Source organism: Polistes dominula, unplaced genomic scaffold, assembly GCF_049000335.1.
Source record: "Polistes dominula isolate Pdom_NZ unplaced genomic scaffold, Pdom_raw_medaka contig_354, whole genome shotgun sequence".
NCBI classification, from domain to species: Eukaryota; Metazoa; Arthropoda; class Insecta; order Hymenoptera; family Vespidae; genus Polistes; species Polistes dominula.
The window spans coordinates 90,069-162,157 of record NW_028300855.1 but is presented as its reverse complement, the minus strand read 5'-3'; the positions used below and the strand labels follow the sequence as shown (position 1 = coordinate 162,157).

General features: G+C 31.0%; 3 protein-coding genes across 3 annotated transcripts; 1 reads left to right on the top strand and 2 right to left on the bottom strand.

Moving 5' to 3' along the window:
• Positions 1-20,407: 20,407 nt before the first annotated feature.
• On the bottom strand, positions 20,408-21,211 carry LOC149033796 (uncharacterized). The gene has a single exon (XM_089172438.1). It carries the CDS (start codon positions 21,209-21,211, stop codon positions 20,408-20,410), a length of 804 nt encoding a protein of 267 aa, XP_089028564.1.
• A 1,160-nt stretch (positions 21,212-22,371) lies between these two features.
• LOC149033795 (uncharacterized) lies at positions 22,372-24,924 on the bottom strand. Its single transcript, XM_089172388.1, has 2 exons — positions 24,649-24,924; positions 22,372-24,427 (listed from the first exon to the last, which is right to left on the bottom strand). Exon 2 carries the CDS (start codon positions 23,626-23,628, stop codon positions 22,372-22,374), a length of 1,257 nt encoding a protein of 418 aa, XP_089028514.1. The 5' UTR covers positions 23,629-24,427; positions 24,649-24,924.
• A 32,234-nt stretch (positions 24,925-57,158) lies between these two features.
• Positions 57,159-61,763, top strand: LOC149033794 (protein toll-like). The gene is made up of 3 exons (XM_089172327.1): positions 57,159-57,218; positions 57,282-57,896; positions 61,569-61,763. Exons 1-3 carry the CDS (start codon positions 57,159-57,161, stop codon positions 61,761-61,763), a joined length of 870 nt encoding a protein of 289 aa, XP_089028453.1.
• Positions 61,764-72,089: the final 10,326 nt, after the last annotated feature.

Genomic DNA, 72,089 nt, shown 5'->3' with positions numbered 1-72,089 from the left:
TTCTTAATAGCAATATTACAAAGATCTTCACTTTCGGATGATGCGGCAAGTTTTAATATGCTATCAATCTCCTTTTCTGGTATTTCACGCACGTTTTCCATTTCACCTGAAGATTCTTTCGATGTAGAGTTACTATTGAGCATTTTTTTCCACCAAAGTGGATCTTCGTCGCAATGGGAAGCCTGATTTTCTGTGTATTCATCCGCATCTATAATCTTTTCAATATTATCTTGATACGTATTAGCGGCTTTATGATCAGTAGACACAGATTCTCCTTTAACTTTTCTGGTATTAAATGCATAACGCTTCTTGAAACTTTCGAGCCATCTGTTACTTGCCAGAAAATCTGTGCTACCAGATGGTTCTCCGTTTTCTTGAAGATTTTTGTAAATCTCGATTGCTTTTTGTTTAATGGTATTATTATCCAATTCAATGCTTTTCTCCCTGCAATCATCAATATCAGCTTTGAGTTCCTCTTCCATCTTCTTCATTATTGGCGTCTGATGGGAAGCTGTAGCAGTTGCGGTTATCGAAGAACCTGCATCTTCTTCTCTCTTTACAATCTTTGTAATGTTACTCTTAATACTCTTTATTATCAAGTCATTGTAAATTTCTCGGTCTGCAACTGGATATTTTTGCAGTTCAGTTTTAAATTTTCGGCTTCTTTCTAGAGAAGTATCTGTATTCAGGTTAAATAACTCGATATTTTTAGCTGAGCTTAGGTTTTCTTGTAATATCTTTAAAGTTATATTTTTACTTGAAAAATCTTCTGTAGTTCTAGTTTCCTCAGGATTGATTTGATTTTTATCTTTGGATGCCGTTGCAATCAAATCCGCTTCTTCAATATCTTCTTCCAGTAATACAAGTTGAGCGTTTTCAAGATCCATGTTCACAAAATCTTTACTATCGATTGATTCACCCAATTCCAATGTGTCACCAATTTTGTTTTGTGATTGTTCAGACGCGATTTCTATTTCACCTGAAGATTCTGTAGATATAAACTTTCTATTGGGCATAATTTTTCTGCAAAGCTCAGTTTCGTCAGCATGGAAAACCTGATCTTCTTTGAATACTTCCTCTTCGATAATCTTTTCAATATTTTCTGGATACGTATTAGCAGCTTTAGGATCAGTCGATACAGATTCTTCTTTCACTTTTCTGCTATCAAATGGATATCGCTTTTGGAATCCTCGGAGCCAAGGAATACTTGCCACAAAAGCTTTGCTACCAAAGAATTCTCTCTTTTCTTGAAGATTTTTGTAAATCTCGATTGCTTTTTGTTTAATGGAATTATTATCCAATTCAATGCTTTTCTCCCTGCAATCATCAATATAAGCTTCGAGTTCCTCTTCCATCTTTTTCATTATTTGCGTCTGATTAGAAGCTATAGCAGTTGCGGTTATCAAAGAACCTGCATTTTTTTCCCTCTTTACAATATTTGAAATGTTACTTGGCATACTCTTTATTATCAAGTCATCGTAAATTTCTCGGTCTGCAACTGGATATTTTTGCAGTTCAGTTTTAAGATTTCGGCTTCTTTCCGGAGAAGTCTCTGTCCTGGCGGCTTTACGATCAGTCGACACAGATTCTCCTTTAACATTTCTGGTATCAAATATATAACGCTTTTTGAATTTTTGGAGCCAACATTCACTTGCCACAAAATCTGTGCTACCAGATGATTCTCCGTTTTCTTGAAGTTTTTTGTAAATCTCGATTGCTTTTTGTTTAATGGAATTTTTTTCCAATTGAAGTCTTTTCTCCCTGCAATCATCAATATAAGCTTTGAGTTCCTTTTCCATATTCCTCATTAGTGGCGTCTGCCTGGGATTCATATCAGTTGCGGTTATCGAAGTTCCTGCAGCAACTGCACTTCTTAATGCTTTTTTTTTCTGATAATATTATAGACTGTGAATGGATTCATATTCTCGCTTTTAGCAATGTCAGGTACTTTTTCTCCTTTGTCATGACGATTCAATATTTGTAATTTGAATTCTATAGTAAATTTACTTCTCCTTAAAATTTTTTTTTCATCTTTATCTGACATGGCTTAGGACTGGACCTTAATGTCTTAAAGATGAAAAAGTTATTCCTTCAAAAACCGTTGCTCAACGCAGTCCGCCGAGCAGTAGCGTAGGACAATTTTGTTTTAATGCTGCTCAGTTGTATAAAGATTTTTTGAAAGGAAACCGTGTTATAGAATGTCGCGTTGTAGGAGGGTTACCTGCATATAATAATTATAAATAAAAAATAATTACTATATAATACTTAATGAAAATTAAATTAAAATATTGCCTAATTTATCTCATATTTTTGGTAAACTAATTACAATGCATTTACATATTCAAACATCAATTAGATATCAGACTATTGCTAAGAATCTAAAATGAGTTTAAAATGAAAATACATTTTAAAACGTTAAGCGCTACGCGAGTCCTCAGGGAAAATTTCGTCAGGTCAAAGGCATTACATTGTATTAAAAAGCAGTTAATCGTGTCAGTCACCGGTGTCGGACGTGGCCTAAACGTAAGGTTTTGTGTTAGCCACTATTGACTGACCTGCCGCTCAACGTGTTAAATTATTTCTGGTAATGATATAAATTATATTTTACTTACAATTAAAAGGTTATGTTTTTCGAACGTAGTAGTAATTGACTTTGAGTGCATTGAAGAATAGAGATAAGTCTTATAGCATAATTTACCTACCCTAAAAAAAATTGAAAAATTTAAATAGTATATAATAGACTATCTCTATTATCTATACAAATATTAAAATCTATTATGAAATAGAAAATTAAATATTATAATCTTAATGAATCAAAATAATACTGATTAATTAAAGCAAATAAATGATTATATTGTACTTTAAAGAAATGAAATTTAAGTTATGTAAAAAATAATACGCTTGTCAAAACAAAATGCCTAATTGTTCTTCAATAGTTTATTTATACATATGTATGTATGTACAGGTAACCCTCATATAACACAGTAGATTAGTATCAAGAAAATGGCATGTTGTGTTAAATCGTGTTGTATGAGACCTAGAGGCAATACAAAAAAGGGTTTTATTATTCGAAAACTTATTATAAACATAATTTTTTTTTAAACAATAAACCCAAATTAATTAATAATATAAATGTATGTAAAATTCAAAACAAAAACATAAATTTATCGCAACATTAATTTAATTTATTTCTTCGTCGTCACTGCTCGATTAATTCAACCGAGAACGTTTTTTTCGGTGGAATAATATCGCCTTGATTTTCAGAACGTCTTTCTTTTTTTCTTAAGTTCTTGCATCTTCTTACCTCTTTAAAAAATCTGTAATTTTACTATGCTTGTTGTTTCTTACCAGGTCTTTCTGAATTTCTCGGTATGGAGCTAGATAGGTATGATGCTATCTTTTAAATTTTCTGCTCCTTTCTGCTTCTTTCGTCATTGAAGATAGATAACGCGAGATTTTCCACTAAACTTAGGCGCTGTTATAATTTTTTTAATGATCAATTACTAACTGCACAATCTTCATCATCGCTAAAGTCCTTAGAATCGTTTTAATTTAAAGTTCCGCATGTTATTTTCATCATTTCCGCTTCGTTAAATATTCTTTTACTACGATTATGACTGAATAACAAAGTACATTGTTGAACAAAGGTTTTTTGAAAAAAACCGTTTTATAGGAATCCGTGGTGTAGGAGGGTTCCCTCAATATTATCATTCGTTATATAGCAGAACCGTGTTATAAGATGCGTGTTGTATGAAGCCAACCTGTACTTACATTGAACAAAGAAATGAAAATTTTTAAAACAACGATGATTTTATTCTTACTTTAGCAATAATAAAATTATTGCTAATAAATATAATTTATATTCTTTGCAATGATAATTGTTTTTCATTTGTTTCATTACAAAAGGTTTAATATAATAAACCATAGTTAGAACTGTATTAAATACATTACATATATATGTAAACAAAATATATTATCTTTATTTATATTTAAGAACATAAACATTAAAATCAACATAATTATGATTAGATGGTTTTGAAAAAAGAGACGGTTATACGGTTATAAATAAAAGCAGTAAAGAAATTGAATAGGGAACAGAATGTGATATATATAAACCTCAATTGTCGTTTCTTTGTTCACAGAAAAATATTCTTTCGTTTATTACTATTACACAAATATAATGAATTTGTTATATTACACATATATGGAACAAACTCATAAATCTATTAACTATGCAAATATTTGTTATTCTCGATATAATTCTAACGTTTTGATTATACCACTTAAAAATTGTTTCTTTAGAAAATAATCGTGTAATATATATTAAAAAATTTTACGTTGAAAATTATTTTTTAATTACCTTGGAATTTATAGGATGAAAAACTTTACATTATACACAGCACCTAATACCGATGACAGATTCAAAATAGTCGTTAAAGGACAGTCGGTAAATGAAGCTCTTTCCATAGCGATACTCGCCTAGCGTAACGGCTTGATACACTAGCTCTTATTTTCCCTATACGGGAACGGACACCAGTTAAGTTCAAAGTTGAATATAACAGTCAAAAGATATAAACAAGATAAACCACAAAAACAAAGAGAAGAATTCTACAAACTGCTTCAAGCGTATCTAGACCAAACATACATGGGAAAGATAAGACTATAATTCTTGGGTATTTTAACGCTTGATCGGCAACAAGACTTTTATTGGGATAAAAATTCGTGATATTAAGGACTTTGAAAATGACATTAGGGATAGGCTGACTAACTCTATTGTCACGGGCGAACCACGAAGTTATAATATGTTTTACCAACATTACCCACAACATAAATTCATCTACGAAAACACAAGAATACATAAATCAACAATAAATTATATAATAATAAACAGAAATATACATTCGCACAAAGATATTAGACGTCAAAATGCTAAGTTCTGCAAATACATGCACTAATCACAATCTGGTACAGGCGAAAAAAAAAAAAACACGCTTGTAATAAAAACGAAATCAGAAAAAAAGAAAACAGATTACAACGGAAAAACTCAATTTAAAATCGATAAGCAATGATACAACCAAAATTTCCCCCAACCCCCCAAAAAAAAAAAAAAAAAAAAAAATGTCCTAGAATCAGATAACTTAGAGACGGCATGGTAAAACAAAAGAGAGAAAACAAAAAATCCCAAATCAAAAAAATATAAAATAACACCAAAAAACAACACAACACCCCCACAACCCAAAAAAAAAAAAAAACACACACCCCAACCACACAAACACAACAAACAAAAAACACACCAACCCACCCAAAAAAAAACAAAAACCACCAACAACAAAAAAACAAAACAAAAAAATAAAAAAAAAAAAACAAACAAAAAAACAAAAACCCTTAAACATAATAAAAAAAAAAAAAACAACCAAAAAACCACCACAACACCAAAAAAAAAGACCAAACAACCAACGCCCCCCCCTCCCTTGCAAAAAAACAAAACATGAACACAAAAGCAAGATACGAATATACAAGACTTGCATCAGACCGATAATGAACTATTGTTCACGTTAGATAGGTATAATGGGGTATTTCACCAAATTGATGTTTCCTTAACTCTTTCGCGCTAAGCGTCGGCGTCTATTCCACTCCAAATATTCTTCAATATTTTAGATTTAGCTGCTACAAATGCTTGGATTCTTTAAAAGGAAACGAAAGGAATACAAATTCAATGAAAAGAGTTCATGTTTAAATTAGCAGAAAAGCTTTCTGCCGAATACAATACAGCAACATACAACGAGTGTTGTCCGACGGCTTGGCGAAATCCAACAATGGGTTACTTTCAAGCTACTCACTTATGTTCGGCCCCACAATTCAAGATAACATATTTACACGCATTTTCGCTTTCGCCAACATAAATATGTATTGTTTTGAAACAGCAAAAATTGCAAGCTGCCATTGCCTTGCAAGCTGCAACGGTAATCAAGAACGCTACAGCTGTTCCACAATCATACGGATTGATGATCGTTACATTCGGTCTTGCTTCAGCACCATTTTTGGCATTCCGCAAACTGCATTAATTATCAAACATGAAGGTCATAATCTTCAATGACCGCTAAGGTTATCACACAAGACTTATATATAAACGATCTAATCATAGGAGAAAAATAATACGAATAGGCCTTGCAAAGACGAGACAAATTGATAAAACTTCTTCAGCTCGGAAGCTTTAATTTACGTCAGTAGTCCTCGAATAGGCCTCAATTAAAAAACGGATTGCCATCACACAGTGTCAAAATAAAATTGCAATTTAGCAATGATGACATACTGAAAACATTAGCTATTAGGTGAAAATCGCGATATGATGATACTATCTCATACATAGTAGCGCTAATCATCACACGTACTTATCACCTAGCGGATCGTCTTATCAAACATGGCAAAAATATTCGATCCATGAGGTTTAACTATTATTATTTTATTTACTGGCATTAGAAACTCTAAAGTTCATTGCCGCCAATACCAAATCCCGCCATTGTTCCCGTCACTGAGCGCAATCCTTCCATTCACGGTCCTAGTATAATATTATCTTTCAAATCTCTTTCCATATTATCCTCCCATTTACCTCGATCTCGGTCTACCTAGTGGTCTTTTCCCGTTTAGTATACCGACCAATATTTTGTGCTCCGTTCGATCCTGCCTCATACTCACCACGTGACCAGCCCATCTTAATCAGTGTGATTTTGCGACGTTGATAATGTCCAGTTTGTTGTACACTCGATGTACTTCTACGTTATGGAGTTTTCACTCGTTCGCCCCTTTCCTCATCGATGTTTTGCACTGAAGATTTTACGAAGAACTTTGTTTTCGAAAACCCTAAATTTCTTTTCGTCCCGTAACGTAAGCGACTACGATTCGCTACCATAAAGAACTACCTGACGGATGATTGTTCTGTATATCCTGATTTTTAATCGCCTAGACAGAAACGTCGAGCTGAGTAATTTGTTACCCGAATAGAAACATGAATTGCCAAGATTGATTCTTTTCTTAAGTTCTTCGTTAATTTTGTTGAACAAAAGAGGTGACAAAACGTCTCCCTTTTTTACCCGCTGTAAATACTAAAATCTTCCGACATTTGGTTACCTAACCTCACTCTATCCCTAGTTTCCTTTAGGCACAGTTGTAGAAGTCTGACCAATTTTCTTGGTATCCCCTGTTTTCTAGGAATTTCGAGCTTTTTTTCTTGTTTTACCGATTCGTACCCTTTTTGAAAATCTTTATAAAATTGATGTACCGTGTGGTTAAATTCCCACTTTTTCTCTAAGATCTGCTGAATAGCAAAGATTTGGTCTGTAGTCGATCTATTTCTCCTAAAACCGCATTGGTGATTTCCTATTATCTCGTCCGCATACGATACTATCCTATCTAATAAGTTGCCTAAGGTATGATAGTAGCAGAAAAGTGAATACGAAAAAAATTGCATGAAAAAATCAGAAGTAAAATATGATATTAGTACTTTTTTAGCTTTTTAATGTTAAGTCTTTTTCGAAAATTATTGTTTTACTTTTTTTTATTAAATGAGCTGTTCATTTTGAAAGCGGCCTATTTATTATAGGTATACCCCTTTGGATAAAGAAGGACCTAAAATTTACTAATTCGCCAATAAGCGGAGAGTCAATCAATCAGTACTTCCGGAAGAAAAATCTTATGTTTTTGGGAAGGGGTGTATTGGGGTTTGAGCCTAAGGAATTTTCTTTATACGGATTATTCTTTATTTCTGTTTTCTCTCGTATTTACATAGTATCGTATTACACTCAAAGGACCCGACATTGCAGAAATGTTTCTTTCTTACTACTATGTTTTTATGATCATTGAGATGGTTTGGAATTTTACGGTTCTTTAGAGTTTCTTAAACTTTAAGTAAATGATACCTTCTATCTTCTGCCCAAAAAACCTCCTGATAATCCTAACACCTCCGCGAAAAATTGGAGAAGCCGGTACAATGACACGGGCATTAATTCAAACGGGACATTTTCCATCTTTTGTGAGATTATTCCGGATTCGCACCGCTTGTTACCAGAACTTTCTACACTACTGCTCTCACCTAGAGGACCGGGCATAAATATCACCAGCTACCACCGCTAAAAGGGTGGGGAAAGTCTCCAAGAGCTCTTCGAGCACATCGAAGAGTCCGCAGATGCTGTCTACATCCTCGCTACGTGGAGAGTGAACTGTTATTTCATAGACTTGTCGCAGAATTTGCTTAACAGAAGTTGAATATTTTATTATCATAAAATATAGATAAAAAAATATAAGGTTTATCATCTACAGAGGGGGTTCGATAATGAACATAGCTCCTTCCGTTGAACGGATGCTATTCAATACAATGAAATACTATCTTCCTTAGGGCTGACCACGGTACCCTCTTTGATGTCGTGATGCCCTTTGTTCCACTTGTGACTTTTGTATATACTGCCCAGTAGACAATCTATTTGCTGTTATATGTGAAATTAAACTCAGGAATGCTCGTTTATAAATTACCAATAAGGAGATGATTACGTGTTGAGACCATAGGATAGTTTTTGTTCAAAGGAAATAGGAGTAAGTAGGCAAGATTTAGGATTGTTTCAACTTCGATGTTAAAGTATTGAACTCTTCGAAAATGAAAAGCTTATTTCTACTTACTCTTCTTACGTGACTTTACATGATTTTACACCTGCCTCCCATAATCCTCTGCAGTGTGGGGAGCGAGGCAGTGAAAATATATGCCATGAATTGACTTGATCTGAAAGATAAATTTGACCTTTTTGTTGTGACCTTCTTAGCACAGTAAAGTAAATATCTCTTTTAATCTCATGATTAGCTCCGACGAAAATGGTTCCTTTGTCAAAATAAATTTCTTTACGTTTTCTTCTTCGAAAGATGAATTTCCTTAATGTTGCAGGTACATCTTTAGTGGTCATATCATTAACGATTTCTAAATATAATATTATGTAGTATATATATTATTTATTTAGTCATGATTTTTTCCCATTGATTTTTGTATATTGATTATACGTAATGATTTTTACATAATAAGTTTAGCCGTTACAGCAATGGACCCAGTAATTTAATAAGGATTGCAATTTTTAGCATAATGAGTTTGGCCGTAATATTAACTTGACTAATTAAACCTCATCTTGTTAGCTAGGATAGTATCGTATGCGGACGATATAATAGGAGATCACCAGTGCGGTTTTAGGATAAATGGATCGACTACAGACCAAATTTTTGCTATTAGGCAAATCTTAGAAAAAAGTGGGAATTTAATCAGGCGGTACAACAACTTAATAAAGATTTCTAAAAAGCATACGACTCGATAAAAAGAGAAAAAATGCTACAAATCCTAATACGAAAGGAGATACCATGAAAATTGGTCAACCTTGTTCAACTTTGCCTAAAGAAACTAGGGGTAGAGTGAGGTTAGGTAACCAAATGTCGGAAGATTTTAATATCCATACAGGTAAAAACGAGGGACGCTTTGTCACTCCTTTTGTTCAATTTAGTACTGGAATTCACTGTCAAAGAATTGCAGAAAAGTAAAGATGTTCTACAGTTGAACGGGACAACACAATTGTTGACATATGCGGACGATATTACTTACTTAGGGGACAAAAAAGTGTTATTAATTATTAACGAGAAAATATTAATAGATAATACCAAAGATATGGGACAGCAAAATAGCGCGAAAAAAACCAATTATATGATAACCGATAAAGTTTAGAATAAGCCTTGTACTGAAAATTTGGTTGTCCTGGATAAAACTATGGAGCGGGTCAGCAACTTTAGGTATTTAGGATCGATCATAGACCAGACGAACAAAATGAACGAAGAATTAAAGAAAAGAATCAATCTTGGCAATTCATGTTTCTATTCAGTTAACAAACTACACAGCTCGCGGATGCTGTCTAGGCGATTAAAAATTAGGATATACAGAACAATCATCCATCAGGTAGTTCTTTATAGTAGCAAATCTTAGTCGCTTAAGATTCGGGACGAAAAGAAATTTAGGGTTTTCAAAAACAAAGTTCTTCGTAAAATCTTCAGTGCAAAACTTGATGAGGAAAGGGGCGGTTGGAGAAAAATCCATAACATAGAAGTACATCGATTGCACAACAAACCGGACATTATCAACGTCGTAAATTTACGCGGATTAAGATGAGCTGGTCACGTGGCGAGTATAAGGCAGGATCGAACGGAGCACAAAATATTGGTCGGTATACTAAACGGGAAAAGTCCACTAGGTAGACCGAGACCGAGGTAGATGGGAGGATACATCTCGTAAACAATTTTGTCGAATAGAAACGTTAGATTAGGTTAGATTTTACTTGATAACAAATATAAAAAAAAATAATTTACAAGTCAAAAATTTTTGTCGAATAGAAAGGTGAGGTTAAGATTTGGTTCATTCGTTAAAAATGACACCCTGTAAAATGGTTGCAGGTTTAGGATTGAAATAGTGCATGGATTAGTACAATAGCTTATTCATCTACTTTAATAGATAAAAAGAAACTGAAGAAACGAAAGTGTCGGGTTTTGTTTGATTATGTATACCATTTGTATTCACCAATACGTAAGAATATAAAAAAAGGGGCAACACAATCGTTGACCATGCAAAAGTTCCTTTTTTTCTTTCCGAATGATCGATCGGGAGATTGGTTTTCGTCTTTGGTGGTAGTGACGACTGTTAGATTTCCGATTGTCTGAAAGTGGCAAAATATAAATTATCTTCAAAGGAAGAAGAAAATGGTTTTACATAAGTTCACTTACTTTGACAAGTTAATGCATTGACCAAGATTAAAGGAAAAAAACTGTTTCAATTATAAATATCATTTTCGTTTTAGAAAATATTTGTCCTGAAATGATCAATTTCGTACCTTTTTCAGTTGAATAGGACAAAAAAATGTAGTTTTATCTTGAAATGTCACTAGTAGTAATAGATAATTTAAATGGTCAACTTTTGAAAGCATTGCATGGTCATTGTAATGCATAAAGAAACGATAAAAGCATTTTATTGGCCTAACGATACAAACGGGCGTAAAAAAAATATTTACTGACAGAGAAATAAAGAAGATAATAAATTAGATAAGCTATCTCCACTTTAAACTCAAATCTTCATAGATAAAATTCACAATCGGATATACATTAAACCTTTATTTATTCAATTGAATAAAAATGGGTTAGTCATTTTTGAACTGACATGTCTTTCCTAACTTATTTCAGCTGTGTCAACTAAAAAATATTTTTTTTTCTGATTGTTGTTTCACACAATGGGGATTCGAAGGACACCCAATGTCCGTTCGGTAAGGACGTTGCACCTTATAGCACAAGGAACAATTACAGGATCGGCAGAGTCCATTGGCACCGGTTGGTGGTCCAATTAGCGCAGCATCCGATGAACGAAAGAACAAAGGAACGAACTTGGGGTGGTTGAGTGCAATTGCCTTGAGAACCACCATATAAATTTCTTAGTACGAACGGCAATGTGTGCGTATAGGACTCCTGTTTTCTCTCTCACATCAGTCGGATTAACTGTGCACACCCATTGCGAGTTGTGTAACTTTCTTGCCGGTGTCTCCCGGATTTCTCACCGCAAGCAAGCAAGCAAGCACACACTTGCTGAAAGGGTTATTAAACCCCTTCCTTTTAGACTTCTGACCGATGATTGCACCGACGACAGTTACTATCTGGAAACTGCCGGTCCGTGTTAAACGTCGCTTTTGCCGGAAATAGTATTATACGGTTAACCGTTTTCCTCTTGGCAAGGTTCATCGTCACTTTAAAGATTACTAAATCCAACTCTCAGAAATCCATCTTGTGTTCTCATGTTCTGTTTCTTTAACAAGTATTACTTTTAATTGTCTTATTTTATTTTTTTATTATTTCTTAGCACATTTATATTAAATATTGGAATTATTATTTATTATGAAATTTTATAATTCGTTCGATCAAATAATTGTTATAGCAAATTGACGATAAGTTGGTATTAGGATCATAAATTTACCAAGTTTTTGTTTTAATATAATAAAAATTATTCTAATTGATTAGAGAGCTGAAATATTATTTAATATAATTAGATAAAATAACATTATAAAATAGAATGACGTAACAGATTATCATTTATAGGTTAATACATTGTGTTTTGATACAACTTAACATTCATACCATGCCAAGAAAAAATTTACCAGTTTGAAGATCATTCAATTACTGACAGACTAAAAATAGATGTTCGAAAACTACTTTATCTACCATTAATGTTTTCATTTTCTACGTTATCGACACTTATCATCTAACGATAAAAGGAAATTTATTATACCGACAGCCGGTACTTTTGTGATCTATATTTATTAACTTTTGAGGAAAACGTATTTTTTTACTGAAGAATAATTTTTAATTAAATTTTCCCTTTTTTAACAAAAGTACTTATTCATTAACTTTTTTACGAAAAATATGAATATTTACAAACACATCGATCCAAAACGTCTCGCAGTTTGATACGAGTTCTAAGTGTATCTAGTTAGAAAACTTCTCATATATTATCTGCATAAAACTGTTCAGAGTGTAATTGAAAAATGCAAAGTAACTAAATAACGTATACCTTCTCGAATTCATAAAATTTGGCAAGGTTGAATGTAAACATCTAAATTAGAAGAAGCAAATGATCTCTTTTGAATATTCCGAGTCAATCGTTCGATTCGAGGCCAAAAACAGGGCAATTTATTCTTATATTCATGTATAATGCAATTATTATCTTTGAACACTGTTTTAAAAAGTTTTGCAAGTTAGCAATTCATAAAATGAGAGTCAATGGTATCCAAGAATCGAGAAGTCGATAGGAAACTATCTTCGAAAAGATTCATTGAACTAAATGAACATTTTTCAACCAATGAATTAGAATAAAATTTTATCTAGCGGTGACATAATTTAAATATTGCATTATTTATTTTAATAATTTTAAAACAATTATTTAAATAAATTATTTTAAAACTTTTATATAATTAAATTATTGATTTAATTTATTGCTGCAAATTTAAGACGGCACTTTTTAATAATAAGAAACAATTCAACTGATTTAGTAGGATATTTTGAACACAATTTTTTAATGAAATTAATATTTGTTAAAAGAACTTATAATAACTTGTAACCTTTTTCCTAAACCATTCATGGTGGATAAACCAGCACTCTTTAATCGATTCGTCATTGTGAGACTAGGGATACTTATCCATAAATTAGTCAAATTTCTTTGAAAAGTTCAGAAAAAAGTCTCGTTTAAGACTTACACGTCTTGTTTAAAATGAACATTTGTTATCCCCACCCTTTTCCCCTGTTTCCATAGTGAAGAAGTTAACTTTAAGAAGTGAAACTTGCTTGAAACTATGCAGATAGCTTTTTACCTAGGAAATGGTGTAGAAAGAGGATTGAAAGGGGTAGAAATCGTGGTAACTGGGTAGCATGTTAAATACTCATTAATTTTTAATTTTTCATTAACACCAATTACGTCTATTATTCAATGAAAAAAAAAATATATATATATATATATATATATATATAACATGAATCAATATTGTAAATGATATAGGGGAAAAAAATATATTTTTAATGTATTAAATTAATCCTTGCAATCGGATCTAGTATAAAAATGTAAAACATTAAAAAAAAAACAACTCATGTTATGTAGAATACCCGTATGCAGACGATGTGGTGTTGTTGGCGGAAAGGGAGGAGGAGATGGAGAGCATGCTGAGGCGAATGGAGGGATATTGTGATAGGAAGAAATTGGAGGTCAGTGTGGAGAAGACAAAGATAGTGAGATTTAGGAGAGGAGGGGGAAGAAATAGAGAGATTGATTGGAACTGGAAGGGGAAGAGAATAGAGGAGGTGAAGGAGTTTAGATACCTGGGCTATGTTTTCAAGAAGAATGGAGGTCAAGAGGCGCATGTGAAGGAGAGGGTGAAGAAGGCTGGGGCGGCTATGAGACAGATTTGGGGATTGGGGAAGAGGATGTTCGGCAAGGATTGGGTGAGGAGGCTGTGGCTGTTTGACAAGCTAGTGTGGACGGTTTTGAGTTATGGAGCGGAAATATGGGGGTGGGAGGAGAGGATGGAGATCGAGGGGGTGCAGGAAAGATTCTTGAGGTGGACTATGGGGGTGGACTGGAGAACGCCAGGGTATATGGTAAGGGAGGAAGGGAAGAGAGACAAATTGAAAATAAAGGCGGCGAAGAGAGCGTGGAGGTATGAGGAGAAGTTAAGGAGAGGAGAGGGAAGTGAGCTGGCGAGAGAGTGTTGGAAGGAGGCGCAGGAGAGAGAAAGGGAGATAGAAGTACGGAAATCAAAGTGGGAAGTAGAGAGGATGAAGTTCAAAGAGAGGATAGCGCAGGACGGGGTGGAGGTGGTGGAAAGGTGGGATGAGATTGAGAGGGAGGAAAGAAGGCGACAGGAGGTGGAGAGATGGGAGAAGATATTGGAGTCGAGATACAACATGTGGTACAAGACGGTGGTTGCGGAAGGTTTGCCAGGATATTGGGTAGGAAAGTGGAGTGAAGAGAGAAAAAGAAGAGTGGCGAGATTTAGATTGGGGAATGAGATGAGGGAAGGGAGATACTGGGAAGAGGAGGAGAAGAAAAAATGTAGGGTGTGTGGTTGGGAGAGAGAGACATGGGAGCACGTGTTGGAAGGCTGCAGTAGAGCGGTCGAGGAGGAGGACGGGAGAGGAGGGAAGAGAGGGATCAAGGAAATTTTGGATGAGAGTGGAATGGGGGAGGAGTGGATGAAGAGGGATTGGGAGCATGAGAGAGAAGAAGGAGAGGCAAGGAGGGGAAGAAGGGAGGAAGAAGTGGAGGTGTGGAACGGGTGAAGGGGGAGGGGAAGAAGAGGAAGTGAGGGAGAGGGTAGTGTTAAGTTAGGTTAAGGAGATAATTGTTAATGGAGTGCAACCCTTCGGGGACGCAGTAACTACCTATCTATCTATCTATATCTATCTATGTAGAATACCACTAATCCTCGATAATCTAAAATTCGATAAATTTCATTTAAATAATTTTATTAAAAAATAAATCTATATTTGTATCGATTATATTTTCTTTCTCATTGTTTTTTTTTTTGTGTAATATTTTTTAATGGTTACTTTAATATCACGTGGAATAATTATTTTGATTAAATTTTAGGGTTTGGTTTATAAGATTTCAGATATGCTTATTCCATGTTTTTTTGCTATCTCGTCTTGAGTTATACGCGGGAATTCATCTATAATATGCACTAATTCTTCATCTTCCGACTCTGTGCGTGGTGTTCTTGAAGTAGGTCTTTCTAAGTTGAAATTATATTTTTTGAAGCGTTTATATCACACAACATGTACTTAATAATATAATATTCTATGTATATATAAAAATTATATATAATTGATATATATATATATATATATTAGGGTAGGTCAAAAAAATGACTCAAGTGTAACGGAAAAATGGTTGCTACATACCTTAAAGCAATTCTCACAAAATATGAGCTCTTAATTTTAATAGAAAGATCCTCCGCATCGCAGATTTTTATTTCTTTTTCAGTCCAATAGATTAAAATTCATTCCTAATTATCTAATGATTGTACAGAAAAATCTTTAAGACGAATATTGTAGGAAATTTAATGCTCTACAAAAATGGTATCTTATATTGTTTCCGTAAACCTCACCATTTGAATGATATTGAAGATTGAAATTTGATGATTTTAAGACAAATTTCATTCTTGTTTATGAATTTTATAACTCGACAATAAATGACTATTAAAATGTGCACAATACAAATTTTTATTGCTCATCTTATATATGAAAGTTTTTTCAAATATTTATGATACACAGAAGGTATTTTAGGTATTAACTACTTGATATCTTTATATTTTCCATAATTAATTAGTCTGATATCTTGGTACAAAGAGGCGAGGGCTATTTTATCAAATTTTAGCGATTTTTCAAGACGATTATGTAATTTATAGTTTTTATTTCTTTGTCTTTCATCGATGTTATATATAAAATAGTGTACGGTGCACTTTTAAGAAACCTTATCCAACAAACTTGATATCAATTAATCATTTCTTCAATAATGTTTCTTCTTATCTGTTTTTTGATTGCATTTTAAAGAATTTTTCTAAAACGAAATTCTCTCGTAATATTTTATGTAAAATGAATATATTTTTTTCTTCATATTGTTTTATTAAATCATAATAATCCTTTGATTTATATAGGAAATTCTTTTTCTCTTTTTTTTTTTGACTATAGAAATGGGACTAAGACCTCTTTTAAAATAAACGTTCCAGATCTATGAAAAGAATAATAAAAAACGGATAAAACGTGTTGTACAGGATCATTCGATCAATTTTATCAGTGACGCTCAAAACAACATCAGGAACGGTTGATTTCTGTTTTCAGCAGGAAAACACTGCATCGTCTAAGATTCAGATAAATGTTGCAGCAACATTTCTGGGTTAAGGTCCTTAAGATATTTGTTCAATTATAAAAGGCTTCATTATAATTCGTTATATGCTAATATTATTCTTGATTTTAAAAACGGATTGGATATTAATCACGTAATGTCTTTATTATGTTATCCCTTAGTATCAATCAGAACTAGTCCTTCTACGCTTAACAGTCAAACCTACATTCAAAATAGCAACAGAAAAAAAATAAGTCATATATTTATATACACAATGAATCACAGAATTATTCTATATATCATTAGGAGAAATTTTATAAACATTAGTTGATAAACAGTATTTTCAAATTCATATACGCAGTTAATCTATATTAAAATTATTTATTAGTTTAATGTATAAATTAATATAAAATTTATTACTTTCTAAAGAATATTTTATTCTAAAAAAAATTTATTATTTCAGATATGTGATAAGAATAAAAAAATAAGGTTTATTATATCATTCGTATAGTACGTAAAATATAAAATGAATTATCGGAAACAAAAATTCGTAAATCAATATGATTTGTAGTGTCTAGTAACGGTTAATATAATATTGTATACTGAAGTAAAAAAATCATAAATAAACTTTGACAATATTGATAAAAGTTTCGAAAAATGTTTTAAACACACAAACAAACAAATAAAACTTTTCTTTAAATTCCTCTTATTTTAACTGACTGATACTTTAAAGTTTTCAATAAAAAAAAAACCTTTTTATTATATACGTATAAATAAAAATGAAATATTATTTTTCGAATCCGTAAATTTTGTTTCTTGAATTTTACAATTTTTTCCGAAAAAAAAATAGAAGAAAAATATATATATATATATTATATTGTATTAGTATTTTATATATATATATATATATATATATTACCAAGAGGTAGAGAACTTTGTTCCTGCTCTTTTTCTTTTAATTTGTTTTGATATTTCTGACTCCTTATGCATTTCGAAATTGCTTGTTGACTTATTCCAACTTTTGCTCCCATCTCTGCTTGAGTAATACGCGGGTCTTCAAGTCTCAAACGCACTAATTCTGCAATTACCCGTTCTTTGTTTTTTAGTCGTTTTTTAGTAGCTCTGCTTATGTTGAAATAACCTTTCTCGAATCTTTCATACAAAACATAACATGTACTCCGGGCTATAATACCCTTGCCATAAGCGTCTATGAGCATTCGGTAAGCCTCAGCGGCTAGTTGATTAGTATTAAAATAATACAGTACCACCTCCTGCAAATGACGTTTAGTCGGTATATTATTTGACATTTCTAAATACAAATAACTATATGATATAAACACAAGTCAACTACTAATACTATCAAGTTATGCTCACAAAATATTGAAGAGTATTCCAAGCTGTCCTATATATATGTATTCGACGTCTACTTGTCGCTAATGCCATCTACAGAAAAGCTATATACACTTGTTCATACAAAATATATTACTGCTATTTTTATTTAATGTGTAGGGGGAGTTCACGTAACGTCTAACATCACCTAGCGCCGGCCACTAATATATAAACCGTTTCTTTTCATAATGATTGTTCTGACCAAAAGATTCTTCAATGAAAATTCCTCTGATCATTACTTATATGCTATGAAGTGGAGAATAAAGGATTAGATTGAGGTGTAAAATAAAACACGTGGTTGAGCCAAACAAAGAAACAATGCCTTTTTTTATTGGCTCGTCAGGGAAAAGCCTTGCGGCATAAAAACCCTGGATGTTGTTTAATTATAAAAATGAGAGTCCACCACGTGATATTACCACGCGGGAAAATACCGTCGATATAAAATGTATATAATGGAAAGATCTCACCTCTCGTTCGCTTCGCTTACGTTCCTTAACTAACTTAACTTAACTCCTTTGATTTCGATATGTATTCACAGGCTTTCTATAATGGACTGGAAGAATGTCCTTTTGTACTGGCCCCGCAGGGCGTACGGACTGGGTGTAAGAAGTGGGGAGGCGAGAGGTGGGGGTGACTAGAGGGGCGCTTCGGTAGTTACTAGTAATTGATCGATGTTCACCATGAGTATCGATCGAGACCTTTAATCGATGGAGGTGGATGCGCGCGAATTTTGAATACTGCTAATTACCGTATGATCCTTTTGGATCGTACATACTCCCCCCGTTGAGAGTGTAACGATCAATGATATTCTTAATACATGTGTTGTGTTATGCGCTTATTATCATCGATTTACAATACTTTCGACCTAGGCCATTGAATCAGTTAAGTACATCGCTAGTTGTATAAGTTATTGAACATGTTCATTCGATTGCTTATGATATAACGCTAGACGTATTCGCTGAATCGCTCAGCGTATTTTTGCTGACTTAGTCAGCATTCTCGAATTATCGCTGGCCAGGCGACTTTCTTGTACGTACAAGGGAACCGTTGGGTCTTAAAGACAATGATTTAACAATGAACAAATAGTTGTTACATTGTACTTGACAATTCCGTGGACCGTCTTCACGGTGACCACTCGTACTACATCGTCTTCTCCTGGATGTATGTTCACGATCCGGCCTAACGGCCATCTCATGCAAGGTTGATTCTTGTCGATGAGAACGACGACGGTATCCTTTTCGATTTTCTGCTTGGGTTGTATCCACCTTTGTCGTTTCTGCAGTTCTCGTAGATACTCAATATGCCAGCGTCGCCAGAAATCTTGTCGCACTTTCGTGATATGTTTCCAGGAGGACAGTCGATTGGCTGGAGTTTGAACATAATCTTCCTCCGGTAATGTCGTAATAGGTCTTCCAACTAAAAAATGTGCGGGTGTTAGTGCTGTCACGTCATTCGGATCTGACGAGATGGGGCATAATGGGCGTGAATTTAAATAGCTTCGATTTCGATCGCGAAGGTAGTTAGTTCTTCATACGTGAAGAGAAGTTCACCGACGACCCGTTTAAAGTGATGTTTGAAAGATTTGACCGCTGCTTCCCATAAACCGCCAAAGTGAGGTGAGAGGGGTGGATTGAAATGCCACGATATCCTATGATCTATCGCGAAATCACGGACCTTATTTTTATATTCGTTCGATTCCATCAGGGCGTATAGCTCCCTTAACTGGTTATTAGCCCCGACGAAGTTGGTTCCGTTATCAGAATAAACGTGAGTTGGAACAGCTCTTCGATCCACAAATCGCCTGAACGCGGCCAAGAAAGCATCCGTAGTCAGATCGCTGACTAATTCAATGTGTACCGCCTTTATAGTCATACAAATGAAGATACACCCGTATATTTTAACGCGATCCTTATTACAGTATTTCTTTTCCTTCGCGTAGATCGGCCCGAAAAAATCTACTCCGACATGGGAGAATGCAGTGGTTTCCTGCACTCGAGAGCCTGGCAAATCCCCCATTTTATATCGGATGCCGGACGCACGAAATCGAATGCAACGCACGCAATGACGTACGATTCTTCGCACTTCATTCTTACCGTCGAGAAGCCAAAACCGTTGTCGAAGAGCATAGAGGGTAGTCTGTATGCCAGCGTGAAAATTTTGTTCGTGGAATTTTCGGATAAGGAGATCAGTGACGTGATGATGTGAGGGCAATAATATCGGACATCTCTCATAGAAACTTAAATTCGCGTTTCGAAGTCGGCCCCCCACTCGAATTAAGCCTTCTTCGTCGAGGATCGGATCTAACGCGGCTAGTCTTGTGCTCTTGACTCCCCCCGCTGTTTCTACTCTTTCCCTTTCGGCGTGAAATTGTTCGCCTTGCACGATTTTAAAAACGCGTCGTTCCGTTTCTGTTATTTCTGCGGTAGACAATCCTCCCTTATATGAGTTAGTTTTAAGCCATCGTTAGCATCGAGTTACAATTTTTAATAATCGCGTGTAACTAGAGAATCGCTGAAATATGCTTCTTGATTCAATTCACGTCGTTAATACCGATAATCTCTTTACGTCCGGCAATTAGAAAAATTCCCTTTCCATGCATCGTTCTTTTAGGAAATCGCGCGGAAGTTGTCCCCTAGATAAAGCGTCCGCTGGGTTGTCCTCGGATCGCACATGTCGCCATGTGATATTTTCACAGATATCATGTATTTCGCGCACGTGATTCGCCGTGTATAATTTTAACGTATTGGAGTCTCTTTTCAGCCAACCCAGTACAATCATCGAATCGGACCAAAAGGTTATCTTGTCGGGTTTCAATCCGCCGGCAGTTCGGACTTCTCTATATAATCGCGCGAGTGCTAATGCTCCGCATAGCTCTAAACGTGGTATAGTGGTATCCTTAAGGGGAGCGACACGACCTTTCGCGCAAAGTAGACGTACATATGTGTTACCGAATTCATCTCGCGATCTTACACATAAGCAGCCGCCGTAACCAGATTGACTCGCGTCGCAAAAACCATGCACCTGCACGTCAATCGGGTCGTCGAGTGTGATGCGTCTTTCTATCGTTAAACTGTCAATTAATGTCAATTGTTCTGCGAACTTTATCCACGAGGTGTGTAACGTATTGGGTACCGATTCATCCCAGTCGATGTGTGTTTTCCAGCAGTCTTGGATGAAAATTTTGGCTGTTAGAATGACGGGTCCTAGAAGTCCGAGTGGATCAAAGATCTTTGCGACTTCGGATAAAATTCGTCGCTTGGTAGTTCTTTCGCGAATATCTACTGGCGCGACGGAGTAAATTAAACAATCATGATGTGCGTTCCATGAAATACCGAGTGTCTTTAAAATAGTATTTTTCCCCAGAGCAGAGCTCGACATCGATGTTTTTTATGTCTAAATTTTCGAGTACCGGTCGGAAGTTAGACGCCCACTGTCATATATTAAGACCGCCTCGTTTTAACATTTCAATAGTCTGATCGCGTACCCTTCCGAGGGTTTCGACATTATCAGTTCCCGTAATGAGGTCGTCTACGTATAGATCGCGGTTAAGTATTTCGGCTCCGAGTGGATAATTAGCACCTTTATCCTTCGCGAGTTGTTTGATGGTTCGTATGGCAAGAAACGGTGCTGACGCTATTCCGAATGTTACCGTATTAAGTTCGAACGTGCGAATCTGTTCGTTATGTCACCAAAATATCCGTTGATATTGACGATCGTCTGGATGAATCCATATTTGCCGATACATTTTCTCAATATCCGCTGTTAATACGTACCGATATGTCCGGAATCGTAATAAGTGTTCTACTAATGTGTCTTGTATTGTAGGTCCGACTAATAAGGTGTCGTTGAGAGAAAGTCTCTTATCATTTTTCGCGGAGGCGTCGAATACGACCCGTACCTTTGTTGTCGTGCTAGCTGATTTGATAACCGCGTGGTGGGGAAGATAGCAACTTCCTATAGGTTCGTTTTTGACGATCGACATATATCCTAAATCGATGTATTTATGTGTAATCTGTTCATATACCTTCCGGAGTTCGATATTCGCGTGTAATTTCTTCCGGAGATTACGGAACTGACTATACCGCGTAGGTGACTGTAATCGTGGCTTTCTTCGCCGAAGGGAACACGCACGATATATCTTTACGATTCATAGTGTTTCGCAACTTAGACATAATGACTTTGCCTTCTATTTTGTTTACTAAATTCGATCGCGTTATCTTAGGAACGATGAGTAGCGAAAAGTTCCGCCTATATTTATCGTCTAATGATCGAATGGTTATCTCGATAACGTCTTTTGATCGAGTTCCGGTATAGTTGATAGCGTGCATGGAACTCGAATATGATTTGATCAGTAAGTGTGACTCTTTCGCGAAATTCTCAGTAATGAAGTGTGCGGCGGCACGCGTATCTAATACCGCCCGACGTTGTCTGAGAGTTCCGTCTCCCTTTCTTACACGATACATGATACTCAGGAGAAATTGATTCGGTGCACCGTGCGAATTGACATGAGACTCGGTGTTAGCCGCGTGAGGGTGGGTTCATTGCGATGTCTCCTTCTTTGCGAGAGTGTGGCTCTCCTGTTTCGTGATCTCATGCTCGTCATTATCTATATGTAATGACGTGTGATGGGCCTGGTGACATATCCGACAACGCGAGGCTCTACATGGTTCCCGGTGCTTCCGTAAGCAATTCTGACATAATTCGTACTGTTGAATCGTTGTCAGTCTGTCCTGTATCGTCATGTCATAATATCGGGGGCACCGGTATACAAAATGTTCATCTCTTTTGCAAAGAACACAATTAGCCAGAGTCTGAGTATGGAACGTACGCGTTGTATAGGTATCCTGTCGCTTTCGCGGTCGTAAAGTCATCGTCTCGGGATATCCACGTTTTGCGCGGGGCTCGAGGTTCGCAGACGTTGATGACGTTTTCAGCGGAGCACACGCACGCGCATATCGGGTTAAAAAATTAAAGAATTGCTCGATAGTCGGATATTCGTCGGAATCTATCTGTTTATTCCATTCTTGTAGCATTTCGGGGGGTAACGCGCGTTCAGCGAGGCGTACTGGCCAGACCACCGAACTTACATTATATGTCTCGAGTGTGGAGATGTGAGAACGCAGTTCGTTCAAGAATGCCGTTACGTCCTTTGCTGATCCGGCCTTCGGTCGGGATATGTCGATTAACGCGTCGATTACCCGAGCTAATAGTATCCGTGGCACATCGAACGCCTTCAGTAAAGCTCCCCACGCGTCCTTATATTTTTCCCCAGTTAATTGATAATGCTCGATCGTTTGAAGGGCTTCGCCGCGAAGGGAGTCGCGAAGGTATACGTGTTTTTCTAAATCCGATATATCACTACGCGTGTCTACGAGGGTTAAAAAGCTGGATTTAAATGGGATCCATTTCCCTATATTCCCGTCGAATTGCGGGATCTCAATGCGCCGTAATGGTATTTGTTGATCGCGGGTTTTCGTAATATCGTTGCTTTCGTCAGCGTTATTCGGGTTGTTAACTGTGGCGGTATCGTTTGAATGAAGTTTGTCTCCGATCGCGCAATATCTCTCTATGATTGGAGTTAAACTATCGACTCCTCCTGCTTCGTTGATAGCAGTAACGCACTTTTCATACAAGGTTTCGTATTTCTCTACTAGTGGTGCAAGTCGTTCGTAACGCCTTCTTATTTCCTGCTTATTTAGATTTCCTTCATTGATTAGATTTTCGACGTGCGTTAAACCCAATTCTAAAACTAGCCGTTTTTGTTCGAGCTGTCCGAGCTGTTTTTGCGATGCCATCACGAACCGTTATTAATTATTCTACTTTTCGAAATCCACTCAAATTAATTTACGGTAATATATAAAAATCCCCTTTATATGAATGAATGACCGCGCGTTGAGTTCTCGATCGCGTGGTGCGGCCCTGAGGCTAGATTGTTGGAGGGGGTATACCTATGTATAGTATAAGAGGCCGTTGGAGGGGGTATACGATTGTCGCTAGCTATATGCCGATAGATGGGATGTCCGGCGATGACGTCACGGCGTCTTCGTTCTAGTCGACCGTTCAAATAAAGGAAGGTGGCGTGGCGGTGAAGCCGCCGAAATCTTATCGTTCTTTGTACGAGAATAAAGCGTTTTCCGAGATGGAGAATAACATTCGATTATATATCGTGTATCCGTTCAAATTTAGAAATTAAGTTCTTTTCGATATTGAGATGTGAATTTTACAGAGAAAATGAGCGTAATGCATAGATATATAAGAAATTGCGAACTTCTACGGGGTTCAAAGACGCAATTTCCCTTGAGATATATATTAGTAAATGAGGGTGTGTACGCATAGGCGTACGCACGGGTAATTAAAACTACTTATCTCGCTTCTAGATTTTTCGTGATGCTGCCTCCGCTGAACGGTGTAGACGTTCACAAGATGGCGGACTCCCACGACTTCGTTGTTCTCTAATCGGTTTGCCCGGTGTGGTGATAGTCTATTCACTGCTTCGTAAATCAGAAGTCGGGAACTCGCACCTTACAGGATTGCACCAAAATGTTCTGACCAAAAGATTCTTCAATGAAAATTCCTCTGATCATTACTTATATGCTATGAAGTGGAGAATAAAGGATTAGATTGAGGTGTAAAATAAAACACGTGGTTGAGCCAAACAAAGAAACAATGCCTTTTTTTATTGGCTCGTCAGGGAAAAGCCTTGCGGCATAAAAACCCTGGATGTTGTTTAATTATAAAAATGAGAGTCCACCACGTGATATTACCACGCGGGAAAATACCGTCGATATAAAATGTATATAATGGAAAGATCTCACCTCTCGTTCGCTTCGCTTACGTTCCTTAACTAACTTAACTTAACTCCTTTGATTTCGATATGTATTCACAGGCTTTCTATAATGGACTGGAAGAATGTCCTTTTGTACTGGCCCCGCAGGGCGTACGGACTGGGTGTAAGAAGTGGGGAGGCGAGAGGTGGGGGTGACTAGAGGGGCGCTTCGGTAGTTACTAGTAATTGATCGATGTTCACCATGAGTATCGATCGAGACCTTTAATCGATGGAGGTGGATGCGCGCGAATTTTGAATACTGCTAATTACCGTATGATCCTTTTGGATCGTACAATGATGTTAATCCACTTTCTCTTTTTTCGAGAAAAATAAAGGTTAAAATATTTGGTAATTAAAAAATTTACGCAAATTATATGAATTCTGGCAATATTTCTACTGATTTATCAATGTGTCATCTAGTTATATAAATTTTTTTTAGGCAAATTTGACTAGACTAATGTATATTTACTGGTTGCAAATAAACTTGCACCACTTTCTAAATGAAAGAGTTGTAAAAATTGTTTAATTTCCATTTAAAAAAATCAAATATAACATTTAAAACATGTTTTATTTTAATCCCATTTTGTTTACAAATAATGACAAGATATAAAATGAAAGTAGTATTTTTTATTTCAGACGTTAATTACATTGTTATTATTTTAAGATACTTTTAGTATTAACTTATACTCTGCATATAACAGTGTTTTGAAATATTCATGATGCGCAGGAGGTATATGAGGTAATAACTACTTGATATGACAATGTTTTTTATAAATATTAGGTCTGTTATCTTGTTACAAAGCCGCCAAGGCTATTTTCTCTAACTTCAGCGATATTTTCGGACATGTAGATAATTAACAGTTTTAAATTCTTTGTGTTTAATCGATATTTTATATAAAAAAGTTTGTGGTGCAATTTTAAGTGTTCATTCTGGTTTATCATTTTGAATAAATCAATATATTTTTTTGCATTATTCTAAAGTAGACATATGTAGAATTTCCATACAAAAATTTTAGAACGATCCGAGCAGTTTTAGTATATTATTTTGCGACCCAAACACATAGAGATATTACAGAGAGAGGAGACAAACCATTGGCGGTTGTGTAAGTGGAAATGTCTCTTCATGAATATAGCAGCAAAAAACAAAAGGTTGATGTTGACCTGACAATAACAGAATTACTTTAAAGATGTTTAGGTGGCCACACTCAAAATTATAAAGAGTGCTTTAACAAATGCGTTTGGGCCATAGTGCTTAAACACTTATTTAATTTAAAAAAAATGGTTGAAATAGCTTGTAAGTTGGCAGCTTGTATTTTCAACGAAAGTTTTGATGCAATACTAGAAATAATGCTCGTTTTGAGGATAAATCTTGGCCCTATCGCAGTTAATAACGCTAGTAACCGTGACAATACGCGTGTGTGCTCAACCAATCGTTTGAGCGGAGAATCTTTAAAAGAGGCCAGGACACAACGAAGAAAGGCTTGAGTGGAAGATAATGAGTATTTTGAAGAAGCAGAAGGCATACTGTATTGTGCAGGCATCACAGAATAAGGTAAAGTCAGACTTTTTAAAAATTTGTTAAAAAAAAACTTTAAACGCGTTTTTCTCGAAACAATGTTTTTTTTGGTTGGCTGGCGGGCATGATATCTGTGAAACTACTCAACCGATCCTTCTGAAATTTTAATCACATACTCTAAACATGAATGGCTATCTCGCATGCTACAACCAAGTCAAAATATTGATTTTTACTATATTTTTTTACAAAAAAGTGCCAAAAAATAAACGAATTTTTTTTCAAAAAATGGCTGTCATTTTGTTTTGTTTTCACAAAAATTAATAGTTTTTTTCGTTTTTAAAATTAACAAACTGGTGGCCTTAGGAAATTTTTCTCCAAATTTTCGGGAAAAAACCAACAGTTAATTACTTATAAAAAATCGAAATTAAAAAAAAAATTCCATAGGTCAGGCACTAGTTTTTTATGTTTTCCAAAAGCTGTATAAATTTCATTGAAATCTCCTGAGCGGTTTTCGAGGAACAGTGGTCACCAGTAAAAAAAATGTAGTTTTCAGAAAAACGCATTTACAGTTTTACACTCGATTTATGTAGAGTAATACGAATTATTTAATTACTTATTCCGATTCATCTATTCCTGGGCCATTTAACAGTTCTTCAATCATTGTAAAAGTTTTCAAAACATCGATTTGCTGTTGTCTACGTAGCATTCTACCTTCTCGAGTGTTATCGTTAGCACGCTTATCTGCCACTTTAACACGTGCAGCATCCGTTTTTTTTTAACATACCGATGAGAATTAGGCCCACAATTAAGTCCCAGTGTATTTATTTTGATCAATAATGAATTTGTACCTTCATCGAATAAACAAGTATCTATGTATGCAGCAATTTGTACGATAGTAAAACTAGTATTTATGGTTTTTGGGCTTATTTTCCACACTAGTTGGCTAAAGCTCTCATTATTATTCTGAATGAATCCACCTACACATCTTGAAAGTAAATTGTCATTACTGAGATCTTCATAAATTGGTTTGATAGCTTCTAAAACATTAGGAGGTAAGGGAGAATAATCTTGAGTATAAGTAGCAAGCTCTCCACTTGAATTAGCGCGCTGATAAGAGCACCAAAAATTTTCGCCTTTTGGATACATACTATGATTCGGATTTTCATCACTCGAGCCATAGTGAAAAAATTTGCCATTATAGCAGGTTTCATATCTTCAATAGAATCACCTTGTCGACGTATTGATAAACCATAGTACAAATTTAATTTGTGTATTACTTATCCTGTAAGCTTACTCTACCACCAAGACCTTTTTGTTTATTTTTCAATGTATGTAATCGAGTCCCCATCCGCTTCTAAACATGCCCTATACATTCCTTCTTATTTATGGTTATATTTTTGTATCTGCTTTTATAATTCCTGAATAGGTCTTCGAATCACCATCGCCAATATAGTTTGCATATTTAACTCCAAATTTTGTATCAGACTGCTGAAATATTTCGACCATCGCATCTACCTTTATTTTTCCAGAAGACCCTTTGTGATTAGCAGAACACTCATTTTCATGCGATTTATGTCATTCTGCGAACTTAAAAGTATTTGTTTTATTTTTTCAATACTCACATTGCTTACAATATGCACTTTTAATGTTTATATCAAGAATCTTTCCAGTAAAATAGCCTATTATAGAAGAAACTTCAAATGACGATGTATATCCCCGTTTTTACAAGGTTCCATCTCCCAATACAGTTAAATCATTCGTATCTTCATTTTCAGTTGTTGGCATTGCTTGTTTTTCTTCATTCACAGCTTTTTCCATAAAGGCTTCTGCAACAGTTTTACTACAATCTAAAATGTGCTTCAGTAATATTGTATGCGTTGCTTTATCTAAAAAATACGGCATTTCAATCAGGCCACAAAACTTACACAATCCTTCGTATCCTATCCCTAGTATTTTTATCACAAAAATGAAGCGTCTATTTATTTCATAAGAATGCCTAAAAAAAGAACAGGAAGCATTTTAACAAATATCACATGAAACTAGAATTTTAAATCCCAGCCCCACGTGTACTGGCTGTTTGAAATAGAACATTTCCTTCATATTTTTTAAGCCTAAAAAGAGTTAAAATTACAGTCAATACCGTAATGAAATTTATTATTCGAAATTTAGTACTGCTATTTTGGGGTGTATCTTTTTCAGTGTTTTGTTACAATTTTTTAGAAGATGTACTCTGAGCACTTTCATCACGTTCCGCTGTTTTCGGATTGAATACATTTTTTCTTTTCACTGAACGCGACTTACGAATATTTTAAGAACATTGGAGTTCTCTTGAAACTTTTCTAGAATCACGTCCCATGACAAATTACTTGAAAAATAATTTATATCAACAGACAACTATTGACTGCTCAGTGCAACTAATACAGGCATACTGGCGACAAACAAATAATTTTCAGCACTTATACTACCTAAAAATTGTAAATATATATAGCAGGGTATTTATAGATTTTGGTTTTACTGTATACATCAAAGGTGGGATTCATCCATGGCAATAGAACCCGAGAAACCGGTTGCTTGTAGCTGTCGCTAGCTACCTGCTCTCGAGCTTTCTGGAGTGCCCGAAAGCCCTTTGTTAATTGTCAAATAACTCGAAAAGTATTTGTCGGATTCACTTCAAATTTTCAGAGAAAATTTTTAAGATATTATACTTAAAGAAAATCCAAAAAAATCGATTTTTTTTAAATTCTGACTACCCCTTACCCCGTAAAAGACTTAGAACTTTCAACTGTAGAACTCCTTCAGTGACCTCAATGGGTTTGGAAAATTCATTTCCAAGCCTAACCACAAATGAAGTATTATCGTAAATTTTTTTGGCAATGCGAATAATCTTGGCACTTATACCGAGGGCATATAGTTTCTGCTAGAGAAGAGTGTGCAAGATTGAATCAAAAGCCTAGAGAAAATCGATAAACAAGGCAAAAGCTGAAGCATTTTCATGGAGGAGCTTGAAATTAGGGCAGATTGCAAAGAAACCAGTCTAAGCTTCAGGAAGAACTTCGCTGGATTCTGCCCACCGGGTAATCCTGCTTGTGATTATATGGGTTAAAATTTTCTTAATATTATTGCAAAGTGCTATGCTTTGGTAATTTAACGGATCTATTCTTTCTCCTTTCTTATAGAAGAAAGAAAAAAAAATTTGTTAATAATTTTTCTTGCTTTAGAATGTTGTTGACAAGAGCTATGAGGTAATGCAGCTAATCCAAAGGTAGAGCTTTACAAAACTACGCATTTACCATATCTTCCCCAGGGGCCTTGCCCGCTTTACATTTTTTAAGAGCAGACCAAAATTCAGCTGGGGAGATCTCAGAGTCATGCTCCTGATCGGAGCTGCCAAAAAGGTGATGTTAAGTCCGATTCTTGTAGAATAAGTCTGGCTAAAAAACGACTCCCAACCCTGCAGAGAAATAGGGCAATTTAGGTTGTTACGTTTTTTGAAGAAACTTTTACGGTTGCCCAAATATTATTTGAGTTTTTGACATTCGCAAATTTTTTGCTTGAATTCCAACTAAAAATTCTTTTTTTTTTAGTTTCACGAGTAAGTTATATATTTTCTTATACTCAAGATATTGTATTTTATAAGCTTGTTCAAAGTTAAATTCTTTGCATAATTTCAGTGAGGACTGGATCCACCCTTTGGCCATCCTGAGCTCACTATCATACAACGGTCTGCCAAAAAAATCTCGAGTACCTCTACCAATCTCCCACTGCGTATTCGTATTCGTGGCAGCTCTCTTCATTACTGAGATCAGGTTATAGTATTGCTGCACAAGGGACAGAGATTCTATATTTACAAAGGATTCAGGAATATTGTCTAAATTTGACAAGTAGTTTGGGTACTTGTGTGCCTGAACCTTATTACATTTAATAATAGTTCTTCTTTAGCACTACGCTTTGACTCGACAGCATTTTTAATACTTGATTTTCCTGGCAGCTTAAGTACTAGCGGAATTGGCAGGTGGTCTAACCCAGATAATGAGTAGTCCGCGTCGAACGTATTGACGATATTCACGTGTGCCATATCAATTCAGATGTAGTCAATCATGCTCTTTTCGTTGTTATTTGCAAACGTATAAAGACCCTTCAGATCACCGGGAAAACGCCCATTTAATAGAATAAAACCGTATTCTGTTATGAATTCTAAGAGTTAAGCACCGCGTTTGTTAACACACTTGTCAAGCGACGAGCGATTTGCCATTTGTGTAAAATTTGAGATGAAGTTATTGTCTACATAACCCAAACTCCCCACTCTCGCATTGAAATCACCACCGATCACAAATAGGAGATCTGGGTATTTTAAAAGTAATTCGTCTGTCATTATTTTTAGTAGTTCAAGGACATAGGGCATCTTATATTGCTGGTTAGAATAAATAGTTCCTACAAATAGTTTAAAATTAGATTGAGAATGATCAAAAATAGAAAAAATCCATAAGAAGGATCTCTCAATAAAAGTAAAGCTTAAATTGGGACTGGATAGCAGCATTAAGTCTTCGCTAGGTCTACCCGTGCCTTGATCTGTTATAGCCAGTTACACGATGTAGTTAAAGTCGCACAAAAAGTAGGGTAGAAAAATTGTAGCATACAGTAACCAAGTTTCTGAGAGACCGATTACCATGGGTGGACATATATTAACCAAATTGTCCAGATTTGCGATATCATGAACTTTCCAGAAGGAGAGTTTTATTGAGCCAGGACCATGTCGTTTTTTGTCTGCGTGGAGTGTTGAGCTTTTATTGCACGCTTGCGAAGAGACCTTGAAGACGAGAAAGAAGTAAAGACTAGTTTATTTTAAGAAAGGCTCCATGTAAACCTATGCCAATCTTCTGAATTCTTCGCATTGCTGAAATATTCCTTGCCCGTTCAGTTTTCGCCACATCTCTAAGCTAATGTTCAATTTTTCTTTTTTCTGGGGAAAGATCATGATTGAAAGAGATCTTTGTGCTTTGCAGCTTTGATTTTTTCAGTTTTAAGTCAATTTTCGAATTAAAATCTGCTATTTATACAATAATTAAATTATTTGTCTTTCCCACCCTTTTCGCCTAGATTACATAGTAAGGAACATTAAAAATTTTTGCGAAGTAGGAATTGACCTTTTGTACAAAGTTCTTGCTCTGAAATGTAAACCCTAGTAGGATTAGGTTGTTTCGTCACGCTAGAGACTCAGATTTTCTGATCAAATTCTTACAAAAGTCAAGTTGTGTTCAAATCTCCGAAGAAATCAGTGAAGGCGAGTTATCTGGGTACTGGGAGGCATTGAGATTGCGTTTGATAGCATCAATTCGATTACTAACCTTAGATAAGCCTTGCACACAGGTTTTTTCGTGCATTTCAAGTAAATGCTTTAGCTCGGTGTATTGAGCGGTTAAGGTTTGGAGATAATTCTCAAGGCGGTTGAATAGGGATTCAAAGTTGCGCTTGTTATCGTCAATAAATTTTATTAACAAATTTTTAAGCGAGATCCGTTGCGATACCTCGTCTTTCCCGACAACAGTTCGACCGTTAGTTGTCGTGATTATATTTTAGGAAACACTCTCGAGAAGGGAAACGTAAATTAACGAAGACTCAGTACTAGCAGCAACAGACGACGTTTAACGACGATCCTTGAAAGAGCTCGATGTTTTCCATATAGCACAGACCTGTGACACCGACAGTTGAGACGCTTCTTTGGCTATAAACGGGGTGAATGCTATCTTTTTGTCGGGAATGCTCAAGTCTTCGTGGTTCAATGCGCTATCTCTTTGCCGCTTACGAGTTTCTCCAATGGTGAGCCAGCTCGAAAAACAACTATTTTTGGTTTCCGGAGTTGTTTTACCCTCTCTTAGAGAGGATTTTTTTCTAGGGCACCCTCGGAGTTTTTTGACTAAGCGGCTGAAGAGGTTACTCGCCTTAGATTTTAAATTCTTAGCAATAGATGGCAGGTTCTTAGAAAGGTTAGCTTCCATGCGCCGCTATCATACTACGTAGCAGACTGTCTTTGCCGATTAGTTAGTTCAAAAAATAACTTTATCAGTTATTATGTTACTTAATGGTTGAACTATATTTATGTTGATGATTTCCGAAAATTCGTTTGTTGATAAATTAAAATTCCTTTTTTAATGACACAAAAATATTGATAAAGAATTACTATAATAAAAGGTTAGTTAAGAAAAGCGAAAATGAACTCCGTAAAGAATATAATTTTACCAAACGCGATTATTTCGAGAAATGAGGAAGAAATGAGGAGAAATCGCGTGCTCAAGTAAACACGTCTAGTCTACAGCAGAGGTGAACGACGACTCCCAAAATAATGCCGATTATTAGGTGAATAATATTCATTTTTCCATCAGAAATAAAATTATGCTACTTTTAAATTAGGCAGCTATTTTAATATAACAAAGTTAATCAATAAATCTCAAAAAAGACTCCACTTAGCAAAAAAATACTAATGTCATTTTGTAGTTCTTAATTTTTCATGCCAATTTTTTCCTATCCACTTTTCTGCTACTATCATACTTTAAGAGCTATTCTGGTTTTAAGAGATAATGAATAATCTTATATATAGAAAAATAATTACAACAAAATATATTTAACTTTAAAATATAATTAACATATTTATAGAATTGAATATGACTTTTTAAATTATACAGGTAAATTATCAAGCAAATCTAATTAAATATACAAAAATTATAATTTATTTACATTATTATTATGAATTATTTAAATATTTCATTTTAAATGTTGCGATTTTTTCTTAAATTACTGTATTGTATTATAAATACTGTATTTTTTTTTTTTTGACTTCTATGAATAAAAAAGTTCTAAAAAGTTCAGATTTAAGTATATTGATGAAAGTTGTTTTGTAAAAACAAGAATATTTATTTGCAGAGAAAAACTCTCATAATTTATTTACCAAAAAACATATAATTTTCGAAAACAGTATACAACATAATGTCAAGTCCTGTTTCATATATACGCTGCGTCTAGGAACATGGTTCGATTATTGATCTAATACTAATTTATTTTACTCACTCAATGTTTTTCAAACAAACAAAAATTGATAAACAAAAACAAATAATTTTCTATTAATCTTACACCAATTGAACATTTAATTATAATACAACCGTTTATTTATACATATTTTCATTATTTTTATTTATTTTTTCTTCAGCTTACTTTAGTATATTGCATTATGTCTATATATATTTTTGTCTTTTGTGTACATATAAAATATAAAAAAAGAAAATTATAAAAACATATGCCTGTTGTCACGCAATTGCTATACATTTTGTTAATAAATATTAAATTAAATACAAAACAATACGTAGGTAACACTGGTCATGGTTGTTGTTATTGTTTTTGTTGAGAGATAAATTAGTTTACGTGTAAAAACAAATTCTTAAATAATTAAATGGTAAATAAAAAATAGATAATATAACGACAAATAAAATCATTTGTAAGATATTATCATAATTATTATTAATATATTATATGAACTATAAATATAATAAAATGGCAACAAAAGAAAGTTTTGTTTTTATATTATACTATATTAATATTCAATCACATACCAATCATATTATACGTTTCTTATTTTTCATTATTATTAATTATTAGGATTGACTTTTGTCGTATGATATATTTGATCTATGATCTTATAAACATAGATGAGGATTGCCAGTTTTTGTTCATATTTTTTCTCTTCTTTTCTTTCTTACATTTGTCTACATTTTTTCTTTAATCTCGTGTCTAACCTTGAAATTTCATGATAAATAAATAAATATTACATTTTATTTTATTTTTTCTTTTTCTTTTCTAATATGGCAACACATAATATTAAAGGGACCAAAAAGTAATGTCGTAACTACGCATGTCAAAATTTTATATTAATATTTTAATCAAAGAACCGATTGATAAATTTTATTGTTGCGATATTAAATATTTTGCATATCAGATAAAAAAAAATTGCTCATAACATGGGTAGTATTACCATTTTTTATTATTAATAAAAAGTTGTTGATAAAATTTATTCATTCTATCTTAAAATTCAAATTTTAAGGTTAAAAAGCGACATTACATTTCAGTCAACCTAACATGTATATATAATGTATATTTGTTTTTAGTCTTTAACTTGTAATAAACATATGATTTACTTTTACATAAATTATCAATTTTAACTCTTAGTAATGATGATTTAATGGTCATTTCATTGTAAATCGTTTGTGAATATATTATTACAGTATCCATTATTGCATGAAAAAAAAGAAAAAAATCCCTTAAAAGTTGTAAAAATTATTTTGCAAACTTAAGATGAAATAAAAATTGTAAGAAGTTATATCACAGTTTTAATTTAATATAAAAATCTTGAAAAATTCGGTATACTTAGGATTAAATATTTTGTAATGTCTTTTCTATTCTTTTTATGTTTTTTTTTTTGTATCTTTTTTCTATTGATACATTGTACGAATGTTGCAACCCTTTTTGTTTAAAAGCCAGACACAACTTTTACGTTATAATATATCACAATGAAATTATTTTGTCATCAGACACTTACAAGTAGTAGATTAAACATTTGATTCTATTAGAAAATATCTATTTTCGCATACTTTTACATGCATACATACATTTATACAGTACATACATACTTTGGAGTACACACGTTAGTGCAAATATTTTATTCAAAACACGCGAAGAGTACTTTTAATGAAATATCTTAAATTAATTATTCGTAATTCACCTCTTCAAACAAACATCTATCATTTTGTTCATTGTCGTAGTAAAATAAAAAATACAAATAGCAAAAAAAAAACAATAATTATTATATAGTACGTAAATAAAAGTTATGTGATATATTTTGTGATTTATTTATTTTTTTATCACGAAATTTATTGATTATTTTTTATTTTAATTTTATCATTCAAATAAAAAAATTCTATGTGTATTAGTATATGTGTGTATTAACTTATTTATCACATATCGATTAATAATCATTATTTACAACTTGTTTTAATCATTTTATTTTCTTCCTCTTTTTCTTCATTTTCTATTTTCAAAAATTATTTATAAAATTTTACATTTTTATTTTACTTTTCTTCTTTGTCCCTCCTCCTCTCACTATCACTCTCTCTCACACAATAATTTTTTTCGGTGAAAAAAAAACAGTTCATTGAAAATTTTTCACGATAACAATTATGTCAAATGTTAACAAAACATATTCTTACTCATCAATAAAATATTTGAACTTCACCTTTTCGATTATTTTTATGTAGGGTTATGTTTTTTTTTCTTTTCTTCTATTCTTTTCTTAATTTAATTTTATTATTTTTATGCAAATGATATGACATATTATTATGAACATACAATCGTAATTATTTATTCATACACATTTTTTATCTCTTTTTCTTTTTATTTATTTTTTCTTATTTTTTTTTATTTATCTATTTATTTAAATATGTATCGCCACCTCTATCTAATAATATTATTGGTTTCTAATTTACAGCCCTTGAATTATATTTAATAAAATTATTAAACGTTTGTTACACACAAAAATGTAAGTATATGCTAAAAATATAATAATAAACAATAAATTATTAATACAATATTATTCCTTGAGTAACAATATTTCTTTGGCAATACATATGATTTAATCTATTACTATTGATATGTAATTTATTTTTTCTACAAAAATTAAAAATAAATCAAATAAATTTCTTTGTTTTCTTTTACATGTTTTTTTTTTAAAGTTGACAGAGATAAAATTTATCTTATGGATAAAATATTTTTATATTCTTTTATTGTTGTTCTATGTTAAAAAATGAAACGTGTAAATAATATTACTTTTGCAAAAAAAATAAATATTAGTAATAAAAAAAGTTAATGTTAATGTAAATTTGTCTTTTCTTTTCAATTATTTTAATTTTAATTATTTTATTAATGTTTTTCATTATAAAAATAATATATATATTACTTTTTTTCATAGAATTAAAAGATAAAAAAGAAAAAGGAATGAATATATAGTGTGTAAGAAAAATAACCTTAATTTTGAATTTTGTTAAGTTAGGAGGAGAAAAAAAAGAAAATACTTTGAGGACGAGTATAAAATGAATATATAAAAAAAATGGAAGGAAGTTAGTTAAGGTATAAAAACAAAAAACAAAGTAAAATGTTTAAAAATGTATAGAAATTAAATAGTAATAATGCATCATTCGAAATTATTAATAATTAGAAATTCATTTTTTTCTTTCAATTGTTATTCTTTTTTCTTTTTTTCTTTTTTTTTTCTTTTTGTGGTTGTTGGCTATTATCTCTATGGCATGTTTCAAAGCTTCTTACTCACAATAAATGATGGGGTTTCAGTGGTGTGTGTTGGCTTGAATAGTGGTTTGATTCTAGACGATTCCATACTCAGCCCCGTTTAAGGATTAAAAAATTATTTTAATTGAACGCAGCTTTAATTTAACAAATTTCTTCGTCGTCACTGCTGAGATTTATCAAACCAGAACGTCTTTTTTCGATAAAATGATATCGCCTTCACATGCAGGACGTTTTCCACCATTTCAAGTTTCTGCACCTTTTTCCCTCCGTACGAAATCTAGTTTTACTTTGCCTGCTTTTTCTTACCCAGTCATTGTAAATTTCTCGGTATAGAGCTAGACAATTTTGCAGCTCTCTTTTGAATATTCTGCTTCTTTCTGCGCAATGACCTGCATTTAAGAAGAATGTCTCGAGTTTTTCAGCTAAGCTTCAGCCTTCTTCTAATTTGTTTAATGTTTACTTATTCACTGCACAATCTTCATCAGTGCTAGAGCCATCAGGATCGATTTGATTTAGGTCTTTGGATGCTATTTCCATCAAATTTGATTCGTCAACTTCAACCATTAATTCAAATTGATCGTTTTTAAGATCTATATTCATAAAATCTTTACTATCGATTGATTCACCAAGTTCAAATGTGTCATCAATTTCGTCTTGTGTTGATTAACACACGTTTTCTATTTCACCTGAAGATTCTTCCGATATAAACCTTTTATGGAGCATTTTTTTCCACCAAAGTCTAGTTTCGTCGGTATGGAAAACCTGATCTTCTGTGAATCCTTCCTCTTCTATAATCTTTTCAATATTTTCTGGATACGTATTAGCAGCTTTAGGATCAGTCGATGCAGATTCTCCTTTAACTTTTCTGCTATCAAATGGATAACGCTTTTTGAATCTGTGGAGCCAACCATTACTTGCCACAAAAGCTTTGCTGCCAGAGGGTTCACCCTTTTCTTGAAGACTTTTGTAAATCTCGATTGCTTTTTGTTTAATGGAATTATTATACAATTCAATGCTTTTCTCCCTGCAATCATCAATATAAGCTTTGAGTTCCTTTTCCATATTCCTCATTAGTGGCGTCTGCCTGGGATTTATATCAAATGCGGTTATCGAAGAACCTGCATTTTCTTCCCTCTTTACAATATTTGAAATGTTACTTTGCATACTCTTTATTATCAAGTCATTGTAAATTTCTCGGTCTGCAACTGGATATTTTTGCAGTTCAGCTTTAAATTTTCGGCTTCTTTCTGGAGAAGTGTCTGTCCTGGCGGCTTTACGATCAGTCGACACAGATTCTCCTTTAACATTTCTGGTATCAAATGTATAATGCTTTTTGAATTTTTGGAGCCAACCTTTACTTGCCATAAAAGGTTTGCTGACAAAGAATTCTCTCTTTTCTTGAAGATTTTTGTAAATCTCGATTGCTTTTTGTTTAATAGAGTTATTATTTAATTGAATGCTTTTCTCCCTGCAATCATCAATATAAGCTTTGAGTTCCTTTTCCATCTTATTCATTATTGGCAGCTGAATGGAAACTATAGCAGTTGAGGTTATCGAAGAACCTGCATCTTCTTCCCTCTTGACAATATTTGAAATGTTACTTGGCATACACTTTATTATCAAGTCATCGTAAATTTCTCGGTCTGCAACTGGATATTTTTGCAGTTCAGTTTTAAGATTTCGGCTTCTTTCCGGAGAAGTCTCTGTCCTGGCTGCTTTACGATCAGTCGACACAGATTCTCCTTTAACATTTCTGGTATCAAATATATAACGCTTTTTGAATTTTTGGAGCCAACATTCACTTGCCACAAAATCTGTGCTACCAGATGATTCTCCGTTTTCTTGAAGTTTTTTGTAAATCTCGATTGCTTTTTGTTTAATGGAATTATTTTCCAATTGGAGTCTTTTCTCCCTGCAATCATCAATATAAGCTTTGAGTTCCTTTTCCATATTCCTCATTAGTGGCGTCTGCCTGGGATTCATATCAGTTGCGGTTATCGAAGTTCCTGCAGCAACTGCACTTCTTAATGCTTTTTTTTTTTTGATAATATCATAGACTGTGAATAGATTCATATTCTCGCTTTTAGCAATGTCGGATACTTTTTCTCCTTTGTCATGACGATCCAATATTTGTAATTTGAATTCTATAGTAAATTTATTTCTCCTTAAAATTTTTTTTTCATCTTTATCTGACATGGCTTAGGACTGGACCTTAATGTCTTAAAGATGAAAAGGTTATTCCTTAAAACACTGTTGCTCAACGCAGCCCGCCGAGCAGTAGCGTAGGACACTTTTGTTTTGATGCTGCTCAGTTGTATAAAGATTTTTTGAAAGGAAACCGTGTTATAGAATGTCGCTTTGTAGGAGGGTTACCTGCATATAATAATTATAAATAAAAAATAATTACTATATAATACTTAATGAAAATTAAATTAAAATATTGCCTAATTTATCTCATATTTTTGGTGAACTAATTACAATGCATTTACATATTCAAACATCAATTAGATATCAGACTATTGCTAAGAATCTAAAATGAGTTTTGAATGAAAATACATTTTAAAACGTTAAGCGCTACGCGAGTCCTCAGGGAAAATTTCGTCAAGTCAAAGGCATTACATTGTATTAAAAAGCAGTTAATTGTGTCAGTCACCGGTGTCGGACGTGGCCTAAACGTAAGGTTTTGTGTTAGCCACTATTGACTGACCTGCCGCTCAACGTGTTAAATTATTTCTGGTAATGATATAAATTATATTTTACTTACAATTAGAGGTTATGTTTTTCGAACGTAGTAGTAATTGACTTTAGGTGCATTGAAGAATAGAGATAAGTCTTATAGCATAATTTACCTACCCTAAAAAAATTGAAAAATTTAAATAGTATATAATAGACTATTTCTATTTTCTATACAAATGTTAAAATCTATTATTAAATAGGAAATATAATAATTTAATCTTAATGAAATAAAATAAAACTGAATAAATAAAGCAAATACATTATTATATTTTATATTAATGAAATTAAATTTAGGTTATGTAAAAAATAATTTGCTTGTCAAAACAAAATGCCTAATTGTTCTTCAATAGTTTATTTATACATATGTATGTATGTACAGGTAACCCTCATATAACACAGTAGATTAGTATCAAGAAAATGGCATGTTGTGTTAAATCGTTTTGTATGAGACCTAGAGACAATACAAAAAAGGGTGTTATTATTCGAAAACTTATTATGAACATAATTTTTTTTTAAACAATAAACCTAAAATAATTATTAATATAAATGTATGTAAAATTCAAAAAAAAATATAAATTTATCGCAACAATTATTTAATTTATTTCTTCGTCGTCACTGCTCGATTAATTCAACCGAGAACGTTTTTTTCGGTGGAATAATATCGCCTTGACTTTAGAACGTTTTTCTTTTTTTCTTAAGTTCTTGCATCTTCTTCCCTCTTTAAAAAATCTGTATTTTACTTTGCTTGCTGTTTCTTACCAGGTCTTTCTGAATTTCTCGGTATGGAGCTAGATAGGTATGATGCTTTCTTTTGAATTTTCTGCTCCTTTCTGCTTCTTTCGTCATTGAAGATAGATAACGCGAGATTTTCCACTAAACTTAGGCGCTGTTATAATTTTTTTAATGATCAATTACTAACTGCACAATCTTCATCATCGCTAAGGTCCTTAGAATCGTTTTAATTTAAAGTTCCGCATGTTATTTTCATCATTTCCGCTTCGTTAAATATTCTTTTACTAATAAACATTGAACATTCTCAAGAGCTATAAACAAAAGATTTTCGATTTCGATTGATTACCAAAGTACAGTGTTAAACAAATGTTTTTTGAAAGAGAAAACCGTTTTATAAGAATTCGTGGTGTAGGAGGGTTCCCGCAATATTTTCAATCGTGTAATAGCGAAACCGTGTTATAAGATACCGTTTTTTATGAGGGCTACCTATACATACATTGAACAAAGAAATGAAATTTTTCAATTCAACGATGTTTTTATTCTTACTTTGGCAATAATAAAATTATTGCTAAATAATTTAATTTAAATTTTTTGCAATAATAAATGTTTTTCATTTGTTTCATTACGAAAGCTGTAATATATTAAACCATATTCAGAATTGTATTAAATATATTACATATATATGTAAACAAAATATATTATCTTTAATTTATATTTGATAACATAAACATTAAAATCAACCTACTTATGATTAAATTGTTTTGAAAAACGAGACGGTTATACGGTTATAATTAAAAGCAGTTAAGAAATTGAATAGAGAACTGAATGTGATAAATATAAACCTTAATTGTCGTTTCTTTGTTCACAGAAAAATATTCTTTCGTTTATTACTATTACACAAATATAATGAATTTATTATCTTGCACATATATGGAACAAACTCATAAATCTAATAACTATGCAAATATTTGTTATTCTCGATATAATTCTAACGTTTTGATTATACCACTTAAAAATTATTTCTTTGATAATAATCGTTTAATATATATTAAAGAATTTTACGTTAAAAAATATTTTTTAATTACCTTGCAATTTATAGGATGAAAAACTTTACATTATAAACAGCACCTATTACCGATGACAGATTCAAAATAGTCGTTCAAGCAAAGTCGGTAAATGAAGCTCTTTCCATAGCGATACTCGCCTAGCGTAACGGCTTGATACACTAGCTCTTATTTTCCCTATACGGGAACGACACTAATTAAGTTCGAAGTTGAATATAACAGTCAAAAGATATAAACAAGATAAACCACAAAAACAAAGAGAAGAATTCTACAAACTGCTTCAAGCGTATCTAGACCAAAAATACCTGGGAAAGATAAGACTATAATTCTTAGGGATTTTAACGCTTGATCGGCAACAAGACTTTTATTGGGATAAAAAATCGTTTTATTAAGGACTTTGAAAATGACATTAGGGATAGGCTGACTAACTCTATTGTCACGGGCGATCCACGTATTAATAATACATTTTACCAACATTACCCACAACATAAATTCCTCTACGAAAACACAAGAATACATAAATCAACAATAAATTATATAATAATAAACGGAAATATACATCCCACAAAGATATTAGACGTCAAAATGCTAAGTTCAGCAAATACAAGCACTAATCACAATCTGGTACAGGCGAAAACAAGAAAAAACACGCTTATCATAAAAACGAAATTAGAAAAAAAAACAGATTACAACAGAGAAACTTAATTTAAAATCAATAAGCAAGGATACTACTAGAATTAGATAACTTAAAGACGGCATGACAAAAAATAAAAGCGATCATCATAGGTTCAGATGAAGAAGCTCTTTGGCAGAAGAAATTGCAACATCAACACAAAACGAAATATTACTCCATGATTTGAAGCAAAATTAATCGCCCCTAGACGAAGAAATAAGGTTAACCAATTTACAGTACCGAAGTAACATAATAACATATGACGTTTACCGACGAACTAGAAACAGGGTAAACGAAGAAATTAGACAGATCAAAGGCGATTACTGGAAAAAATTTTCAGCTGACATGGAACACGGTCTATACGGAGCACAAAAGAAAGTATGCTAAGAAACTGAAAGAAACATGTAAACGAATACGTCCAGATCGCTAGAATCACAACAGACGAATGGGAAACGATTTCTCAGAGCTGTACAGAGATGGGACGAAGAAAACTAATAATATACGCATGGACGAGGAAGAAGAAAAATCACATGACTAAACCATCAGCACTGAAGAAGTTTATAGAACGAGGGATAAATTAAAAAACCGAAAAACTCCAGGAACAAATGAGATTATAAACGAACTAATCAAATATGGAGGAAATGCACTAACAGAGAAAGTAAGTATCATCTTTAATAAAATATTAAACGAAAAAAAAGTACACGTGCAGAGGAAAGAGAGTATAAACATACCTATATTCAAAAAAAGGTCAAAGACAGACATAAAGAACTACCGCTGAACTAGTCCCCAAAGTGCAGTACAGAAGTTGTTGACGAAAATCCTGACAAAGGAAATATTACAGACTGGAATAAGCGAGGAACAACAAGGCTTCCAGCAGAACAGATCCACAATGGACGCAACATTCATACTACGACAAATAGCTGAAAAAGTGATAGAATTAACCAAACTAATATTTATGTGCTTCGTTGACCTCCAGCAAGCGTTTGACAACGTGAAGCTTTGTGACGTGCTACAGCTCTGAAAAGTTCGAGGAGTGAACGAAAATATATTACATATTATAAAAAAACTCAACATCCAAAACAGAACAATAATTAGAACCGGTAACAAGACATCAAAAAATATCTGAATAACAAGCGAAATCAGACAAGAAGACGGTCTAAGTTCGATCCTTTTTATCCTGATCATGGGGGAAATAATCGAGGAGGTAAGAAAAGCTGGAGAAGTAGTTGAGCTAGGAAAAGAAACCTAAAATTAATATGGTAACATGGCCAACGATGAAGTCAACATGTCGGAAGATGAAGATGATTCTAAATAGATTTTATACAAGCTCGATAAAACGGCAGGTAAACTTAATATGACTGTTTTGGTACAGAAAACTGAATCACTCACCATCTTCAAACAGCTTAAACAATGCAAGTTAGCAATATACAATCAAAGTGTCAACCAAGTGATGCGATTTAAATACCTATTACCGATCATTACGAGCAATAGAATCCTAGAAGAGGAGGTAAATGAATCAACAATCAAAGCTTCCATTATCGCTGGATTCGTTATGGATATCATATAAAGAAACAAACATGAACAGCAAAAGCAAGATACGAATATACAAGACTTGCATGAGACCGATAATGAACTATTGTCGCGTAAGATAGGTATAATGTGGGGATTTCATCAAATTGATGTGTTCTTAACTCTTTCGCGCCAAGCGCCGGCATCTATTTCACTCCAAATATTCTTCAATATTTTAAATTTGGCAGCTATAAATGCTTGGATCCTTTACAAGGAAATACAGGAATACAAATTCCATAAAAAGAGTTCTTGTTTAAATTAGCAGAACAGCTTTCAACAGAATACAGATCTGCAACATACAACGAGTGTTGTCCGACGACTCGGCGAAATCCAACAATGGGTTACTTTCAAGCTACGCACTTATGTTCGGCCCTACAATTCAATATAACATATTTACACGCATTTACGCTTTCGCCAACATAAATATGTATTGTTTTGAAACATCAAAAATTGCAGGCTGCCATTGCCTTGCAAGCAGCAACGGTAATCAAGAACGCTACAGCTGTTCTACAATCATACGGATTGAAGACCTGTTATGACCCAAAGATTCTTCACAATGAAAAGTCCTCTGATCATTAGTTGTATGCTATGAAGTGGAGAATAAAGGATTAGGTGAAGGTGTAAAATAAAACACGTGATTGAGCCAAACAAAGAAACAATGCCTTTTTTTATTAGCTCGTCAGGGAAGAGCCTTGCGGCATAAAAACCCTGGACAATTTTTAATTATAACAAGAAGAGTTCACCACGTGGTGTAACCACGTGGGAAAATACCGTCGATATAAAATATAATAATGGAAAAATCTCACCTCTCGCCCTCCTGAAGTATAGCAATCACAACCTTAAGGGTTGTGATGTCGAATAGGCTTGCCTTCACAAGACTTAAAGAATAAGGTGATCTATCCGTTGTCCTTTGTGAGTTCTTAAAGCCTTTGTCCACTATAGCCTCTATAATCTTTGAAGATGTGTAGTCGTAAGCGTCCGGTGAAGAAATAGGATGAATGTCCCTTTGTACTGGCCTAGCAGGGCGTATGCACTAGGGGATTGAGAAGTGGGGAGGCGAGAGGTGGGGGTAACTAAAGGAGCGCTTCGATAGTTACTGGTAGTTGATCGATGCTCGCAATGAGTATCGATCTAGAATCCTAATCGATAAAATCGGACGCCCGCGATTTAACTATAGCTAATTACCGTACGATCATTTCGGATCGTACATTTATTATTATATTTTCAAATAAAATAATACAACTTACTGTAAAAAAACAGAAAAAAACAAAAAATGAAACTAAGAAGATAATCTGATTAGACTTGATCTCTAGGTTACGAGTAAAGATCGATACGCGCTACGATACAACTGTCATTTATGTAAGATTTAAATATATATATATATATATATATATATATATATATATATATATATATTATATATATATATAGATCAGGAATAGCACAAAGCGTTGTTCTGAAACGAATTTATTTCTATGTCAACCTTATTTTTCTATATACAATATTTACAAAATGAACAATATAATATTACCTGAAATGAAAAACGACAATTATGTCTATTCTTCACTTTTAGCAATCACTTTCTTAGTCCGTTAAATCTATCTATTTTCTTTAAATATTTAATCTGATTTTTATCCGTAACGTTTTTTCTCTCTCGAATTTATATATTCCATCTAATCTATGTACGTCACGTCTTTCCTTTGTCTCTCTGGTTTGTATATCCAATCATGTTTATACACATACCGCCTTTCCTACTACCTTCTTACTCATGAAAGCGCGTTTCTTTTTTTTTTTTTTTTTTTTTTTTTTTTTTTTCCCCTCGTAATCACAACGGAAGAAAGTACAATTTCTTTACATCTCCCCCCCACCGAGTGAAAATACTCTATAATTTGTATTCCATTTGTGATATTTATCATTCTTTATCTGTATCTTCTGTTTCATCGGTGATTGGTATGAGCTTTGTTATGTGGAATAAATCTGTATTTCTCTTTTTTCCTGTTTTTATGTTGTATATTGAGTCCGATATCTGACCTATTATCTCATATGGTCCAGTTCTTAATTTATCCAATTTTGTTTTATTTAATTTATTTCCATTCTCTATATATACTAAATCTCATATGTTAAATTTGTGTTCTTTTCTATTTTTATCGAATAGCGTTTTATTAAAGTTATGAGATTTAATCGTATTTTCTATTGCTGTTTTTCTGTTTTTAAGCCATATATCTTTTTCTTCAACTTCCTTTAATTCTTCTGGTACAATACTAACTTCTGATCCATCTAATAAATATCTTGGGGCAAATCCAGTTTTTGAGTGTTCTGTCTCATTGTATTTTTTTATACATTCATGAGCTTTTGTTGTCCATGCTTTTTTATTTTCCTTTTCATTAATTTTGCATCTAATTTTATTTACTATAGTTTGATTTAACCTTTCATTTGAACCATTCGAGAATGGCGAATTTACGGCTGTAAATATTATTTTTATTCCTTTTTCTTTTAAAAATTCTTTGAATTTTCTTGAATTAATGCCTGGATATTGGTCTGCTAAAATCATTTCTATCTGGTTTATTTCTATTACCTTTTTTACTTGTTTTATGAAGTAAACAAGATTTTTTTTATGAATGAAGTTTACAAGATTTATTTTAAAATTAATAAGTGTACACCAAATATTGTTTTTCAAATATAAATATTTTTTATAGATATTTGTTGCATGATTTGGAATTGTTAAAAGAACTTAACATGGAAGGAAATGACTTGAAATATATCGATAACGATGCTTTTAAAACCAATATAGAATTATCTATTGCTAAGTTCTCAAATAATCAGCTACGGTTTAGTTATTCAAATTTAAAGTCATCACCATTTTGTGAAAATTTTCATCTTACGGAATTGCATTTAGCGAACAATCAAATAAAAGATTTTCTGTGGGATTTTAATCTTGGTAAACGAAATTTACAATTATTAAAACTGAGTCATAACGCACATAAGTAAAATATCGGTAAATATTAAATTTTACTATCAATAAATAAAACAACATGGGCTGAAAAGTCACAGAGCCTCACACATATTGGCTTTACTAGGATTAAATTCATATAATTTTTTGTTAGTATTTAACCTTCAAAAGATATTTGTATAAATTTCTCAACTGTCGAATAATTGGTTCGTAAGATGTAGCATTTTGAGTGAAGCAGCTTTTGTTATTTTCAAAAAGATGCAAAAACATAGATTTTCGTGTGTTAATAAAACATTGCTTTTTATTGAAAAAAAAAAACTGTTTAAGCTAAGGCTTGGCTTTATCAACATTATTCGGACTTTGCATCAGGAAAATCAACCGTTGAGAAGTGGTTTGCTAAGTTTAAACAAGGTAAAGTTAATTGAGTTAACTGAGATTCTAAAGATATCAAAGGAACATGTAGGACATATTATACATGAATACTTGGACATGTGAAAGCTGTGTGGAAAGTGGATGCCGCGTGTGCTCACAATCGATCAAAAAAAACGATGGCGAAGTTGTATGAATTGGGTTTCGAATTGCTTCCTTTTCCACCGTATTCTCCTGAATGTTTACAGATCTCAAAAGAATGCTCGCTGGAAAAAAATTCAAGCACTGATGAAAAGGTTATCGTTGAAACTGAGGCCTATTTTGAGGCAAAAGATTAAATCGTTCTACAAAAGTGGTATTGAAATAGTAGAGTGGCCCTGGAATAATTGTGTTGCTCTTGATGGAGGTTATATTGAGGAATAAAGCCAATTTTGAACGAAAAAAAAAATCGTGTTTTCTTTTTTAGGTCCTGAGAATTTTCAGCCCATGTGTTGTATTAAAAAATTATAATTGAAATGATTGAAAATAAATTTGTTTTTATTTTATAGGCGGTTAATTTAATTTATTCATCGAACGATATTTTTGTCGATCTGAGATATAACAAAATAAGTAATATTTTGTTAAATGATATTCATATATACTCAGACCATAATACAAAGGAAAGTAACATTATTGTTAACGTTGAAAACAATCCTGCATTATACGATTGTAACCTATATGACCTTGTGCATTATGTTAACAAAAATATGCCCTGTACTGCTTATAATTTCGTTAAACTTAGATTGGGAAATTTAAGGAGTCTTTAACCAAATGGAACAGAAGGGCCACAAATTAATCAGCTGAATTTTAAAACCTTTAGATGTCTCGAGACTCGATACTTTAAACTTGAAGATAACTGTCAAGATAAGTGAACTTGTCATGTAAGACCTCGTGACCTGAGACGAGTTTTAGATTGTTCGCACAAAAATCTATCTATATTCATACTCGACATAGACAAAATTTATCTTGTTGGAATACATACATTAATAGTGGATATTAATAGTTGGAATAATTTAAGGAAAATAGATTCATTTAAACCTTTAGAAATGGCAGATATAGAAAGATTATATTTATCAAATAACAAGATATTTCAATTATCGGCAGACACTTTACCAAAAACGCTCAATGTAAGTAATTTATTATTTTATTATTTTTTCCTTTCATTCATTCTAGATATGTTATTAAATTTTTCCTTTTCTTTTTCATTTTTTTTTTTTTTTAGGTACTAGAATTACATAATAATAAATTATCATGATTGGATAAATCAGTAATTGACTTCTTCAAACGACAAAATTTCAGAAGATTTACTTTAAACGGAAATCCATTTAAATGTGATTGCAATATTAAATATTTACTTAACTCAATTGAAGAACAGCAACATATTCATAAAGATTTAAAAAATTTGAAATGTAAGAAAAAAATGTTCCTTTAGTTAATATGTGTCGATGTGTAATTATGTTGATCTAAAGTTCCAACTCAACAATTAATCAGAAATGTGGAATAAAATTAAACGGACATAGAGCTTCAGGTAATATATACATATATATATATATATATATATATATATATATATATATAGAGAGAGAGAGAGAGAGAGAGAGAGAGAGAGTTAAGTATTACATATATAATGATTCTTAACAGAAGACGTTTTTATTTCGTTGCAATCAAATTTATATTGTTTTAGAAAACATACTAAAAAAATACAAACTGATTAGTGCTTAGTATTGTCATTTTTAATTGTTAAATTATATAATTATATTTTTATTGTCTGTTAATTATTATTGATAATACACTTTTATATTTGAATGAATAATGTTATGAAAAAAATTATGAGAAGCATTTTTCCACATATCAGGACAATTTGCCAACTATTATCACACACACTAAAATACTTTGCAAATGAGAACAAGAAAAAAAATGTTTCTACATAAATAAGAAGTATAAATAAAATAATTGAGAAAGTGATACTTAATATCTCTGAAAATAATATATCTCAAATAATATATATAAAATGGTAGATTACAGACAAATATAATAGTGTACTGTTAGTAACTATTATATGTTTAACAATCTTTAGTTTGAAATAAATTGTGAAAATGATTTACATAATATAAAATAAAATTATAAATTAAAATTCACAATATTTGCATAAATATTTTGTTAAATATTCCAATTTTTATTTGAAAAATATTTATCAAATAGAACACTACTTAAATAATATTTTAATTAAATTTTGTTACTACTAAAATATATTTCTTTTTTTCAAAATTTTACTTCTTGCAGAAAAAAACATTTGATTTTAAAAACTTACACATTTATGAAGGAATACAATGTTTTACTTGCGGAAGTATTATTTTTCAAAGAAATAAAATAAATTATTTTGTGTAATAACTTTAGTAGAAAAAATAAAATATATTATTTTCAAGAAGTATCACATTTTGAACATATAACATATGTCATAGTTAAAAATAAATTTATGACATAAATCAAGGTTTTTATTTACTATTTATTATGTATTGCAACATTATAAGTTGTTATTGACTTCGGTACTTGTTTAGGATTTATATCATATGTTACATTTTTTTCTACTGTGTAAATAATGTCTTACATAAAATTATTCTCGTATTAAAAATTTGTATGGATTTTAGGAAAGATGTAAATACATAATAGTTTTATTGAAATAAAATCTTCTAATTATTTTCATAAATACTTCATAAAAACTAGTATTTTTCTTCAGTACTTTTATTATATATATTTACAATTGTATATTTGTATGTGGTGTAATTCATTCCTACCTAAATATATTTGATTTTCAAATAATAAGTTGTTTACAAGCTGTGAGCCAATGAACAGGAATATTAACTAACACGTAGAGTTGCTAGTTTAGGTTTTTCTCAAACATATATTTAAACTTATATATGTAGAAATTAATTGTCTTATTCTCTTATATTTATCTAGTCTACATAGAAGTAGATAAGTGTTTGCAAAGTCGTTACATTGACCTATCGTTTTAAATTAAAAAGGAAAAAGAGAAGTTATTTGTATTTTAATTTAATTATTGTAAAAGTGATTCAGTTTAACTGTGTATTTTCTTTATCATTCTAAAAGTAAGATACTTTTATTTATTTTTATTTAATTTAATCTTTTATTGATGATTATACAAATTATTATGAAATTTTATATTGGTCTGTAGCTGTAACAAAGTTTTTCTTCTTTCTTTCTTGGCACTTAAATCTTCAATTTCTTTTCACTATAATTGATAATAATCTTTTTGTTTTTTTTTTATTCTAAAGCTCATATAACTGATACATAATTGTGAATTATTAATTATACTTATCTAAGGAATGGAATCATCTTATAAATAACAGAATCATTTGGATAAAAAGCAGAAGCAGCATCATAGTATTGGCAGTTTAACAAAATTGTTCCACCATTAAATTTTTCATCAATGATCTTAGGTAAGTACAGAAACATAAGCAAAAAAGAAAAACATGTGTACATATCACACAAGTTAGAAGTGAAACCTTCAAATAAACAAGTTTCGATGATTATCTATTATATCATAATATTATAATATTATTTGTACTTTCAATTTGTAGCTATTTATTTAATTACCAATTTAATTAAATATTGAATTTTATTATTGTAATTATTGAATTCATATTTGTAGAATCACATATCATCTGTTTTCATTCCCCACTACATCACAGTTTTGTTTTCTCATTTTATCACCGCGTTTCAATTTTTCAAATCACACGACTTCTAAAGAAATATTCACTTTAAAAAGAACAAAATTTGGAAGATTTATCCAATGTATCAAAGTTACATCACAAATACTCAAAAGAAAATTGTATTTATAAATATCTCAATTACTTTCTCCCTTCAATTATGTTAGTTATATTTTTATTTTCTAGTGGACTGCTAAAAAACAATGTCTATCACAATTTTATTGATACTTGTTCTTGCCTCTAAAACAATTTGTTCTTATATTCCTGAATGTAAGAATATTACATATTGTGAATGCTCGATAAATCAACTAGGGGATATAAATTCTATTTTAATTTCAAATAACAATTTGACATTTAAAATAGGTGTAGCTTCATGGTCAGATTTAAAGGTATATATACTCTGTATCTTTTCAATTTATTTATATTCAGTTAAATACAAATCTTATTCTGGCAGAATTTATATTGCATTTAATATCATTAGGATATAAAATAAAGTTTTGCAAATAAAAAGCTGAATTCTTGAAATGATATATTATATGTGATTTGATAAATAAAATTTTGTTATTTTCTTCAAATACATTAAATTAAAATTCAACAGGTGGATTGTAAAAATCTTGGTTGGGATGAATTTCATATTACGAGAAAAGAATTCGTAGATGTAGTCGATTTGGTGAAGTTTAAAAGTTGCCAAATAATAAAAGGAACTACATTAAAAGAAATTGTCGAAAGATTTGGAATTAAAGAAACAAATGGACTAAGTTTTCGATCTTATAACGATCTGAGTAATGCACTAAAAAAAGAGCATCTTCAAGGATTTCCAAATTTGACCAAATTGGTTTTATCCAATAACGGTTTAACTAATATATCATCTGATTTGTTTAGCAATTTGTCTGAATTGGAGTTTCTTGATTTATCTAAAAATACTCTTGTTTTGAGTAAAGATACTTTTAATGAAACTTTAAATCTTAAGCAACTTGATTTAAATGAAAATGCCATAACACGGCTTCCCCCGAAATTATTTGATAATTTGAAATATTTAGAAATTCTAAATTTAAAAAGAAATTTTTTGGAAGACCTTGATAGTGAAACATTTCAAAAACTAACGTCATTAAAATATTTAAACCTAAGATCAAATTTTTTGTCTGATTTACCGGAATTTGTTTTTTCTGGTTTACAGAATTTAGAAACAATTGATTTGTCCAATAATTATTTCAAAGGTTTCCGATCAAATTTGTTTAGTAAAAATAAAAAATTGAAAAAAGTATTGGTAAATGGTAATAAAGGAGAATTAAAAATATTGCCAAATAGATTTTTGAATGATATAGAAAATCTTGAAGAAGTTGAATTAAGAAGAAATCATTTGAATAGTATACCAGAAAATCTTTTCTGGTTTTTAACATCTTTAAAATACATCGATTTGAGTGAGAATAATCTTATATGTTTATCAGAATCTATCTTTAGAGATTTACAAAACATTGAAAAGATTTCAATAAGTAAGAATTTGATTAGGATTCTTCCTGATATAATTTTTACATATGTAAGAAAATTAAAAGTACTCGACTTGTCTTTTAATCGTATTGTTTACGTACAAAGGTAGATAATTGAAAAATTTATAAAATATTTAATTTCAATCTAATAAGTGTACAACTAAGCTTCCGCTATTTTTTCTCCAAGTCATCTGTATAAAAATCGCGGAAGAAAAGTTGTACACCAAATATTGTTCTTCAAATATAAATATTTTTATAGCAATGTATTTTATGGTTTGAAATCGTTAGAAGAACTTTACATGGGTGGAAATAGCTTAAATTTTATCCATAGTGAAGCATTTTCAACCAATGAACAATTATCCATCGCTCATTTCTCAAATAATTTTCTGTCCTTTATTAATACCAATGAAGGGATGTCACCTTTTTATAATAATCGTCTTCTTAAGGAATTGCATTTAGCGCGCAATGAAATAAACCATTTTTTTTACGATTGGACAATAAATAAAGTAGAGTTAGAATTCTTAGATTTGAGTCACAACAACATAAGTGTAATATCGGTAAATGTCAAATTTTACTATCCATAAATAAATTACATAATCTAATTGAAATGATTAAAGATGAATTTATTTAATTTATATTTTTTGCTTTTTTTTTTATAGGCGAATGACTTTGTTTTTACGTCAAACAAATTTGTAGTCGATCTAAGGCATAACAACATAAACAATATTTTACTAACTAATATCGAAAAGTTGGCAATATATAATACTAAAAAACGTCACGTTATTGTTCACGTCGAAAACAACCCGTTATCATGCGGTTGCAGTTTATATGACCTTCTGCGTTATTCTAACGGTGATATGCCCATTACTGTTTATAATTTCTTTGAACTTAGATTAGAAGACTTAACGTGTGTGAATCCTAATGGAACACAAGGGCCACATATTAATCAGCTGGATTTTAAAACCTACCAATGTCTCGAGGATGAATACTTTAAAATTGAAAAAATGTGTCAAATTACTTGTACTTGTTATATAAGACCGCATGATACAACGAGAGTTATAGATTGTTCGTACAATAAGCTTCCTCAATTCAAAATCGACAAGAGTAAAATAAATTTGAAGGATAGTTTTCCATTAATATTGAATCTCACAGGGAATATTTTAATGCAAATACCATTACTCGATGATTTAGAAACAATTACCTTAACGGGATTATTGTTATCTAATAACAAAATTTCTGAAATATCGTTGGACAGATTACCAAAAACTATCCAAGTATGTAAATAACTTATTTTATTATTTTTTCTTTTCATTCTTTTGAGCTATTTCATAATTGTCTCATTTATTTTCTTTTACGTTTTTAGGTATTAGAATTACATAATAATAATTTAGTAAAGTTGAGTTATGAAGTAAGTGACTTCTTGAATCTTCAAGACTTCAAAGTACTTACTTTAAGTGGGAATCCATTTATATGTGATTGCGATGCTAGATTTTTATATAGATTAGTTTTACAAAAGCAACATTCTTATACAGATTTCAAAAATGTGAAATGTAAGGACAAGGATATTCCTTTACTTAATATGACCAATGAACAATTGTGTCCATCTATGGTCTACCTTAACAATTTGTCAAAAATGTGGAATCAAATATAATGGACATAAAGGTTTTGGCAGATTTAGTTGAAAACAAAAACAATATAATCCGATCAATGTTTAGTATTGTCATTTTTATATTTAAATTTATAGTCATTTAGTTATTATTTAAAATATGCTTTTATACTTGAATCAATGATTTTATGATCAACATTAGAAGAAGCATTTTTTCACATATCAGGACAATTTGTCAACTATTATCTTTGCACAGTGGGTTAATATCTTTTTAAAAAATGGGAATAGCACACACACTAAAATACTTTGCAAATAGGAAAAAGGAAGAAATGTTTCTGCATAAATAAGAATTATAGATAAAATAATGTAGAAAGTGTTACTTCATATTTCTGAAAATAATATTTCTCAAATACTATATCAAATAGTAAATTCTTGTAAGTGCAAAGAAAAAATTTGATTTTAAATATAAAATAAAGTATAATATTGACACATATAAAAGTAAATTACCAGAAAGAGTTATATGTTTACTCATTCTTAGTTTAAAATAAATTGCGAAAAGGATTTAAATAAAGTAAAACAAAATTCAATTTAAATTCACAATATTTGCATAAATATCTTGACAAATATTGTAATTTTTAGTTGAGAAATATAATTGAAAAAATAAAACGCTATTTAGACATTACTTTGATTAATTTCTATTACTAATAAAATATATTTATTTTTTTCAAAATATTACTACTTGCAGAAGAAAATATTTGTTTTTAAAAACCTAAACATTTTTAAATGAATGCAATGTTTTACTTGCGGAAGTATTATTTTTCGAAGAAATAAAATATATTATTTTGTGTAATAACATTAGTAGAAAAAATAAAATATATTATTTTCAGAAGTATCACTTTATTAACATATAAGATATGTTGTTTTTTTTTAAATAAATGTAACACATAAATCAAATTATTTATTTACTATTTATTATCTATTACAACATTATAAGTAGTTATTGACTTCGGTATTTGTTTAAGATTTATATCATATACTACATTGATTTCTATTGTGTAAAAAGTTTTAATGCATTACGTAAAATAATTCTAATATTAAAAATTTGTATAGATTTAAGGAAAGATATTAATACATAATAGTTTTGATTATTTAAAATCCTGTAATTATTTCTAAAAACCCTTTTATTCTTATTTTCCTTCAGTACTATTATTGTATATATTTATAATACTATATCAGTTTATACTGTGCTACTTATTCCAACTGAAATATATTTGATTTTTACATAAAAAGTTGTTTACAAATTGTAAACCAATAAACAGGCATATTAACCATCACATAAAGTCGTTAGGTATGGTTTTTCTCAAATGTTTTTCAACTTATATATGTATAAATAATTCTCTTATTCTCTAATATTCATCAAGTTTACATAAGAAGTAAGTAAGTGTTTGTATAATTGTTACTTTGACCTAAAATTTTGAATTGAAAAGAACAAAGAGTCGTTATTTGTATTTTAATTTAATTATTGTAAAATTGGTTTAGTTTAACAGTATATTTTCTTTATCATTGCAAAAGTAAGATATTTTTATTTATTTCTATTCATTTCAATCTTTTATTGATCATTATACAAATTGTTATATAAATTTATATTAGTTTGTAATTTTAACAAAGATTTTCTTGTTTTCATCATTGTATTTAAATCTTCAATTTCTTTTTACCATCATTGATATTCTGTCTTTTTTATTCAAAAGCTTATGTATAACTTGAAATTTAATTCTGATTTATTAATTATACTTATTAAGGGAATGGAATCATTTAATAAATAATAGAATAACTAAGACAAGAAATTGAAGCCTCATCATTGTATTGGCATTTATTCAAATCATTTAACCATTGATCTATGTAAGTACATAAAAATGTGCAAAGATAATAGTCGAGTTATCAAATTTATCTTAATTAATTTCCTTTTTTGAAGTGGACTGATAACAAACAATGGCTACGATCATTCTAGTGGTATTTTTTTTTATCTTTGCAAATATTTTTGCTGACAATCCTGAGTGCGAGAAGGAATTGTATTGTGAATGCTTGAAATATAACACTAGTGTATCAAATCTTGTTTACATTCACAACAAAAATGTGACGTTTAGAATAAATGTGACTTCATGGTCAAATATTCAGGTACATACTTAGTAGCTTTTCAATTCATTTATATTCAGTTAAATACAAATTTCATTCTAGACATGATATGTTATACGTTAGTTAATAAATAAAATTTGTATTTTCTTTAAATACATAAAATTACAATTTAACAGATCGAATGTCAAAATCTTAATTGGAATGATTTTAATTTTACGCAATTAAGAAACAGTGGAATTCTCGATTGGATAGAATTTAAAAACTGCACATTACCAGAAGAAACTAGATTACAATATATTGTCAGAAAATTTGGAATTAAAGGAACAAATGGACTAAGCTTTCAATCTTATAGAAATCTAAGCAAAACTCTAAAAAAGAATCATTTTCTAGGATTTTCAAGTGTGACAAAATTAGTTTTGTCCTATAACGATTTAACTAATATATCATCTGATCTGTTAAGCAATTTTCCTAATTTGGAGTCCCTAGATTTATCTGAAAATTATCTCGTTTTAAGAAAAGATTTTTTTAATGAGACTTTGAATCTTAAGCAACTTGATTTAAATGGAAATGGAATAACAGAGCTTGCCACTGATTCATTTGATAATCTACAGGGTTTAGAAATTCTAAATCTTGAAAGAAATTTATTGGTTGAATTGGATGATGGAACATTTGATAAACTATCGTCATTAAAATGTTTAAACCTAAGATTAAATTTGTTGTCTTATTTACCGGAACTCATTTTTTCTGGTTTAAAGAATTTAGAAACAATTGACTTGTCCTATAATTATTTCAGTAGTCTTCCGATACTGTTGTTTATTGGAAATACAAAATTGCAAAAAATAATAATAAACGATAATAAAGCAAAATTAACAACAATGACGGATGAAATTTTAAACGATTTAAAATATCTTGAAGAAGTTTATTTAAATAGAAATGGATTTGATAGTCTACCAGAAAACCTTTTTGTGGGTTCAACATCGTTAAAATACATCGATTTCAGTGAGAATTTTATTAAGGAATTACCCGAAAATATTTTCAAAGATCTACAAAATGTTGGAAAGATCTCAATGTGTAAGAATTTGATTACGACGCTTCCTGATATGATTTTTAAATATGTAAATAAATTAAAAATACTCGACTTGTCTTTTAATCGTATTTCTAATGTACAAAGGTAAATTATTATAAAATTTAGAAAAGATTTATTTTTAATCTAAGAAGTGTACAACTTAGCTTTCGCTATTTTTTTTTTTTTTAACAAATCTCAGAAGCTAAGTTGTACACTAAATATTGTTTTTCACAAAAAAATATTTTTTAGAAATCTGTTCGATGGCTTGACATTGTTGAGAATACTTAACATGGAAGGAAATAACTTACAACATATCGATAGAGCTGCATTTTCAACTAATAAAGTACTATCCATTGCTAAATTCTCAAATAATCTGCTACAGTTTGATTCTTCAAACGAAACGACGTCACCTTTTTATAATAATCGTCTTCTTAAGGAATTGCATTTATCGAACAATCTAATAAAAGATTTTTTTCGCGATTGGAGTATGAATAAAGCAGAATTAGAATTATTAGATCTGAGTTATAACAACATTAGTGTAATATCGGTAAATATGAAATTTTATCAATTAATATTTGTCATAAATTTTCTATTTATTTTTCTTTTATAGACGGATGATTTTGTTTTTTGGAAACATAAAGTTATAGTCAATCTAAGAAACAACAACATAAGTAAGATTTTTCTAAATAACATCGAATTATCGGCTAAGCGAAATTTGGAGAATCGTCATTTTGTTATTGACGTTAAAAACAATCCGTTGTTATGCGATTGTAATCTATTTGATCTTTTACGTTATTGTAATAATGATATGTCCATTACTGTTTATAATTTTGTGGAACTTAGATTGGGAAACTTAACGTGTGTACAACCTGATGGAACACAAGGGCCACAAATAAATCAGATGGATTTTAAAACCTACAAATGTATAGAGAATGAATTCTTTAAAAGTCACAAAAATTGTCAAACTAAGTGTACTTGTTATATAAGACCTTATGACAAAGTTCGAATTTTAGATTGTTCATACAAAAATATATCTGTATTTCATATCGACAGAATGGAAATTAATTTTTCACAAAGGTATCCATTAATATTGAATTTCACCGGGAATAACTTAACGGAGTTACCAGATATTGATACTTCAAAAGCATTAAACGTAAAAGCTTTATTGTTATCGAATAACAAAATTTCAGAATTATCAGTGTATAGTTTACCAGAAAGTCTTACAGTAAGTAATTTCACATTTTCTTTTTTCTTTTCATTCATTTGAGTTATTTCATAATTGTCTCTTTTTTTCTTTTTTTACGTTTTTAGGTATTAGAATTACATAATAATAATATATCAAGCTTGAATCAAATTGTAACTTCCTATTTGATGCATCTACCTTTAACAGAACTTACTTTAAGTGGGAATCCTATTATATGTGATTGCTATGCTAAACATCTACTTAGATTAGTTGTAACATTGCAATATTCTCATAAAGATTTAGAAAATGTTAAATGTAGGAACACTGATATAGCTTTACGTAGTATAACTTATATTGATTTGTGTATATACACGTCAATAGTGTTAGACTAAACAATAGACATAAAGGTTTAGACAGAATATATATATAGAGCTAAATATTACAAGTATAGTGATTTTTAGCAGAAGACATTTTTATTTCATTGCAATCAAGTTTGTGTTGTTTTAAAAAACATATTAAAACAATATAAATTTTACAATAATGTAAAATTGTATAATTATATTTATTGTCTTTTAATAATTATTATATTTAAATGAATGATGTTATGGAAAACGATAGTAGAAGCATTTTTTTACATATCAGGAAAATATGCCAACTAAAATGTTTTGCGAATATGAAAAAGATAGAAATGTTTTTGCACAAATAAGAAGTAAAGATGAAAATGATTCAGGAAATGTTAGTTAATATTTCTGAAAATAACATATCACAAATACTATATTAAATAGTAATTTAATATATTAAAATTAATTAATTAAATTTATTGACTTCTAAATATTATTTCAATTAAATGATAGTACTAATAAAATATACTTTTTTTTCTTCAAAATATTACTTCTGGCAGAGTTAAATATTTATTTTTAAAAACTTAAACACTTTTAAAGAATTTAAATATTTTATTCTACAAAGCTATATATTTGAAGAAATAAAAAATATATATATTTTTTTGTAATATCAATAGTAGAAAAAATAAAATATATTATTTTTCGAAGTATAACTTTTTGTACATATAAAGTATATTATTTGTAAAAAAAGATGAATGACATAAATCAAATTATTTATTTACTATTTATTATGTAAAACAGCATCACAAGTAGCTATAAACTTTAATTTTTTTTTATAATTTATATTATATGTTACATTTATTTTTATTGTGTTGAGAATTCGTATGTATTATAAAAAAGATAATTATTGTGTTATTGCAATTAGATCATTGATTTACTTTAAAAACTACTCATTTCACAATAGTTTTATTGCACTAAGTTCCTGCAATTATTTCCAAAAACACTGTAATTCTTTTCTTTATTAATATTCTTTGCGAATTTTTTATGTATTTTAAATTATTCCATAACTTATTTGTCTATTAAATTGTATTCTGCATTTTATTTTTTATGCGTGAAAGCGATAGTAATTTATTATTTGTATCTGTGTATCTTGCTTTGATTTAAATATATATGATTTATAAATAAAAAGTTGTTTACAATTTTCGAACCAATGAACAGTGATATTAACTAACACATAAAGTCGTTAGTTTCGCATTTCTTCAAATGCTTTTCACACACACAACCTATGTATGGATATATTATTTTCTATATTCTCTAATATTGTTTATGTTTACAAGGAAGTACGTACGTGTTGGGAAATCGTTACTTTGACCTAACATTTTGGATTGAAAATAACAAAGAGACGTTATTTGAATTTTAGTTTGATTAATGAAAGATTGATGTAATTTTACTCTGCATGTTTATTTATCTTTCAAAAAGTTGAAAAAGAAGCTACATCATACAGCAATTTAACAAAATTATTAAACCAATACATTTTTGTATCAACGATCGTTGGTATAAATGCATAAACAATAAACGTAGAACATTTGGAATATATTATTAGGAATAAAACTCCTATATTAAATTCGCATACCTTAAAGAAATGAATTGAAAAATTGTTTTTTAATTATTACAGTAACGTTCCTCTTTAAAGTATTCTAATTATTTTCTTTTTTGAAGTAGACTGGTAACCAGCAATGGCTTAGATCATTTTAGTGGTAATTTTTCTTATCTTTACAAATATATTCGCATATAATTCTGAATGCGAGAAAGAATCGTATTGTGAATGGTCAGAATAGGAAATTTATAGACATGCTTTTTTCATTTCAAACAAAGGTGTGAAGTTTTGAATAAACGTGAAATCATAGTCAGATTCTCAGGTATTTAGTCTCAATAGCTTTTCAATTTATTTATATTTAGTCATATTTTATTCTAGAAATGGTATGTTATATGAGATCTAATAATTAAAATCTATACCTTCTTTAAATACATAAAATTACAATTAAACAGATCGAGTGTGAACATATTAGTTAGAAACATGTTAATTTTACGAGAGAACAAAAGAGCTATAAAGTCGATTCAGTTAAATTTGATGAAGGCCCGCTACAAAACGAAACTTCATTAAAAGATATTGCTACAAAATATGGAATAATTAAAGAAAATAGACTAAGCTTTATATCTTTTAGAAATCTTAGGAAAAGTCTAAAAAAGCAACATTTTCCAAGATTTTCAAATGTGACCGAATTAGTTTTATCCTTTAAGGGGTCTACTACAATTAGACACACTAAAAAAAGACAGTTTTTTAGAATTTTTTTAACAGTTTTATATTATAAATATTGATATATAATTTATTGCACTGTATTAATACACTATCGAACTACATTAAACAATTTTTTTTTGTATATTTTAATAACTTTTTATACATGAAAATGATACTTCAAAACACGTCCTAAAAAAAAGATTTGTCCTCGCTCTTGATGAAATCTCTCGAATGGTGGGTCTGAAACAAAAAAATCTAACATTGTTTGATTCAGTATATTGAAAGCTATAGAGCATATCGAATAATTTTTCCGCTTAAGAGTGTTTAAGAGCCATTGCCCAAACGCAGTTGTTGAACGACTCATTTTTGTTCTGCGTGTTTCTACCAAGGCATCTTTCCAATAATTCTTGCTTTGTAAAATCTTCGTAGAATGGTTTTAGAATTTCATAAACATCTTTTGCAAGAGCAGGAGGATGTTTGAAACTTTTAACTGTCTTGTCTCTCACATCTTTCTTGTACTTGCACCAAGTGTCGGAACAGTACGAATGCTGAGGGTTGCTATCAGTTGAGATTTTATGATAAAATTTATGAAATATCACATCATCATAATTTAATAAAGTATATTATATCATCTTCAGTTAGTTATATATATTTCTCTCTCTGTTTGAAACCACCCTAACAATAGGGACAATAAATAGCAGCTTCTTCGGTGAACAAAAGAGCGCGCGGTATCAGACCGAGCGGAGTAAGGTAAAGGTCGCAAAAAAGTACAGATACACTGCTCCGATCTTTAAAAAATTTTAGTATGATACTTCTAGATATGTATACTTTCGAAAAATGTAAAAAAAAAATCGATTTTTTGAAAATTCTAATTAGGGTAGACCCCGTAACGGTTTAACTAATATATCATATAATTTCTTTAGAAATTTTCCTAATTTGAGATTCCTTGATTTGTCTGAACATTTTCTTCTTTTAAGCAATGATACTTTTAATGAGACTTTGAAACTTAAGCTACTTGATTTACATAATAATGAGTTCAAAGAGCTTAATCTTTATGTATTTCATAATCTACAGAATTTAAGAACTCTAAATCTTAAAAAAAATTTATTAACAAAACTTAATGAGAACATATTTGAAAAATTATCTTCATTAAAACATTTAGACCTATCATATAATTCGCAGCCAGATTTAGAGCAAACAACTTTTTATAATTTAAAGAAATTAGAAACAATTGATTTGTCAAATAATAATTTCAGTAGTCTTCCATAAGAATTGTTTAAAAAGAATAAAAAATTGAAAGATGTATCATTTAATAATAATAAAGCATTACTAAAATCATTGCTTAGTGATCTTATAACCGATTTAGAAATCTTGAAAAAATTCAGTTGAGAAATAATGGATTTAGGAGTCTACCAGACAATCTTTTCTGGGGTTCAACATCTTTAAAATATATCGATTTAAGTAAGATTTATCTTGAAGAATTACCAAAATTAATCTTCTTTGACATAGTACATATTGAACGTCTCTATTTAAGTAACAATGACATTGAAATGCTTCCTGATGCAATTTTTAAGTATTTCAAATATTTTGAAATTATATATTGTTTATGTATTGTTGAAATTATGTATTGTTTATGTTCAAAGGTAAATAATTCTAAAATTTATAATAAAAGATATATTTTCTATCTAATAGTTGTACATCTAAGCATCCACCATTTTTTCTACAAATCTCGCAAGCAAAGTTGTTCACCAAATATTAGCAACTATCAATTGCTAAGTTCTCAAATATACATCTAACCTTTAGATATAAAATTGGAGAGATGTCACCTTTTTACAATAATCGTCGTCATAAGGAATGGCATTTTGCGAACAATCTAATAAAACATTTTTATTCTGATTGGACTGTAAATAAAATGGAATTAGAATTATTAGATCTGAGTTACAACAACACAGAAGTAATTATGGTAAATATCAAATTTTATTATCCATCAATACATTGAATATTATAATTGAAATGATTAAAAATGAATTTATTAAATTTATATTTGTTTTTTTCTTTTATAGGCGAATGATTTTGTTTTTACGTCGAGCAAATTTGTAGTCGATCTAAGGTATAACAGCATAAAAAATATTTTACTAACTAATATCGAAATGTTGGTAACAAATAATACTGTAAAACGTGATGTTATTGTTCACGCCGAAAACAATCCAATATTATGCGGTTGTCACCTATACGACCTTGTGCGTTATTCTAACGGTTATATACCTATTACTGTTTATAATTTCTTTGAACTTAGTTTGGGAAACTTAAAGTGTGTGAAACCTAATGGAATACAAGAGCAGCAAATCAAAAAGTTGGATTTTAAAACATACCAATGTCCCGAGGATGAATTCTTTCAAATTGAAAAAAAGTGTCAAACTATGTGTAGCTGTAATATACGACCGTATGATAGAATGCGTGCATTAGATTGCTCGTACAATAAGATTTCTGTATTCAGAGTCGACAAGAATAAAATGAATTTGAAGGGAAGTTTTCCATTAATATTGAATCTCACAGGGAATAATTTAAGATTCACACCACATCTAGAATATTTCAAACCATTTAATTTAACACATTTATTGTTATCCAATAATCAAATTACTTAATTATCAGTGTATACATTTCCAAAAACTATCTAAGTATGTAAATAACTTATTTTATTATTTTTTCTTTTCATTCATTTGAATTATCTCATAATTGTCTCTTTTATCTTCTTTTACGTTTTTAGGTATTAGAATTACATAATAATCATCTAGTAAAGTTGAGTTACGACATAATTTACTACTTGTATGATCATAGTTACAAAAAATTAACTTTGAGCGGGAATCCATTTATATGTGATTGCGATGCTAGATTTTTATATGTACTAGTTTTGAAAATGCATGATACTTATAAAGATCTAAAAAATGTGAAATGTAAGGACCAGAATATTCCTTTAGTTGATATGACCGTTGATCAATTGTATCCATCCAATGATCCAATTGAAAGATTCTACAAAATTGTATAAAATGAAACGTACATAAGGGTTTGGGCGTTTTAAGCAGAAGACATTTTTATTTCATTGCAATCAAGTTTATATTGTTTTAGAAAACATATATAAACAATATAATCCGATCAGTGCTTAGTATTGTCCTTTTTATACTTATATGTATAATCTTTTAATTATTATTTATATTACATTTTTATATTTGAATCAACGATGTTATGAACAACATTAGCCGAAGCATTTCTTCATATATCAGGATAATTTGAAAACTATTATATTTGTAATGTGGAGTAACATCTTTCAAAGTAAGAGAAGAACCCACATTAAAATAATTTGCGAATACAAAAAAGGTAGCAATGTTTTTGCACAAATAAGAGGTAAGATTAAAAATCATTCAGATAATTTTAGTGATTTTTGAATTTTATTTCTGAAAATAATATATTTTAAATTTTATATCAAATAGTAATTTAAATTATTCATTTGGGTTTTTTTATGAAAGCGTATCTTGTAAAATGGTCAACTAGTAAGTGTAGATATCTCTTTGTTGATCTATTTCCTCCAAAACCCCCTATTGTATCTAGTGACATAATTTTAAAAGGCTTTGTCGCTGGGCCCAAGTGTGACATTAGTCCACATTTCCTTTGCCCTCTTGTTTTATTCTCTAAACATGTCTTGCAATTTGTATATATTTTTATTATATTTTTTGTCATATCTTTTGCTGTGTATCTCTTACTCATTCTTGTTGTCATTTGGCGTATACCAATATGGCACCATTCCTTGTGAATTTTTTTCTATTAATCTTTTGCTTAATTCCTCTGATAAAATTATTTTATCCCCCTTTCCTGTGTGTTTATAAAATATCTTATTTTTCTCTATAAGTTTTTTTATATTTTGTTAGATATTTTTGTTTTCAGCTTGGTCCCTTTGAATTTCGTTTATCTCTATTAGATTCACAGTTCTCAGCGCTTCTTTTGTATCTTCTCCTGGTTCTTATACTGGATTTCGACTTAGACAATCCGCTTCTATGTTGTCTTTTCCTGGAATATATTTTATTACAAAATCATACTGTGATAAGTAGTACGCCAAATCGCCTAGTTCTTCGTCTGTACTTGCTTTAATATTCAAGTTTTCCAGTGGTTTGTGGTCTGAAAACACTGTGAATCTTTTCCCAATAAGCCATTGTTGCCAGTATTTCACCGCTTCCTTTATCACTAGACATTCCAAGTATATAGCCTTTCTCTTATTTTGTGTTTCTGTTAATTTCTTTGAAAAATAAGCTATTAGCTTATCTTTTCCATTAGGTTGTGTTTGTTTAAGTATTGCTGCTATACCATCTATTGATGCATCTGTGTATAGTTTTATTTCTAATTTTGGATCAAATATTTCTAATATTGGTTTTTTGCATAGTACCTTTTTTATTTCCTGGAATGATTTTTCACAATATTCTGTCCATGTAAACTTTTCATTCATGGTAAAAATTCATTTTGCCTAAAAACTGTCTTATGTTCTTCTGAGTTTTTGGTTATGGAAAATTTCTATTGATTTTAGATTGTCTTTGATTGGCCGGACTGTATTATTTTCTATTATGTGTCGCAGGTATTTAGCAGAGTTTGAAGCGAATGTACATTTTTAAAATTTCAATCGAAATCCTTCTTTTAATATCGCACTTAACACTTGTTCTAAGTGTTCTATGTGCTTTTCAAAGGTTGGTGAAAAAATAAGTATATCTTCTATGTAATTTTCCGAAAAATCTTTTAAATTATTTTTTCTTAAGATATTGCTTAGTATCCTTTGGAATATCGCTGGTGCTGTTTTTAAGCCCAATGGGAGGCAGGTCCATTGGTAATGTCTATCCTGTGTTACAAAACCGGTTTTTGTTCTATCTTCTATTCTAAGGGGAATTGACCAAAAGACAGAATTTATGTCTAGTGTGGAGAAAAATTTGCAGTTCCTTGTTTTTACTATTCAATCTTTAATTATTGGGAAAGGTTGTGCTTGTGGTACAATCAGTTTATTTAAGTCTCTAAAGTCTATGCACAGTCTTGATTTTTTATTTTCTTCAATTTTAAATGCTAGAGTGACAGGTGCCGCAAAAGGGCTGTATGATTCCTCTATTAGTTTCATTCCCAGTAATTTTGCTATTTGCTGCTCTATTTCTTTTTTACCTTCATTTATTTTGTACCAACATATGTCTTCGGGATAATATCTGATGCCTTTATTTATTTTCTCGCATATATTGCATGGATTCTTTTCCTCATTTTTCTTTATCCAGATTCGTTTATTTTCCCTTGTTCCTGTATTTGTCCTCATTACCATGCTTTCTAATTTTCGTATTTCTTTAAAAAAAGAAATTCTGTCTGTTCTTTTATCTTCTTCTATCTCTTCTCTTATATCTTCAGGCATTCCTACCGCTATTAATGCGGTTTTTGTTTTTATGTCCATTTCCCTATCTGCATCTAACAATAACTTTTCTTTGCGTATTGCTTATTCCAATAATGATCCTTCTCTGTATCTGTATGCTACAGCGTATGCCCATCTGTTCCAACCTTGATCTTCAAAGGTTTGTATAAATTTATCTCTCTATCCTTCCCAATCTCTTTCTCCAAGTTCTGCGTTAGTTGAAAGATACCAATCCTAGCCTGATTTGTTTAGGAATAGTCTTAGTATTCCGATCTTCATGTTATCCTCTGTGATGTCAAATCTTCTGCATTCTATCTTAAACGTCTCTATCCACTGTTTTGTATTTGTACTCTTACTAATGAATTTTTAGTTTTTAAATTTCATATTTCCATACTCATCCATATAAACCTTTTTTAATTCTTCTGACAAACCTATCCATAATTTTTTATCTCGTGTCTCTTGGCCGATTCTTTCAAACTTGCAAACACGCTTGTTTTCCTTAATTCAGTATGCTGACTTATATTCTGATATTCCTTAGGTAGGACATATATTTCCCCATTTTCTGTCTATTAGTTATAATCATAATGTTTGTTATTGATTCTGTTGGAGAAGGTATCACCTGAAATGCAAACTGTATTTTTTCTATTTTCTTTTTGTTCTATAGAAATTATCGTTTTATAAGACCAGAATAGGAGTGGTTCAAACAAAACGATCAAGAATAGCACAAAGTGTTGTTCTGAAACGAATTTATTTCTATGTCAACCTTATTTTTCTATAGACAATATTTACAAAATGAACAATATAATATTACCTGAAACGAAAAACGACAATTATGTCTATTCTTCACTTTTACCACTCACTTTCTTAGTCCGTTAAATCTATCTATCTTCTTTAAATATTTAATCTGATTTTTATCCGTAACGTCTTTTCTCTCTCGTGTTTATATATCCCATCTAATCTATGTACGTCACGTCTTTCCTTTGTCTCTCTTGTTTGTATATCCAATCAGGTTTATACACATAACGCCTTTCCTACTACCTTCTTACTCATGAAAGCGCGCGTAATCACAACGGAAGAAAGTACACTTTCTTTACATATATATACATGTAGGATTGGGTTTAGTGTAGAGGTGCAAGGCTAACGTACACCTAGGTTAATCCTATTGATAAAATATATGAAAAATAGATATTAGAAAAGACACAATAGATACTTCACAATCTTATGATATCAAACGATAGACGAAACTGAACTTTTTCAACTGAATGACAACAAACAACGACGGATCACGACTGGCGACTGGCGACCACTCATGTCGACTCAATACTCGCTCCTTTATTTCCATCCGCACGCAGTTTTGAAATTTTCCAAAACGTCCGGTCTGATGCAATAAATGAAGCATCGGTATCATTCGATAACCTTCCAGCTCACCTAAGCTTACACAACTTAGACAACTTACGAAGACAGATCATACACTTTCTTTTTTTATTTTGACTACGAAGGTAGAAACACAGGAGTATGGACGCTGTATAAAAAATTGTTCCCCAAATGGGGAAGAAATAAAGTTTTAGTCCAGACTGTTTTGTAATTGCTAAGGTGAGCTTCGCTTGAGCGCCGGCCTGTGCTCAGGCTTTAAATGTCTTTTAAGTCGCCGGCTGTTAATGTGTTAAATAAAATCATGCATACATACCTGGACTTATAAACAGATTTCAGTAATTATTGCTTATTGAAATATTTATTTAAAATTTGAGGAACAGGCAAACTAATGAATTAAGAAAATTTTTAAATAATGATATATATTTTATATTGCTTATTATTTAATATATGAATAACAATGAAAAATGACATTTCTTTCTCAATGTAAAGTACATACCACTTTTATAGTTCTAAATTTATGAAGAAATAGCTAAAAATATTGTTTTTCTATTATAAAATAATGTGTTATATTATTATTATTAATTGGCGTTAGGAACTCGAAAGTTCATTGCTGCAAATACCAAATCCCGTTTTTGTTCCCGTCCCTGAGCGTGATCTCTCCATTCGCGGTCTTTGTGTGCTGTTTCTTTCAGATCCCCTCGAATATTATCCTCCCACTTACGTCTTGGTCTACCTAGTGGTATTTTTCCGTTCGGTATACCGACCAATATTTTGTGTGACGTTCGATCCTGCTCCATGCGCGCCACGTGACCAGCCCATCTTAATCGGCGTGATTTTACAACGTTAATAATGACCGATTTGTTGTACAATCGATGTACTTCTACTTTATGGAGTTTTCTCCATTCGCCCGTTTCCTCTTCGCGTTTTGCCCCGAAGATTTTACGAAGAACTTTGTTTTCGAAAACCCTAAATCTATTTTCGTTCCGTAACGGAAGCGACCACGTTTCGCTACTATAAAAGACTACTGGTACGATGATTGTCCTGTATATCCTGAATTTTAATCGCCTAGACAGAAACCGCGAGCTGAGTAATGTGTTAACTGAATAAAAACATGAATTGCCTAAATTGATTCTTTTTTTCAGATCTTCCTTAATTTCGTTCGTCTTTTTTATGATCGATCCTAAATATCTGAAGTTGCTGACCCTTTCGAAAATTTTATACCGAATGACCAAAGTTCCAACAATAGGCATATTTTGAACTCTTTCGGTGACCATATATTGGGTCTAACAATTGTGATCTGCACAAATGATTTTAGAAGTGAAAACTTCATTAGAATAGGGAGGATTTGAGGAAAAAATAGGATTTGAAAAAAAAGAAACACGGTCCGTTAGGAAACGAGGTAGGCAACAGCTACAATATTTAATAAGAAAAGAAATAGAGACAAACATATAGGATTGAGCCTGCGAAAGAATGAGACAATATATAGCTATACACTATTTTTCCTACTCTCGGTCTTCTCTTTATGCTATGCTTCGTAGTTATCGCTCCTGGTTGTATCCCAGTGAACACACCAACGTAACAGTGATATCACATTTAGAGAACATGTAAAATAACAAATGTAATGTAAATTTTACATTCTTTTGATACAAATTGTTATGTAAATGGGACATCAAGTTTGTGACGTAAATATGCCATTAAAATTACATACATGTTACATACCGAGTGACATCACATTAGTAACCTTAGAGTGATGGTAGATTTATATAACATAGTTACGTTAGCTTTACATTCTAGATATAACGTCACTATTACATACCTAAGTAAACTTATAAATAACATAACCGGTGTGACTCTGTTTTGTCATCACATTTACATCACAATGTAATATTTCAAATCTGTTCATATTGTTACAGAACACCTATATAAAATAGTTATATTTTTTTTACTTTGGAATTTTATGTCAAATTTATGTTAAAAAAGTAACTTTGAAATTATATAATGCGTTGTAACTGCATTGCTTTATACTGCATTTTGCATAATGCATAAATATTTGAATAGGAATATTTTTTTACAGAATTAAATTCCTTATAAGTATATATTTTCAGTGCATTAAATAAATATGTCTAATATTTAGTGTACCACCGGTGGTACACGCTGCACGGAACGTGATAATTAAAATTTATATTATTAATTTATGTTATATTTTATTATTTAATATTATTAATTATATATGTATTAGTAATATACTGTAAATTAATACAAGTTCGCATAGCTCAGTAAGGCAAATCACCATCCAGTAATGTCCATCCGGTAATCGTATGTTCCCGAGTTCAAATCCCGGGAAAAAAAATATAATATAAAAAAAAAACTATAAAAAAAGAAAACAATTACAGAAACTCAACAACGATTTTCGATTTTTTTTTTATATGTAACGTCACATTGTTACGTAAATGAGTGTGAAATTGTGCGTCACATGTGAGTCACCTGTGACCCGTATGTGATTTTAAGGTTTACGTAACCTAAAATTTTGGTTCTGTAAATGTGACGTCTTGGTTACATTGGTGTGTTCACTGGGATATGTGTGTGTTTCTACGCAACTGCAGACTACGAAGTGTGGACACGTATTCTTTCGATACTAGAAATGTTTGTAGGTAGGAACGATAGAAGGGTAGAAGAATAAATAGAGATAAGCACGTTGGTATGCGACAAAAATATAAGGTCTAAACAAACCGACGGTCTAAATGAAGAAAGAAGGTGCGTGGTCTGTTTTTTTTTTGTTTTTTACCAAAAAACGTGGTATTTCTTTTCAGTTTAAAAATGTTTCTATTTTTATTAAAAAATTAATATTAATCAATTTATTTCGCGAATATTATAATTAACAATTATAAAATATATAGAATATAATAATTGTATATTCTGCAATATTTTACAAAAAAATAAAATGATTATTAGATGCATCAAAGAAAAAAATTAAACAACATTGTAAAATATTTTTCTTATAAATATTCAAAGACATGTTTTTTAAGTATAATGTATGCGTGTTTAGGAAATTTATACTAATTTTTTAATAAAATAGAAAAGTTTTTAAATAGAAGAAACTAGACACGTTGCAAAAACAAATAAACCTTATTTACTTTATATTTCCTATAAGAATAAAATAATATAACTTATTTTACAAATATAGAAAAAAAATACAAAATAAATTTTTTTTAATTTTTAGTATTATAAAATAAAACAACGAAAATAGAAATAGTTTTTAAAATCGTTGTAATTCAAAACCCGATGAGACAGAAAAGATACTACCACAATTGTTCCCTTCTTTAACAGCATCTACAGTTATTAGTTGCCACATAAAAAGAAATACTTGTGTATGCTAGCCAATGATAAAGATATCTCACATTCACAGAAAGTGTGAAAAGTGTAAGAGAAAAAAAATTCATCTACCTGAGTTTCAAAAAAATATATATTATATTTACTTGGATTAGGACGGCGTATGTCCTGTCGACAAATATTCTACAATTTTTAACTCTATCTATGTCTATCGCATTCAGCATTCCATCTTGATGGATAGAAATTTAAAAATATTAGTTTTTGTAAGCTACCTACATCAAAAGGTCGGTTCCTTATCATGAGAAACTAATTATAAAAAACAGGGAGGGTCCGATGAAATTCGATCTGCATTTATTATCTTTATTATCGATGCGAAAATATTCATGCCTATAGCTTTTTTTACAACGTGTCATATCTTTTCTATTTACGAATGTTTCTATTTTATTGAAAAATTAGTATTCAATTCTTTATTTCGCAAATAATATAATAAATAATTATTAAGTACATAGAATATATAATAATTGTATTGTCTGAAATTTTGAAAAAAAAAAGGATAATCAGATACATCAGAGAAAAAGAACTACAGAATACTGTGGAATAAATGAGGAGCAGCTGACAAATTCCATTCAAAAGCAAGTAAATTACAGTTATATTTTTATTTTGCTTCTTTATAAAATACATTTGATACCTAAAGATAAAATATGTCTATTAAATTTGATTTTTATATGAAAAATATCCAAAGAGATGTACTGACCCATGCATATATTTTTTAGATTTTTCGTTGTTTAGATCTTTATTTAGACGAGATTATTTAGAAAGATATGTTTGTGGTCCAAAGAATAAGGACGAGATATGTTATAAATAATAAGAGTCTCGAAATGTGGTAGGCTACACAGTTGAAAAAACATTTCTAGTGAATATATTTATTAGATCTTTCATTGCATTTTACCAGAACCTTCGTTCAGTCCAGCAGTATTTTCCATATGTTTTTCGTGCCGTCTTTATTTCATCTATCCTAAAATGTTTGTTGTATAGCGCAAGAATGTAGATGAAAACGGGAAATAGAAAACATACTAACAAAAAAAATTTTATACCTGAGTTTTAAAAAAAGGATTATTTATATTTACCTAATTTCTGACGAATTGTATTTTCTTTAATAAACATTGTACCATTTTGGTGACTATTTATAACTATAGCATTCCGCATTCCGTTTTTATTACTTGAATTGTGAAAAGTGCACTTTTTATCAACTATTCCACCCAGAGACCAAACCGGTGACCTTTATTATATAAAGTAATAATATTATAATAAATAAATCCTACAATTATCTTACTCTTGAAACTGTGCATTCGTCTCATTCTCTCGTAACGTAGATTTTTGAAGGTTTCACTTCTAACACGTGTGATCTGTACACATGATCTTTTTAGTCTATTCAAGACAGCGCTACGGTAAAGATGTGCAATTCC

Coding starts and splice junctions, on each gene's coding strand:
- LOC149033796 (XM_089172438.1), bottom strand. CDS start 21,211: ATGTCGAGCTCTGCTCTGGGGAAAAATACTATTTTAAAGACACTCGGT.
- LOC149033795 (XM_089172388.1), bottom strand. CDS start 23,628: ATGGCATCGCAAAAACAGCTCGGACAGCTCGAACAAAAACGGCTAGTT.
- LOC149033794 (XM_089172327.1), top strand. CDS start 57,159: ATGAATAAAGCAGAATTAGAATTATTAGATCTGAGTTATAACAACATT. Junction 57,219..57,281: donor ACAACATTAGTGTAATATCG/GTAAATATGAAA, acceptor TTTCTTTTATAG/ACGGATGATTTTGTTTTTTG. Junction 57,897..61,568: donor GTTTACCAGAAAGTCTTACA/GTAAGTAATTTC, acceptor CATAATCTACAG/AATTTAAGAACTCTAAATCT.